Raw genomic sequence first — 72,089 nt, forward strand, 5'->3', positions numbered from 1 at the left:
CCCTGCACGATCCGCTTCCTCAGCTGCTTAGAGGTGGTCGCCATCTCTTGTGAACATCAAATGCAGAATGACCCCTGGGCTCCAGATGTCCACCAGGGGCCTCACACTCTTTCCAGTGGACGACTTCAAGCGCAACTTGGTCAGCTTCTGCCCAGCTGTGGGCCTGGTGCTCAGGCTGAAGTCAGTGAGTTTGAAGTTGCCTCTGCCGTCCACCAGGATGCTGTCCACTTCAGGCCTAAGTGCGTGACGCCCTTCTTCTGGCAGTGGCCCACAGCTCTGAGGATCAGAACAGTCTCAGAACAGTCTCTGGGCTGCCTCCTTCTTCAGGCGACAAGCCTCAGGGATGTGTTGCCACAGCTGTCCCCCACATAAGCACCATGACAATGCTGATATTTCTGATGGTCTCAATGACCTGGAAGAGCTAGGTCATGTTTCCGTGTTCCATGGCCACCCTCAGATCTGACAGGACAGGGATGTTCCACTGGACCTTTGGCAGGACTTTCATTGCCACCTCTGTCCTGGTGTGAAGATGGTGGGCAAGCTTCATCTGAGCAAGACACTCTGCCTGGTGCCTTAGGACCTGCTTGTGGTCTGTGGAGGCAGTCATCTAACAGGAGCTGGGCACCTGTAGCACTACACGACTCGGACTGCACTCCCTACTCATCCTGAGGAGGAGCCCCAACCAAAGATACTGGTGAAAAGAAAAAAATGAAACTCCAAGGTCAAAAAACTATAACCACCAGCCACCACCCCTCAAATGCACTGAGTATCTGAGTCTGACAGGTCACCACCAAGAGCTCCCTGTACTGAGGGTCACAAGCCTAGCCATAGACCGCCTCTTACGTGGCCCTTGTGTGAAATTCCTTCACAATGGCTCCTTGTGAGGTCAGAGCAGGAAGGCCCATTCACACCTGACTATAACTCCCAGGGGTCATCTCATCTTTTCTGGCCCCCAGGACCTTTTTGTCTTTCATAGTAAGAATAAGAAAGGACCCCAGAAGGTTTTGCTTCGGTGGTTACAGTGAGTGATATTTACTTGTTCGGAAATTAAAATGTGTAGAATGTTTAAAAAAAAAAAAGATGAAGCATCCAAAATGAAATTGACATACTTCTAATAAATGTTTGGTGACCTTGGAGACACTGGTGCATAAGACATTCATTTCTTCATCACAATTTTGGTGTGACCCTAGGGACAAAATGGAGATCATGCAGTTTGTCTACTGTATTGGATGGGAAATCTCAACGTTTTTAAAAAGGAAGATGCTCTGTAATTACAAGGGATTTCCATCCAGTCCTATGTTCAGTGATCATGGATTGATGGCCTGGGTGCCAGGCCCTGGGCCTGGAGCTGGGCCCGGAAGAGCGTTCAGTCTCAGCTGCTGGCACCAGCGAGCTCATGAAGGCCCTGGGAAGTGTCTTCTGCACAGCAACAGAATTCTACTTTCTGGCAGAAATTTCTCTAATGAGAAATGAAAAATACCTCATAATTAAGATTGAGCTTAAAACACTGCTACCCTAAGGGGAAGTCGTTGTGCCTTCACATTCTCAGGGCCAGGGGAGAAGAGCTGGGATCTTTCCAGAGCTTAGGAAAAGGATGAGAAGCTTTTAGAAGAACGAAAGCAAAACAGCAAGAGTATTTGCCAGGAAACTCAAGACCTCGGATTTGCTGGTCATTTCAGTCTTACCAGACACACGCCTTCCTCTGAGAAATGTTTATCTGTGGCTGTGGAGGGAGCTCATTTAGATGGTGACTGTGAAATCTTGCTCTCTTCAGGGCCAGCGCTCAGAGAGACAGGCAGAGATCTAGCACAGTGCTCGGCCCAGGCAGTAGGAAACCTAATGGAACAGAACCCAGTCTGATTCTAGGGAGATATATGCAGCCATGCTGATTTTACAACCACATAGAATTTTCTGGTGTGGGTCCCTTGGGGGCCATTCCGAATTCCCAGCAGAGAAGCAGTCATGTACAAAGCCAACTCGTGCCTGCAGGGAGGTGGAGTGGCTCTGCAGGGAGACAGTCCCTGTTTCCTGTCTTCCAGCTCTCTCTAGGACCACTGCTGGCCCTCAGACCTGCCAAAGAGGGGGAAAGAGTCCTCAGGACAGTGTCCCATGTGGAGCAGCTGTACTGGCATATGTCTTTATTACAGGGTGGTGACAGACTGCTGCAGAGTAGGAGAGATAGACACAAAATGGGTCATTTCCTAAGGAGAATGTCACCAATCATATATTTTTTTTTCAAAATGTAACAGGACAACTCAAACATCTGTCATCTTGCATAGATGGCTTTGGCTGTGAACACCACATTCTTCTTGTGGATGCAAAACTCTCCTCTGGCTTCCTGAGGGTCTCCTCTTGCTCCCAAGGCTCCATGTCTCATCCTAGGTGTCTCTAATCCCCTTCCCCACCTCCTATATGCATTGCAGGATCTCACTGTTCTCTCCGCGGTCATGTAGGATGAGGCTTGACCACCCTAGTTGCAGCCATCCTAAGATCTCACGACAGGTGACATTCTCTGGCCAACAAAGACTTATTTATTTCTGTACTTGAAATGCTGCATTCATGCTTCCTGGCTTGGTCTTGTGATGGTGTGTCTGTGGTGTTCTGGTCACTGTTACATTTCCAGGACTTGGCACATCAGAGATACTTAATAAATACTTCTGAATGCGCACAAGGCTGTTTCCGTGCTTGGCCCTGCTTTCCAACCTCTGCTTCCTCTCTTCTCTATAGGAAGCAGGTCTGAGGCTGCCAGACCTCTGCTGCCAGCCCTCTGCAATGGCCCCATGAGCTATCTCCATGATGTTGGACCATCTCGTTGGTCCTGTTTCCTGCTGTCTATCTCTGATGACCACCATGTTAAGTCACCTAAGTGCTCAGGATGATATGGCCCCTCTTCTGTCACCACCATAGAACTGCTACTGCTCTACTTGAGGTCTTATGCATTTTGGCCACCAGATCTAGCCACACACTGTGTTCGTATGCTGCTCGCTAGCGAATCCATCATTTGTTCTTGGTTCAAATGCAAATGCTTCAGGCCACCCACGTGAAGCACTGATAGAGTGAGGGAGGCTCATTCAGCATGTCCCAGCGTGGACTGCCATGTCCCACCGTGGACTTCCATGTGGAATAGATGACTGAGCTACTGCCACCCGTCGGCACACTGAGGGTGAACTCTCCTGGCGTGCCACAAGGAGGCCACTTCTTTCTGGAGGTAGACATACTTTTTGAAGGGCTGAAGTCCTAACTCCCACATCTCAGAATGCCAATGTATTTGGAAATAGGTGTTTGTGTTATTTAAGGTGAGGTCATTACAGTGGGTTGCAACTCAGTCCTGCTTGCATCCTTTTACAGAGGAAGTGGGGAGACACAGAGGGCCACCAGGTGTGTGCACAGGGGCTGCCAGCTGAGACACAGCAAGGGGGCAGCCCACACACCAGGGGCAGAGGCTGCTGGCACCGTGGTCTGGACTTGCAGGCTCTAGAGCTGTGAGAAGAAAACCTCCTGGAGTCTGTGGAGCATTGTGGTGATGGTGGTGGTGTCCTGGTCACTGTTACAGGGCGGGCTCCGATCCACCCTCCAGTCCTATGTGGAGATATGACTTGTATTTTCTCTGAGCAGTTGAGAGCAACAGGAAGGCTGCATGGGCAGTAACGGGAAGTGTGTGGTGCCCTGCCCATGGGCACACATCTCCTGTGGTGAGCAAGGGTCTTTCTGCCAAGACCTCATCTTCTCAGAGGGAAAGGGCGCTCTAGACAGAAACCTTATGTCATTTCTTCCTGGGAAACGATCTGGTCGCCTTTTAATACTGTTCAGCATAAAGCTGACTGTGAGAGAGGTGTCACATGGTGATTGTTTTAGAAGTTTCTAGAGGAGTCTTGATAGACTTGTCAATCTCTGTAACAAATCCAGCCAGAATTTTATTAAGGATTACATTAAATATATAGATTATTATTTTTAAGGATTGTTGTCTCTCACAACATCAAGTCTTCTCCTATCCATGAGCATGGGCCTTTCTATTTATTTACATATTAATTTCTTTCAACAATGTTTTCTACTTTTCAGTATAAAATTTTGCACATCTTTTGTTAAATTGATGCCTATGTCTTGATGCCATTCTAAATGGAATTATTCTCATAATTTCATTTTTCTTTTCTTTCTGATTTTTTTTTTTTTGATACTGGGAATTGGACCCAGGGTCTTGTGTGTGCCAGGGGAGCACTCTCCTCTGAGCTCTGTCCCCAGCCCCTTCACTTCATGTTCTGAGTGGGCACAGCTGGCATGTATAAATGCTGGTTTTACTGTTGAAGAAAGTAGCCACTCTGGAGCCCCATTCCTGCTGATGTCAGATTTCTTCACCAAGAGAATGCAGCCAGCAAATCCTGCCAAACCCTAGGAGTGGGGCTTCTCTGGGGAATTGACAGGGGTGTCCAGTAGAGGTGGTTTTCTGTGGTTTGGGTTTACAGAGAACCTTTTCCCAGGGTTTATGTTCCATTCAATGAGGGAAGAATAGATGAGGGACAGAGGAAAAACTGCCTGAAAAAGTCTGTGAATCTTCCGAATCTGATGGCATCGGTGGAGGAGATGAGCACTTTTCTGGGAAGTCCCTGTTGGGGGACAGGTGAGGATGAGGCATGACTTAGTCCCTCAGCATGCTTGCAGCCAGCTCACTGTGTACTTCCAGGTGAGCTCTGTATGCCACACATGCATATCTACAAACCCAGATGTCCATGTGACCATGCCTGACATCACTCTTCCCTTCTGTGTTAATAAACATTCTCATTGGTCCAGAGGACTTAATGTCACTCTTCCTATGGCTTCACCCTGTAGCATGAACCTTCCTCCCTGAACTTTATGGGAAGTTGAAGGCCCAGGAGATGGCAATCTTCTGTGAGGAGGAAGAGCTCACAGCAGGGGGAACAGGTGTGGAGACCCTAGAGGCAGGAAAGGCTGGGTGCTTGCCAGGATTGAGGATGCTGACCCCAGCTCAAGACAGAGTCACGTAAGTTAGTCAGGAAGGGGGGAGCTCAAACATGCAGGTTCCTCAGGGTGCTGAGAGGGCTCAGGATGCTCCTTTAGGATCAGTGAGAAGGTACTCAAGTTATTTTTTATAACTGTATGCATTTGAAATAGATAATGTTTTGATAAACATATCGAAATATCACAACCGTCAAACAAACTAAAATATGCATACAACACATCGTTACCATCTTACTGTTTTCTTGGGAGGGGCACCTTAAGTCAACTGTCCCTGAAAATCTCCACTCTGAACCACAGAACTGCTAACTACTGTCACTGTGCAGTGCCCTGGACCTGTAGACGCACCCATCCTGTGTAGACACACCTACTGTGCCTTTGCCACCTCCTCCCCTCCCCCTCCCTTGGTAGTCACCTTGCTCCTCCATTTCTGCATAGTCAGCTGTTCATAGACTCCACATGTAAGTGAGATCATGTAGTATTTTGCTTTTCTGCATCTGGCTCATTTCACTGAAGACTTCCAGGCAAAGGAGAAGGATGCTCTGATTCCTGTTAAAAATAAATAAATCAGCAACAGAGCAGGTGGTGGGGGAGTGGCTGGAGACCCGGGTGTGGCTTCAGTAATCATGCTGGTGAGCTGGGGCTGCTGGTCCTAGCAGGAGGCAGCAGAAGTTCCAGCAGGGGCTTCAATGTAGACCCCTCACCAGGCGATGCCCCATGTGCCAGCTCAGGTCTCAGCACCCTGGTTGGCAGGATGGTGTCTGCAGGCTGGGATGCCCCGTGCATTAGGAACAAGACACCCTGCTACTGGGTTCCCCTTTCCAGCACACAGGATTCATGTGGCCCTGGGAAGACCCTGGGAAGAAGCTGTTCCTGCTGCATATGGAAAGTCTCGTCTCAGACTTTTGGCAGCTGTTGTGACATATTGTTTGTCATTGTGTATCTTAAGGAAGAAGCACTCCTTGTGACAGCCAGCAGTCTGTTGAAACAGCTGCCAGAACCTGGAGGCTAGTCTCCCTTGCTGAGGAGGAGAGTGCTCCTGCGCCTGCCTCCGGGCTCCACGACGCGGGAGTGAGGCTGCTCAGAGTCTTCTAACCACAGAAGCAGGTCCCAGAACTGGATCTCCACTTAGCAAACCCTTTCAAACAGAGCAGGGCTCCTTCATCCACAGAGGAAGCGCAGGTGGAAGAGGGAGTGGCGGTGAATGCATGTGTTGTGTTGATGCTGGGGACAGAGCTCAGACTGCCCAGAGCACTTCAGTACCTCATACTTAGGCATCCCCAAATGGCTTCCATTCTCTCACATCCAACTCTTATTTAAACTGCTTGAAATATACAAATCACCCAGGTCTTTAGTGGACTCCATTTTTAATGAGTAAAAGGGATCCTTCTTCACAATCTGTCACGTATTAGAGGCTCACAGGAGAACTGACCCTGGAAACTGCTAGTTCAGGGTGGTGGCTTTTAGCTTTTAGCATCGTTAAACTACAGCACTAAGGTGGGTGTTCTGGCTTGGGTTGCAGAATCCTGGGCCACGGGCATCTAGAGAATGATTTGGGGTCTGTGTGTGTCCTTGGACTCAGTGGTGGTGTTGGAGTCCCCAGATGAGTCCATAACAGTTCTTGTCCTTCTGCGGTATGTATGAACACCCAAGTGTTCAGGTTTGGATATGAGGTGTCCCCAGAAAGCCTTGTGTGAGACGACGCAGGAATGTCCAGAGGTGTACTGATTGTGAGAGCAGTAACCTAATCAGCGGATAAATTCACTTGAAGAATTAATCATTTGAAAGGACTAGTGCACTGGGTAGTAACAGGGGAGCATGTCGGGTGGGAGGGGAGGAAGTAGGTCACTAGGGTGTCCTTGTTTTGTCCCAGTGCCTGCCTCTCTCTTGCCTTCTTGGCCACCACGAACTGAGCAGCTCTCTCCACCACACCTTTCTGCCATGATGTTCTGCCTCACCTCAGACCTAGAGTCATGGAGTCAGCCAACCATGGACTGAGATGTCTGTAGCCATAAGCCAAAAATAAACGTTTCCTTCTGCAAATTGTTCTTGTTAGGTGTTGTGATCACAGAGGCCAAAAAGCTAACAACAAGTTCATTTAAAGCAACATGTGACAAATAGTCTATACAAATTTCTTCCCAGATACAAAGAAGGAAAATAATGACTGTAACCTTAGCACTGCACAGAGGCCAGAGTCTGCCCCGGCAGGAGGAGGATTCTGCTGGAGTAAACCAGGCTCAGTAGGAAGGCAGCTCAAGGCCACGGGGTCCAGACTCCAGCCTGAGGTGTCAGCCCCACTCCCACCAAGTGAGCTGCAGCTCTGCATGTGTCTGGACCTGCTGGGCTGCTGGGCACAGTTGGGGATTTTGGTGTAGCACAAGGAACCACATCTGAATGGCCCCTTCACATCACGGAGCCTGTAGTTTGAGATCTCAGTAGTTCACGGTTACAGCAGATGGCAGTCCAGTATCCTGTTCAGCCGGATCAGCAGTTTATGATACCTTTCAGTCAGACAGAGGCATCTCTAGAAAGGGTCCCTTTTCTCATGTGCATAGAAGAGCTGTCGCTGTCCACACTGGCACCGAACTGGGGGTGCAACCTTCTCTGGATTGGCCCAGAGTAGCAATTCATGCAGTAACAGCACCCATCTGCTGAAGGCCTGCTGGGTGCCAGCAACTCTGCAGGGCTCTCTGGAGACAAGGAGAACAAAGCAACAAAACATGCAGTCCCTGAACTCCCCAGGGACAGGGAGAGCAGATAACCAGGGACACACCTGGTCACCATGAAGCATGCAGTCCGTGAACTCCCCAGGGACAGGGAGACCAGATAACCATGGACACACCTGGTCACTATGGGCCATAGGAGGTGAAAGAGGGTTCTATTTGTATATTGGTGGGGGGGGGGGGCTGAGCGCTATGGGAGGCCTCTGAGGCAGAGGGAGTGCATGGTGAAAAGTCCTCTGGCTTCACAAGCTTGTTAGGCATCTGAGCTGATTTCCAGCCTCTCAGACTTGAATCTGTGGCTGAAACCAGTGATACAGTATTTTGGCCAAGGTGAGAGGACATTGTATTTGTGCTCTCCCCACTGCCCCAGGTTGTGATAAGGTTCTTGAGAGGCACCCTGATAAAGGTTAGGGTGACATGCCCATCCATTGCTGAACCTGTGTTCTTTTAGCTTTAGAGAAAGAGGAAAAATCCCAAAAGATCACTAAAGCCCTTTAGAGAAGGTACCATGGAGAAACGGTGTCCAGGAAGATAAGGGCAGAGTCGTGCCATTGCCTCTGCCTCCAGCCCAGAATCCACCTTGCTTGAGTGGCGTTATGGTTCAGGAGGCAGGGGACAGGGCAGGTTCCCTCCTTGAGCTTAATGATCTCTAACAGGAATGCCATGGGGCAGGTCCTTGGAGGGGATCAAAGAGACCAGGACCAGGCAGTCACTGAGAATCCAGACAGGTCATTGACAACAGACCCTGGTATAGGTGTCCTGTAGTCCTGTGCCAGCCCGGGACTCTGGCTCATGAGGTGACCAGGGTTGACTCACGGACTGGACAATTATCAGATGATTAAGACTGCCTGTGACCAGTGTCCAGTGACCTCTTCTTCCTCTTCTTTTCGAGCAGTTTGGGGAGGAGTTTTCCTTCCCGGGACAGATGATTGCATGTACTGCCTGAAGTCTGTTTCTCACAGACATGTACACATGGACATGCGTCCCCTGACCCTCCTGCACCTGCCTACCTGTGTCTGTACACTCTCTCTCTCACAGATACATACACATGGACACACATCCCCTGACCCTCCTGTGCCTGCCCAGGAAAACATCTCGTCTCTGGAGTTGGCATCAGAAGCTGTCAGAAATTCTTGGATCTTTCAGGTGACCTGAGGCATGCCTTTTGATCTCTCCTTCGGCTGTGCTCTGCATCTGTACCTCAGTGGCCAGCTCTGTACCATCTTCCCCTCAAGAGAGGTAATAGGTGAACCCGGAGCTTAAAAATCCATGTTTTCTGTATAAAGTCTGTGATGTGGACAGAACTAGACAGTTTGGCCTGAGGCAGATCAGACATTTGGAAGATAAACAAGATTTAAGAGGAAGGTTTTACAGGGGGATATCATCAAGCCCTTTGCGTCTGGCCTGGGTGAGAATGGGGATTGGCAGGCGGGGGATTCTGGTCCACAGAAGCCACTGAGAGCTCATGGTCAATTGTGAGAGACTTGGGGAGACAGATGTTTGTGACATGGGGAAAGGAAGATGCAAATACCACTCAACAGCCAGGGTGTGACATTCACAACACAGATGGAAGCTGTTCATTCAACACAGTGCCTGGGAAACTGTCAGAAGGGTTGTGCTGTTCTTTTAATTTTCAAATTTGTTTAGTTATTTACCCACTCACTTATTTTAGTAGCATATAAATCCATTCCACCTTTCAGGGAGATTGAAAGAAGGAAGAAAGCTTTAGTTATCCTTACAAAAAAATGGGTCGTTAGAAAAACATCATTATGTCCAAAGGACTTTGTTGTTAGAAAAACCTGGCCTAAAGATCAAGGTATTATCGGCAGAAAATAAGCAATCCATTAATTACTTCATCCACTGATTTATCCACTAGAAAATTCATTCACTCATCAACCTATTCATCTCTGTATCCATTCATCCACCTATCTGTTCAGCCACTCATCCTTCCACCCATCCATCCATTCACCCACCCATCTACCCATCCACCCATCCATCCATCCACCTACCACCCACCCATCCACCCATCCATCCATTTACCTATCCATCCATCCATCCACCCATCCATCTACCCATCTATCCATCCACCCACCCATCCATCTGCCCACTCATCCATCCACCCATCCATCTACCCATCCATCCATCCATCCTCCCATCCATCTTCCCATCCATTCATCCCTCCATGCAAGCAACTGTCTTTCAGGTTTCAAGTGCTGGTCTCAGCTAAGCACTGCTGTAAGAGAAGAGGACACAATAGTTAAGCAAGAGAGATTTGTACCCTCTTGTGCCTGCTCTAGAGAAGGCTGTAGAAAGTGAGTAAGGCACCACATAAACAAAATATTTCACATAGTGATAAACAATCTGATGAAAAAGAGGGAATAGTGGCTTGCCATGTGAGGTTAGGTAGGTGGTCAGGCATAGCCCCTCTGAAAGTTGAGTAAATCCAGACCCAAATGAGAAAAATCCAGCCACACCATAACCTGCAATCTGGAGAGTGTTCAGGCTGTGCACACAGCCAGGGCAGATATCCTTGGTGCTCACAGTCCTGAGGTGGGGTCGGGGGCAGGCCCACATGGCTCAGGCCCAGGCAGGAGGGCAGTGTGCAGGCAGTGAGGTGGCCAGGGGCAGATCATGGCCCATCCTGTGGGCTGTGGCCATGAACCTGTGTTCACTCAGCAAAAGGAGCTTCCAGGCAGCGGCTCTGTGGAGAGCTCAAGGATTCCTTCAGTTTCTTGTGGAAAAATTTGTGGCCCTGCAGGGAATGCAGTGTGCACAAGGTGTGCCTGTGAGCGTGGCTGTCACTGGCTAGGCCTTCAGCAGGCACACTGGGGCTGGATCACCAGGTGAGGTTACATTCCAGATGCTTATAAAAAGCTGAGATGTTTCCACTTCCCGTCCACCCTGGCTGGGACCAGGGGCACAGGCAGGTCTCTGCTGATAATCAGGACCACAAAAATTCTGGAGCCCTGGGTGTGCCCACCCCCAGAGAAGGTATCAGTTTAGAAACTCAGGTGCTGGACCATGGGGGCAGGAGGACAGGGCACCTCCTTGAGGCTCTGAAGTTGGTATTTCAGATGCTGTGCAAGGAAGTCCTGCCCAGCTGTGCCCCACCATGGCAGCTGTGATGGGTGAGGACATGTGGGCTCATCCTGAGCAGATCCAAGGATTAGCAAGTGAGAGGGTGTTTGGCAAGAAGGACAGAGAGGCACGTGTGTTTGTAGGAGGGTCCTTTATTGCAGGAGAGGGTGAGTGCTCCGAGAAGAAGAGACAGTGGGTGACTTGGGTGCTGAGGACTTGCCGGGATTACCCTTAATACATTGTGCGACTTTGTCTAAGCCAGGGGACCTCTTTGAACCTTGGTGTCTTCATCTGGTAAATGACAGTACCCCTTCCCTGCCTGCCTCCCAGGGTTGTTATGGCTCCCATAGGTGGGAGGTGTGCTATATTGGGAGAAGGAGGCAGATTCTTACAGGACCTGGGAGGTGGGCAGCAGCACACTTATGTCAAAATGAGTCATAGCCGCTGGTGCATGGAAGTGGCTGGTTTGAAGCCACAGCAAATCCAGGGAAGTGTTCCTGCCTGAAAATGAAACTGAGTTTCTAAATGAAGCTCCAGTGTAAATTAGGCAGCAGCTGAACTGCTGCCAGTGCTTATTGAAGGTTTCCCTGCATCTCCTGCAAATTGGACGAGAGGCTGATGCGTTCAGTTCCTTTGACACTTAGAGTCATTGATGGTGCAGAGCTGGGAGGAAGCTCTGGGTGATTCCTGCCCTGACACTCCCTGGCTCTCTGTCCTTAGGCAGGAGACTCAGCAGCTCTGATTTTTGGCATTGTCACATGTGAAATGTAGCCGTGGGCTCTATGGTAGAATCAGAGACACAGGGAGGTGGGGGCCCTGGGAGGCCTGTGAGTAGGAGAAGATGTTTGAGTGGCAGGGGTTGGGACACTCATCCTGATGGGGTCACTTGTATCTGATGCCAGTCTTGAACCGATCCAAGGCTGGGAAAATCCCAGGGACTGATTGTTTTGGGTTGGTCGCACACTGAACCGGGGCGCTGGTCAGAGGTAGGCAAGTCTTCAGGCTGAAGGACTCAGACAGACAGGCTTATGTGGCCTGGCCATGTTCATCTGGGTGTGGACAGTCTCCCTATGCTGAAATAATGACACCCTACTTTCTTGCTGTCTTTGGGGTTTATGACCTTCAAAATCTAGTTCCAGCTTCTATGGTGACAAATGAACGTGTAGATTGGAACTTGTGAGTGCCTGATAGAGCCCAGGATGTGCCGTCTGAGGAGTGGGGACGACTCCTTGGTCTCTTTTCTGGAGTCCTCACTTGGTCTCCTCAGCAAAGGAAACAGGTCCTACAGGTGAAGTGCCCCAGGGCTGGGCATCTTTCCTTCCTGCCTCACAGCAGGTGAGCTGCACCCAGATGCCCCTGCTACCTCTGAGTCTCCCCTGCAAATAGAATCTAGAGTTTATGTCTGTGAGCTTCAATTCTCACATTAGGGAAAAAATAAAACCCCGTAATATGTATTTTAAACTGAATTAATGGAAAAGAAATTGCCAAATGGAATTTGCTGACCTGCTGCCATTTAACCACAGATATTCTTGTTTTCCTTCTTCCTAGAGTTCAGCAGAGTTAGTATTGCTGTTATTGAATGCCATCTAGTAATCCTCTGGATATGGTGCTGAGAGGTGTCATCAGAAAGGGGACCCCAACTGGAGATTATTTTCCTGCCTGAGTCCCACAGGTGGCATGCATCCAAGCAGGGCGCTGACTGGCAGCCTGTGAGAAAAGAGGGTCACTGTGCTGGAAACGCCAGGCGGGCCCCATCACTGGGACAGGTCTTTAGAGAGCAAAGTTGTCCACTTAAGAGAGCCCTGAACAAAGCTACAGCATTTCAACTAGGCAGAGGAGAGACATTTTTGAGACTGTTGTGCAGCGTCAGAGGACTGCATGTTTTGGAATTGCTAAGAGTAAATTTTAAATGATTTCCCAAAACTGATGAGCATGTGGGCTGATGGCTGCATTGCTTGACTGTTTATCACTCCACAGTGTCAACCCACACCCACATGTTTCATTCTGTTCCACGAACATATACAATTATTATTTGTCAATGAAAACTTTAAAAAGTAAAAACAGGTGACCTGAGAGTGAATGCCATTGGATATCAGGAGGCACAGAGGATGGGGACGCCCTGCAGTGCAGGAACTCATCATAAAACAGGAAAGCAAACTGTTTCTCCAAACTAGTGACATCTTTATTAAAGGGTGGGTGAGGTTGAAGCTGTTCTTAATAAAGCTGGGGCCATGGAATTTGTTCTGTGTTTTCCTGCCAAGCTGAGAGTCTGGGCTGGCCCTTCTCACCTTGCTTTATGAGCAAGGAGGACAGTCCACCTGTGTGAATGATGGTGATAGAACAAGAAAGTTGAATGTCTCACATTGTGAAGGAAACACCTTTGAAGCCATCAGTTTCATTTGTGAGTCCTGAAATGCTCCACGCGTGTCGGGATGCAGAGTTATTACTTGCTAAGTTGTTATAATAACTGAACAAAGCACCTAGGTCATTTTTAAGCTGAATGGCTGGGTTTATCAGTGGATGAATCTTTTGAACCCTTCCTAAGACCTCGTGGTGTCTCCTTTGCAAGACGCAACATGAGGCAGGAGCCAGAGAAAGGACAACACCATCAGAGGCTCTTCCTGAGCCTTGCTGAGCCTCCCCAGCCTTCTCTGACATGAATAGTCACACAAGTAGGTAGGGAAAACCAGAAAAGCATCATCTCTTTTTTTCTGTCATATTGATCCATAAATAAATTAACCCTGTTTTAATTATGTTCACACTCCTATGGAAATTTTACCCCAAAGAAGTCCTGCTGAGGGGAGCTCTAGTTCCCGGGGCTAGGGGTGGATCATTGCAGGCCCAGTTCAAAGGACCCAGGGAGGCCTCCAAATGTCTCTTTCCCTGCTGGTGTCCCGTTCCTTGTCCCCTAAACACACCCACACTTGGCAAGACCACCCAGGTCAACTGAGGGGAGCTCCCGATAGTGTGGAGCTTGCTAATTACCTCACACACCCTCCTGATTGAGGCCTCTTTTAGCAATGCAAAATTAAATCACACTCTCCTGTGCACACGGGAGTTCTCAGTGCCACAGACGCAGCCATGTGAGCTGTTGTGTGGGCCCCTGGCGTGGGCACATCCCTGAGGAAGCCTCTCACCTGTGGGGGCAATGGAGAGATGGCCTGGAGTGGGGCCTGATGAGCACTGCCTGGAGGGGGAGGGAGCAGGAGCAGGGCTGAGGCCAGCAGCTCCTGTGAGGCCAGCGGCTCTGCCCCGGCTGCCTGGGCTTCAGCCCGCACAGCCATAGGGTGGACAGTCAGACTGCTGCGCTTTTTATCTGTTATGTTTTTTTGTTTGTTTGATTGTGAAATCTACTTTCTTAACTAATTTTAAGTGCCATTGACTATAATGTCCACATTTTATCACAGGTTCCAGAGCTTTCTTCCCTTGCTTGGCTGAAACTTTCCACCGCCCGATTCTGAAGCCCCCTCCTCCCCCTTGGGCCTTGGTAGCCAGCATTCCAGCCTCTGTTTCCACGACTTCTGCTTTACTCAGCTCACTTAAGTGGAGTTGTGCAGGATCTGCATGTCTCCGACTAGACTGATAGTACAATGTCCTTGAGATTTATCCCCCTGTTGTGCATTGTGGGAAGCCATTCTTGGATGTGATTTGGCACCTCCCTGACTGGGTGTGAGGCGTTCCAGCTAAACTGTGTCAGAACTAATCCCCACCCTTTCTAGGTGTGAGAGCCCATGTGTTGGGGTGTGACTGACCATTGACCCTGAGACCAATCACTGACCCTGACCTTGGAATGCTGTCCCCCTTGACCTTCATTGGATGGAATTTTCCCCTGAATTACTTGTTCCCCAATAAAATGCCATCCTCTGTCATGCTCTCTCTCTCTCCTGCTAGTCTTGTGTAAACCTCGCTGCCCCACCGGGTGGCTCGAGGCAGGAGCCAGAGGGGGAGCCGTCTCAGTCCTGGTGAAAAAAAAAAAGGTAAATTGAGTTTATGTGTGTTTATTTTGATCTCACTAGTTAACTTCTATGCTTATAACCTCTAGTATGAAGCTAGAGTGCTGGTCATGCGACTGAGTGCATGGAAGAATTGTTCCCTTTTTTTAAGACTGGCTAGTACTGTATGGTATGCATGTGCCACATTTTCTTTATCATTCATCTGCAGTGGATACCAGGTTGTCTCCATCTTTTGACTACAGTGGACAGCAAGGAACCTGGAAGCGTAGCCATCTCTTTGCATCCTCATCTCAGTTCTTTGGAAGAAATGACCCATAAGTGACATTGTTGGCTTATTTGCTGCCTCTCTTGAGTTTTCAGGAGAGTTCCTGTGCTGTCTCCTGCATCAGCTCACTATCCTGTAGTCTACCGACAGTGTGCAAGGGTTCCATTTTTCCCACATCTTTACAAAATTACAACGCCATATATAAACCTGCAAAGGCCCCTAGCTTCTCTCAACCTGTGCCCTCGTAGTCTAGAAAACCCTTTATATTTTTATTATTTATTTCTTTATTCTATTTTATTTTTTTTTTTACACAGGGATTGAACACAGGGGCACTGGACCACTGAGCCACATCCCCAGCTCTATTTTGTATTATATTTAGAGACAGGGTCTCACTGAGTTTCTAAGTGCCAAATCATTGCTGAGGCTTGCTTTGAACTCAATCCTCCTGTCTCAGCCTCCCCAGCTGCTGGGATTACAGGCGTGTGCGATGGCACCCAGCCCTTTATATTTGCATATATATAAAATATCCATTTCTGGTTTTGTTGTGCATTTTCTTCATCATTCAGGACACTGAACATCTTCCCATGTCTTCCTTAGAGATCTGTCTACTCAGGTCTTTTGCCTCATTCCTAAGTCACTAGTTTTTCTTGCTACCGAGAACCATTCTTAACTGCTCGCCAAGGATCTCATTGTCAGTGAGGTCACCAGAGCTTCATGACAACCATACAGGAGGGTTAATTCATATTCCAGAGTTGTCATTGCTGCCTTGGATTCCAACCATCTTACAGATTTCCTCCAGAGTGTTTACCTCAGCTGTGCTGGTTGATCCGGGTTGAGTTGTAATTAAACAGCAGTGCTTTGCTTGCTAGCTCTGCGGCCACTCGTTGTTACATTAAATTTTAATTCAGCCTGGACTGTATAAGAAGATTCTTCCAGATGACAAGGGAACACTTTAGCGGGGGTGGGGGGGTGGGGTTGCAGGCGAAATTAAGCAGAGGTTCTCTGAAATGCTCTCATGGCTTCCTTCAGGGGAGTGATTGGGGGTAAGTGCTCAGAATCACCCCTTAATGTTGCAGCCCCCTTGAGAGGACAGCAGGGCCTGGGCGAGTGGGGCACCTAGAGCAGGAGAGAAACAACTCTAAGCTTTACTTTTCCAAGTTTTTGCCTTCTCTCTCTCTTGCACATGCACCAAGGTGTGTGAAGTGGGCTGGGGCTCCTGCGTGCTCCCTCCTCCTCCTCCTCTGCCTTGCCAACACCTGTAAGTCCCGGCTCCCTTCTGTTCTAGTTTGAATAGTTTCTACTGACATGTCTGCATTCACTCATGTTTTCTTTTATCTTGTCTAATTGGCTAATCCCACATGCTTTTCTAGTTTTCATTCCTAGAAGTTTCATGTCATGGTGTCCTGTTGCCTACATCTGTTTTGGTTCTCAGTTGATTGCTAGTGACTGAGTTTTCTCCTCTTTAGGGGGGTGGTAATTCCTTTCTTTTTCACATGTCTGGTAATTTTTAATTGAATGTAGAACATTGTAGATTCACCTTGTGTTAGATATTTTTGGATTCTTATAAATAGTCTTATGATTTGTTCTGGGGCAATGTTAAGTTACAAGGGGAAAAGTTGACCATTTTGGATCTTGTCTTATACATTTTTTGGGCAAAGGCAGCTCTACGTCTAAGGATAATTATCCCCTGCTAGTAAGGCAAGTATCTTCTAAGTATTTTACCAGATGCCCTGAAAAACAGGAACTTGAAACTTGGAGTTTGTGATAATTAATGCATCTTTTCTATATTGACTGGAAACTTCTAGGGGGCAAAACCTAATATTTGTATTTTTCTGTTCAGTAAAGCTCAGTGCAGTGCTTTTGCATAGAACTTACTAGTCAAGGTACTTTAAGTTGCAAATGACAGAAACCTCATTTCAGGCTGATTTAAACAAAGCAACTCCTGAAGCTAACGTGCCTAGGGCAGCAGGTTCAGGTACAGTGTGATCCAACAACTTGGGTCTTCACAGGGAGTGACTCTCTCCTCCTCTTAAGCCTGCTTTTCTCACTTGGAATGCACTCCCAGGAAGTTCTTTGCCTGGAAATGTTCCTAGCATCTCTCAACCTGTGCCCTTAGTTTAGAAAGCCCAGTGGGGAGATAATTTTATATGTCTTTTCTCAAACAATTCCAGCCAAAGTTCTGGGATTCAGCATAGCTGGTGTGTCTTGGGTCACATGATCACACTGGAACCTGCCACTTGGTCAAGAGAGTAGAACCCCTGATTTAGGATCCAGCAGCTTGTGGTCATGCACCATGTCTGTGTCGATGTCAGGGGCTGTCCCACCTAGCTTGCACACACTGACAGTGGAAGAACAGCGCCTGATGGAGGAGCACTACCCTGCTGCTAAGGACGTAGAGGGCAGCCTAGCAGGAGCTTGGCAGTCACTGCCAACAGCACAGCTGGGGCCGAGGTCAGGAGGCCATGGCTACACCTCAGTTGCCTGTGCACAAAGTGTGCGCTGCCCCACCGAGGTGTGGGTACCACAGAGATGGCATTCTCCTCTGCCCCATCTCCCTGCTTCCTCTCCACCTCCGTGGCTTCCTCTCCACCTCAGCATTCGCATTGCTTGCCTCAGGAGACTGGAAATGGATGGGTTTTGGCCATTTTTGTTATTTCTTTTGTGTTTGCTCCCTGCCTGCCCAGGGGGAACCCTGGAAGGAAATGCATTCAGTGAGCAACACCGAGTGCGCGGGGAAGTGGGCAGATGCATAGGCAAGTGGGCTTCCTCTACCCATACTTCTCCCTTTTAGCTTGTCATTGTTTTCAAACACTGATTTCAAAATTGCTATTCACTGTTGACAAGGAGCTATTGATTGCACCTTTAAAATCGATGACAAACAAGTGGTTTGCAGAATTAGTCAGTGATGGTATTTACCTCTTTAGGATCATTGTAAGAATGATGAGAAGAATCTAAATATATCCAGAAGACCTCGAGGCAGATCCACGGTGTCTTCAGAGTGGCAAAGCTGTGGGCACATGGAGCATTCAGATCTGTTCTGGGTACACAGCATCATAAGTATTATAGAAAATATCATTCTCTGTGCTGTCAGCACCTTCATTTTCTTTCCTTAGGGCTGGGATGGGAGGATGAGGGGAATGTGTACTGATTTGGAAAGTGGTGTGAGGGGCATGCTTGCCCCCTGGGTCAACACAGATGTGTCAGACATCTACCTGTTCTTCAGAGCCGGGAGAGAAGACCGTTGGGTGTTTGTGCCCTGTCACACGGGGGCCACAGTGCCCGGGGTGTACCAGCTGCTCTGACCCTTGCTCTTCCCCACAGAAACAGGCACTAGCAGGCACAGCTGCACCCAGCCCTTTGGAATCTTTTCCATCACTCTGGGTCTGGAGCAGTCTTTCTGAGTGCCTGTGATAATAACAGTAGCTAAAATTGAGTGTGTTCCCTATGCGCTAGCTGAGCTGAACACCCTGGGCACCATGTGGCCCCTCAGGATCCAGAGCACCCCTGTAGGAGGGGCGCTATTGTGATCCCCATTTCCAAGATGAGGAAATCGAGACACAGGGAACTAAAAAGCACACTTTCCATGGCTAGACTTGCAGTGAGTGGCCACATGGATGCTGGCTGATAGTGCCCGAGCTGTGCCAGCCCAGCTCCTCCCCAGGGGTTCCACCTCTCAGACTCCACTGCACCTGGGAGTCATTATGAGACCTAGAGAAGTGCAAGAGACAGAGTGGGACGTGGGAGAGAACAGCCCAGAGGAAGCTGTGCCATCCCAGGCAGAGGAAACTAGTGGGATGGACATGTTGCACCCCTCTGCCCCCCATTCTTCCTCCTGTGACTAGGCACAAGCACTGGACTCAGTGGCTGCCGCCACCTCATCACAGAGCATCCCCCAGGCTGGTGGCAAGCTGCTGTCCTGGCCCTGTGGCATTGAACCAAGACCCTCACTGGCCTTCCTCCATGCTGCTGTGCTGATGGGAGGAAGAAAAGGCTGCTGCAGTTCCTGGTTTAATGCACCCAATCAAGCCCCCATCACACAGGCTGAGCCTCGACTCCGCCAGCAAGTGTGGCTCCAGGGCCATGTGCTTCACCTCCCTTCTGACCTTCTGCTGAAGTGTCAGATGTGATTCCAGGGCCCAGGAGTCACTGGGGACCAGAAATGCACGTGTGTGTTCTGGTGAAGCTCACAGGCCCATGTTTTTAAATATTTAAAATGATAACAAATATACTTTATTTAGAATTGCAAATTCTGCAAATGCCATGTAGGGAAAGACTGGATGCTAGGAGACTAATTTGGGGGACATTTGGCAAGGACAAACTGAGATGGTTAACTCTCTACAGTTCCCTGGTTTGGACTGTGTCTGGAGGCGGGAGAGGAGATTGCTGGAAGATGGTTGGGAATCCTGAGGTGGAGATGTTTATATTCTGTGATTGGCCTTCCTTTATTTTGTTTTTGTTTGTTTGTGTGTCTGTGCTTTTAAGTCTGAGCCCAAAACAGTGCTACATTCTACTCTATTGTAAGCTTAGCCAAGCAGATGGTCATTTCCAAAACAAATGTTCTGGAGCCATTTTGAAAAGTGTTAAGCAATAAAAAAAACCCAGGCTGATTGTGCGAGTGGGGCGCATGTGAGGATCGCAAGGCTCTGGGGATGAGGTGAGGGTACATGCAGCAGGGAACTGGGAGCATCCCAGGATCACCCAGACAGAGCAGCCCCTTGTGGCCATCCCAGGTCATGGGGGGGACACCATCCAGGGGCTGTGTGCTGTGAGCTCAGGGACTTCACACACAGATGATCTTTAAACGCAAGGTGGGGCACAGCCCATGTAGCCCCTGTATCAGCGACCCTCTCCCCACCAACCCTGAGGCTGCTAGGCTACTGCCGTGCACCTTTCTGTTCTTTTCAGGACATGGGTGTTTCAAACAGGGTCAACTCTCAAGGGAAAGGCTACTTGGCTCTCTGAAGATTGTGGCCACTGGGGGAGTTGGCTCTGCTCTCAGATTAGGCTGTGGCCCAGGACATGGTCTGCACATCACCTCATGGCTCTGCCCCTTTCAAAAACTAGGCTGGCTCAGCAAGCCCTCTGAAGAGCTGGGGCCAGGTGACCTTGCCCAGAGGGGACGATTGACAGAAGAGACTCTCCCAGATAGGGTGCTGCTTATCCAAGCTGCCTGGAAAGGGGGCCCTGGCCTTTCATCTGGAGCAGCAGGAGCCTCCTGTGCGGCCCTCCTGATAACGAGAGTGTCCACCCTGTGTTCACAGCCATGCCCCCAGATCCCCGGGCCGTTTCCATAGGTGATGTGCACATCCGCTTTCTTGTTAGTTTTCTTTAACTTTTTAACTTAACAACAATCTTTAACTTAATTCCGTAATCACAAAATCCCTGGAACAATCAGAATCAGACTCCTTAGCTTTCTTAATATGTTAAAATAGATAGCTTATTGAAATGGTATCCGTGTCCTCACTTGACATTAATTTGAATATTAACACATTTCCTTCTTGCTTTAAGAGCGTCTGGTGCTTCTTGATTCTGGCTAACCCAGTTCATGTGTGTGAATTCATTAGCATGTGGTCCACAGTTCTTTCAGGTTCTCAACACTGTTTGAATCGTGATACTTTGTGTTTCTGCCTATTTTTTTAACACACTGGTTGGTCTTTTCTTTGTGTAGCAGAGAACTCAGAAGTGAGCTCTTCCAGTGCAGAGTGGAGTCCTCAGAAACAGCCCTCCTCCTTCAACATTTAAAAAAGACCCTTGGGCTTAATCTAGTCATTCACTTTAGAAGAAAATACACCCAGTTCTGTGTTTCTGTACATTTCAGCTGTTCTGCGCAGCAGTCGAGTTTAAGTCTGCTTGCTTCTCAAGGACTTCAAGGTAGGCAGGAAAGCCTTGAAGGTTTCTCCTTCCATAGAAGAGATCTAAGAGGAGTTAATTTCTACCCATAGTCTAACATTAGGGCTAATGATTTAGGAAGGTGACTGCTGCTTAAGCTATAGTATTAAGGCGAGATTGCAATAAATCACCAAGTCGATCTTAAAGCAGGAGACGGAACCTTTTTCCACTAGCTGGTGGTCTGGATCCACCAGCTAGTGGGCCAAGGGTCAGGCTGCAAGTCTGCACTCTTCGACCCCCTCCTGGGGTTTCAGTACACCTATTTTAGTCCAAACCACATTAATCATAAGTGGCTGTTGCTATGATTCAAAACCATAAACAAACGTCATGAGATCTAAAATCACAAACAGAAAAGGGACTGGGCCAAAATGTCCTAGTTAAGTACAAGTTATAGAATGGTTACTAACGTCTGGACAATCAATCTCTAGACAAGGTACCTTGTCCAGGAAAAATGGGATCCAAAGAGAACACTTTTACATTAAATAAGAATTGCCACTTTTATTGCCAAACATGCCGAGCTAAGCCACTGTGGATGGGCACAGAGGCCGGCCTTCCCATGGGAGAAACATTTCTTACCTGACGTGGAGTCTCGGGGAAGATGGGGAAGATGGAATCTGTTTGGTCATTGCCCGTACAGCCTGGCTCATTAAAAAATAGGTTTTCTTGGTACCGAAAAAAATGATCTTTCACAATCAATACTGAAGAATAATTTTACTTGGAAACCCCAATTGAGCATGACACGTTTCTTGGTTTTTTTGACTAAACTTTGTCATGGGACAAAGGTGAACTAACTCACCAGCTTCCTGGAGTCTCCATGCAGTTGCCATATCACTGCTGGCCTTCCACAAATGGAAGGGCACGAAAACGAACCAGGTTCCAAAAGGTCTCAACCAGAGTGCGTGAGGCCCTCTGCAGAGGCTCAGAGGCCCGTCCACCCATGGTTAACTAGTTGTTCTTGGCGCCATGGGAACTTACCTCACCTGAGGTGTCCCCTAAAGCTCTCGTGTTAACGCCAGAAGTGACACTGGTGAGTAACAGAAGTGAGCAGTGGGATCCTGAGGTTGAGGAGAAGGTTCTACACTAGGCTTATTGTGCTGGGACTTCCTTTCAAAAAACAATTTACCTGCAGCCCTTCCCATCCTAAGTCAATAAGATACACTAAATTCCTCAGCAAAAACATATTATCTTCAGAAGAAAGCAGGCCTGACGGGTGCTTTGGCACGTGTCTCTCATCCCATTGACTCAGGAGGCTGAAGCAGGAGGATCACAAGTTCAAAACCAGCATCAGCAACTTAGTGAGGCCTAATTAACTTCAGTGAGACCCTGTCTCAATATAAAAAATAAAAAGGGCTGGGGATGAGGCTCAGTGGAACAATATTAGACTTGTTACTCAGAACAGTAGGTTCAGTCCCCAGTGCAAAAAAAAAAAAAAAAAAAAATTCCTAAAAGAAATTGAGGCCTGATGGGCTGGAGATGTGGCTCAAGCAGTAGCATGCTCGCCTGGCATGCATGCGGCCCGGGTTCGATCCTCAGCACCACATACAAACAAAGATATTGTGTCCACCAAGAACTAAAAAATAAATATTAAAAAAATTCTCTCTCTCTCTCTTAAAAAAAAAAAAAGAAAGAAAAAAAAGAAATTGAGGCCTGAAAAGCTCCTTCCTGCCATTAAGAAGAACGTAAGTTGCCCCAAGGGGGTGAATATTTTATGATCTTTACATACAACAGATTCCAGAATTCAGGCAGATATGATAATTAGAACCAGTCAGTGAGGGTCACAGTGACCCAGAGTTGCCTAGTCCTCAGCATGTCAAATCCCCCCTTGTGGGGTATGGCCATGTGCAGTGAGGACTTGAAAGTCTGAGACAGTCCTGTTGTCAGTCAGAAGTCAAGAGGTGGACCTGAGCAGGACTCTCCAGAAACTTCCCTGGGCTTCATTAAACCTGAAGAAGAGGTTTCCCTTTCATCTCCAAGGACACACTGTCTCCCTTGAGATTGTCCCTTTTCCTTTCTCACCTGATACTCAGGCCCACTGCTCTGAGTGCCACAGCTAAGCTTTCCCAGTGTGCTCAGCAGAACTGGGGTCAGGACAGCCTCAGCAGCCGTGGCTTCACGTTGGGCCCTTGCTCTGTAACAAAATGATCTGTCTTGGAGAACTGTGGCCTCTTAGGTCCATCTTTTGTCTGAGTGGACTGACTGGGTGGCATCTGAGGGCAGGTTGAGTGTGGCTGAAGAGGAGGGTCATGGGGACTGCTCTGGAACCGTGAAGTAAGGCAGATGGACCTCCCCATGCGGTAAGCACCCTCAGTCCTTCCTGGTTGGCTACAACAGAAAGGTGAAAGGAGTTCACACTGACTCTCTGACTGCTTGGGCTCTGACATCACCTCTTGCCCTTGGACTTGGGCTGATGCTGTTGGCAATTCTCCTTCTCAGGCCTTTACCTTGAACTGGAATTTACACCACCAGCTTCCCAGGTCTCCAGTTAAAGATTCTCCATAGTCACCACATGAGTAAATTCTGCATAATCTATCTATCTATATAAAGATTATATATATATATATATATATATATATATATATGCACATATATATGTATATATGTGTGTGTAAGTATGTGTCTATTTATAATTGTTGATACACAGGCTGTCCCCAACTTATGATGGCTCAATATTTCAACTTTATGATGGTATAAAAGGGATATGCATTCAGTGGGAGCTGTACTTCAGGTTGTGAATTTTGATCTTTCCCAGGCTGAAAGTAGTATCTCAGTGCTGGGCAGCTGCATAGAGCTCCATACAATCATGAGAGTCCACACCAGTCTCCTTGGAGCATCGTGGAGAGCCCTAGGTCAGGTGTAGCAAGCACATCTCAACTTAGGTTATTTTTATGTCCATATTTTGTGGACGTAATCACATTATAAATTGAAGGGCATCTTTATTTATCTATTTGTTTATCTTTATACACCTTGTTTCCATAATAGTCCTCCCTCAGTGTCCATAGGGAATTGGTTTCTGGACCTCCACAGACACCCAAATCTACAAATTCTCCTGTCCTTATATCAAACATTGTCGTGTTTGCACATAACCCATGAGCATCCTCCCACATACTTTAAATCATTTCTACATCACTTACACTACCTACAAGATGCAGAAGCTGTATAGATCCTTGTTATGCTATATGTTAGGGGATGAGGACAAGAAGGGAAAATAGCTATGTTCAGTTTGGAAATGGGTTTTTATGGGTTTGTTTGATTTATTTGCTTTTGCTTTTCTAAAAAAATACTTTGGATCCACTAGTTGTTCACATCCACAGACAGGAACCTGAAGAGCCGAGGTCCAAGTGTGCTTCAGCATCTCCTGTGGAGCCTGGCAGATGCCTCACTTCAGAAGATAACAGCTCTTGCCTCCTCCCCTGTGCGCTGCATAAAAATGGGGTTTTCTTCTCAGCACTCAGCCTGGTGCTCAGAGGGAAACCCCCGGGTCTGCGGACCATCAGGTTCTGAGCATGTGAACACTCTGCTGAAGGACCGCAGATTGCAGACCCAGGGGCCAGTGTCAATGGAGAGGATCTAATTAACGAGCCGCCTTGTCAACCCTTTAATGTCCACATTGGTGGCACTGTATACCATGATGACCTGAGCATTGGGTGGGATCCTGTTTTCTTTGACCACTCTGGCCCCAGCCTGGGCTCCTCTAGGACTCTGTGGTGCTCATCAGCATCCTTCAGAAGGTCAGCTCTTCAAAAGTACAGCAACTGTTCCCCTCCCAGGGAGTGTTCTAGAGGCTGATTGTCCCTGCATGTCCCACATAAAAAGAGAGGCTGCATGCAGTGGAGATTTGCACATTACTCAGGGAGGAAGTGTCAACAATGCCCATGTCAATGGCAGTAATGGGAAAAGTGCATCTTTTGTGTGGCCCAGGATTGTAATCCTTTGGGGTGACAGAGAAAGACATTTTTAAGAATCCACAATTTGGAAAAAAAGACTCAACAGTTTGGGCTGTTGAGCCTAATTTGTAAAATCAGAAGGAGAGAATGCAAAGTTCAGGAAGCAGGTCCAAATAGAACACCTTTGCAGTGTGAGAAGGCGGAAGATGAGGCTGAGCCACTGCGGGTGAGCGCGTATGGAACTGGGCGGCTGAGGAGTACACGGCATCTGACAGTCCCTGTTGATGGGGTTTACCAGATGCACACTTGTCTTAGGACTTCAGTGAATAGAGGTGATTTCACATTAAGTTAGGTAGGTAGGTAGGTAGATAGGAGACGGCTTTCTCTGTACAGAGCAATGTGTATGGGGCTTTGGGAGCTATTATGGAGTATCTATAGCTACTTCCTAACCCAGCTATCATCTAATTCATGATTTCAATAGACTAGTATTTATTGAGAATTTATTATGTGCTAGGCACTATTATAACCATACTGACTGAATTAAACCATCTAACAAGCTATTAAAGGACCTAATACTTCTTATCACACTGTTTATAGTTGAAGGAACAGAGCCACCAAGAAGCTAAGTAACTTACCAACGTCACACAGCCTGTTTTGCTAGCTCCAGAGCCAACATTCTTGACCAGTAGGTATTAATGAAGTGCCACTTATAGAGCACAGGCCTTATTCTTATGAAATGGGAACCCAGTGTCTGGTTCCAAAGGAGCTCACAGCAAAATGCTTGTCTTTCCCCAGCTGGGCATTCAGAAGTAGGCGATTGATGGCTTCCTTGTCTTTACAGGAAGAAGGAGCAGAAGCCTGACTTCCGTAGTGTGATGACAATGTGATATAGGAACATGGACTTTCTGACCAAGAGGAGGGCTTATGTGTTCACGTATTAGCAATCGTATTGTTTATCAGCAAATCATGGCGTTCAGTGTCTCAGAAGCCTGTCATCCCTCATTAGCTGGGGATGCTCTCTTTCATTCTAATGGAGTGAGAGAAGTCCACTCCTGCTCACCTTGGCGATGGTGTCTGCCAGTTTATTTCTGCAGTAACTCACTTTCTCAGCCTTCGCCATCAGCTGGACAAGGCACTAATGAGGTGCTCAAGGGCCCATAACGAGCACCGGCATCTTCAGGCCATCCAGCCCCAGGAGAGCTGCTTGTTTCCAGCTCTGTCTGTGACAGGTGAGGGGAGGCAGGTGTCTTCTGATGGATGTGCTGTCAGAGGACATCTGAAGTTGCCTGCTGTGGGCTGGAAGGAGACTTCATGTGGCCTTTGGAAAAGCATCACTGGCTTTGAGATAGCAGTGGATTTCCTGGATTAACCTGTAGCCACTTTAAGAAAGAGGCTTGGTACCAAGTTGTTTTTAAGGGTTGAATTTATAGAGAAGATCTGCTAGAGAGCCAGAGCCAAGCCAGTGTTGAAATCCGACTCCACCTGACTCCCAAATCTTCCATGATGAATGACACCATCCACTGGCACCCGTATGCTCACAGATGGATCCTGTAGGGGTCGGGAACGCATGCCTTCACCTCTGATGGTGTTTAATTGAGTATGCATAGATTATGTTCTAAGTGCCATGCGGGGTGGCAGTTGATGGACAAGGTCCTGGTCTCCTCAACCTGCTGTTTTTAGGATAAGGAGAGATCAGCAGAGTAATCAATGAGCATACCTACTGGGGTGAGAGCAGCAGAGCCTGGCAGATTCCACCGCTGCCCGTGGGCTAGAACTGGGCGGGAAGAGGCAGATCTCAGGGAAGGAAGCCTGAGCACCCTGGGCCCCTGAGCACTGCCATTTTGGCTGGGAGGGTGTCCTCCACACAGGTTGTCAGTGCATGTTTTCTAAAAGTGTTCAGGTCACTCCATAGATGCTTTGGAGGGTATTGACATGAGAGAGAGAGAACCCAGGATCCCCAGAAGGGCCAGGTGTCTCTCTGAATTGCTATCATATCATTGTGGTGATTGTTATTGTTAAATAACTAGAAGGTAATTTAAGAATTACCTTCAAGTAAAGCAGACAAATACCATTCCTTTATGGTACAAATAAAAAGAGAAATAAATGAGAAGGTAGACCTCATTCTGTACAACTTCCTGGCTGTATCACAGGAGACATGCACACACACCCTGCTCTGGTACTAGAGTTTAATAAACTGAGCAGGAGTGGGGTGGCCAGGAGTGATGGAGAGGAGGAGGGGCCTTAGCTCGACTTTCTGTTATGCCAGGAAATGAGTCTTTGTTCTAGAAACTTGCTCACAGTTGGAAAAGGACTTTCCTGATCCACCTATGTGCTGCTCGTATGCAAATACGCACACACACAAGGGGCTCCTGCTTCTTGGGCTCCCAGGAGAAAAGCCCTGAGCAGTCCTCTGTCCCCAGCTCTCTGGCATCGCAGAAAATGTGTCTGCACTCTGCCTCTTGGATGTGAACTTCAGCCCATAAATTCACAAGCTGATATGACTGGAAGACTTCCTTGGCCCTGGACTGATATAAACACTTCAGACAGTGGTGTGATGGACCCATAATTCAAAATCTCCTGAGGACAGTGTGATTATAGGGAGACCTGATGTTGTAGGTCAAGGTCCTGTCTCAGGCCTTGCTATCTGGGTATCTCAGGCCCCTTATAGCCTTTCCTGGTAGATCCTGTATCTGCACTGATAACCTCTCTTCAGATTCCAGGATAAACTTCTTTGCAAGAGTCACTAAGCTTAGTACACCTCCAGCTGCCACCAGCCCTGAGGCCAAGGGTGCTGTCTGCTCCCATCTGAAACCTGAAGAAGAGCTCTCCCCATCTCGCCCTAGATGCCTACCTGGCCCCCCTCCAGTGTCATTAGCAAGTGTCTTGATTGACTTTCTTTTCTCACAGACTGTAGAAGTTTCCCTGTGGGAAAATGTCATGATTTGAACCCGTGGTAACTCAGGTCATGTTCTGGGTCATGGTTATTCGCTTTTGGCTCAGAATAAACTATTCCCTTACTTCCTTTCAGGCAGATCATTCTACTTTGACATTTCCTTATGGCAAGAACCCCGTTCAGTATTTTACCTTTGTATCTCACTTGACCCTTCAAATCCAACCATCTGTGGGTCAGACTCTAACATCATTCACATTTTCCAGGCGGAAAGATGACTGGGCCAAGTAATTTTGGATAGTTCCAGAGGTCACGGGTCTGAAAGTTAGTCACATTGGCTTCATATTAAGTTGTCTGCAGCCCGCTCCTTCCCTGGGCTGTTTGGGGAACGTATTTCTTCATCTTTCCTCCCTTTGGTAGCAGCCCAGATTTCCTGGCTCATGAGGCCTTTCCCCACCTCTAGAGCAGCACAGCCGGGGGCTTCTTGCTCCTGCCTCCAGCTGTCTGATTATCCATCTTACCCCTCTTTAGCCCACCTGAAAGACACCTGTGACTGCACTGAGCACATCTGAAAAAGGCAGGATCAGTGTCTGCTGATGAGGAACCTCAGTTTAGTCTGCAGTCTCAACTCCCCAGGGCCTGGAAACAGCATTCACAGTTCACAGAACAGGAGGTAAAAACCTCTGGGTAGGGGCTGGAGGGCATTATTCCGCATGTCACAAGGAGATGACATAAGAAGTTTCTGGAATTCCAGGGGCAAGCAGAGTGAAGGAAGGATCAGATTCTGCTAAAGTTGGAAAAAGTGCACAAATGCCCCTGGGCTTCCAGCCTAACTTCTGGCCACCTGCAGGGTGCCCACCAGTTGCATTCCAAGCCCACGGGTACCACAGATGCACACCACAAAGAGTAGGCCCAGCTCTGTCAAATGTCAGCTATGGCTGAGTCTTGAGCTAGGCCAAGGTGAGCTTCCTGCATACTCCCTAAATACACATTTCTCTCACCTTTGTAAAAACAATCTCCCTGTTGAAAAGAAAAGTCTCCTAACAGAATCCACAAACACCCAGGCACTGTTCTGAGGGGCTGGCCTGCTGCCTTGCTGCTCCATGGCCACCTGAAGTGTGCCCTTCAAGTGTCTGCTCTGCAGCTTCCTTCAGTGCCCGTGTGCCATTCTGTGCCAGTGCGATGGTCAAGAGAGGTTTGACATTACCGTAGAAGAGGCCAGTAGCACCTTACAACAGTGTATAAAGGAGCCCAGGGATATCTGAACCAGCTCAGCCCTGGCCCCTACCAGTGGTGAGGAGAAAAATTGCTTTCTTCAAATCACTTTGGAAATTTTCCCCTGGTGCAGTGAACAGACCTTGCATCCTGGCATCTGAGCAGCCTGATGAGGGCCTCATGTCCTACTATGACATTGCACCCACTGGCTTGCTCATCCACCTGGACATCCAGTGCTGGGCCATAGCCTGGTGACTTGAACGCTCACTGATCAACTGAGTGTACAGAGTTTGTTGTCCTCTATAGCAGTCCTGTGAAGCTGGTGGAATGAACACTATTGGCATCTTAAGAGGACTTTGTGGCTGAGTGGGTGACTGTGCAGGCCCCGGAGTTAGTGACCATGCCTGGACCCAGGGCCCCCATGCTGGATACAGAGGCTGAGGTGGCTGCAGGAGTTGATTCTGGAGCCATGTGGCTGAGTAGCAGCTCGGTAAACACATCATCTGTGTTGAGTTGTTCACCCTTGGCGTTCATCAGTGTCCTTGCCTGTCACCTGAGAGTGCTGATGTCACCTGCCCCCTCTGTGTGAGGATTAATGAGCTAACATATATAGACCCAGAGAACCATGCAACAACCCAATCAATCAACGGGCAAGGGAATGGTCTTTGGACTAATATGTGGAATCCCAATACTCTCAATTAAATAGCACCAAGTCTGCTTCTCTGATTGATGTTTGCTGTCCTGTCCCTACTGAACGGACACTTCTCAGAAGTAGATATACAAGTGATCAACAAATATATGAAAAAGTGTTCAACATCTCTATTAATTAGAGAAATGCAAATGAAGACTACTCTAAAATTTCATCTCACCCTAGTCAGAAGGGCAGTTATCAAGAATACAAGCAATAATAAGTGTTGGCAAGGATGTGGGGAATGGGTACACTCATCATTGCTGGTGGCACTGAAATTGGTGCAACCACTTTGGAAAGCAGTATGGAGATTCCTCAGAAAAATTGGAATGAAACCACCATTTGACCCAGTAATCCCACTTGAGCATCTATACTTAAAATCAGTACACTATAGTGACATACCCACACCAATGTTTATAGCAACTTGAATTCACAATGCTAAACTGTGGAACCAACCTAGATGCCCATCAATAGATGAATGGACAAAGAAACTGTGGTATACATACACAATGGAATATTACTCAGCATTAAAAGAGAATGAAATTATGGCATTTTTCAGGTAAATGGATGGAGTTGGAGCATATCATGCTAAGCAAAGTAAGCCAAGCCCAAAAACGAAAGGCCAAATATTTTCTCTGATAAATGGATGCTGATCTATGATGGGGGGAGGCATGGGAGGAATGGAGGAACACTGGATTGGGCAAAGGGGAGGGTGAAGGAGGGGTTAGGGTATAGGAAAGATGGTGGAGTGAGATGGACATAATTACCCTAGGTCCATGTATGATTGTACAAATGGTGCATTTCTATACCATGTGCAACCATAGAAGTGATATGTTGCACTCCATTTATGTACAATGAATTGTAATGCAATCTGCTGTCATGTACAACTAAGTAGAACAAATAAAAATCATCATCATAATACTAATAAAATGAAATCTAAAAGAAAAGATTGAACAACAGTGGTATAATAAGTGCTCTGTAGACATGGGCACTTGCTCTTTGCCAGCAGCTTCTCCCCTGTCTGATGGCTTTTTCATAGTAATTAGACTTGGAAAAGTGAGGTTTGCCTGTCTAGCCTCATGTCTTCCCCCTATCTAGCCACATTTCTCATTGGGAACAAACCTTCCACTGTCCTTGTTGAGATGGGTCCAGTCTGGCCAGTCAGCACTTCAGGTCTCTGACCAAAGTGATCAAAAAAAGTGGGATGCTAACCAGGTCTTACCATCCAAAGACTTTGCAAAGACATTGCTAAAATTCTAAGGCTATGGATTTCTAGCTTGACATGTTCTGATTCAGAGGCTGCCAAGGAACCACCAGGGGAGACAGGACTCCATGGAGAGTCTAACAAATGTGAAGCAGAGACCAAGAAGGAGGGCTGTGGGAACCTGAGCACAGCATGTTGTTCATAGCCAGGATTAGAGGATGCATTCAGCTCAGGGTTGAAGCCAATCACATCTAATCTAATTCTGATTCTAATCCCAGAATGGTCTTCCTGCTTACTGTCCTTAACATAAATAGATCTCCAGGAGAACCCAGCCCAAGTGGTCATTCACAAGGAGTGAGAGCTGAAGTCCATTTGTTGGCCCAGATCCCTGGGGATTCATTACCTTAGAAGGAAGCTGGGCATGGGTGCAGATGACTGACAGGCAGCAGCCAGAAGAGGAAAGGAGCAGCCATGGCCACATGGACTTGGTAAGGAAAGAAGGTGCCCCCAGTGCCACATTAGAGGAATCCTGTGTGTAAGGATGTTCCCAGAACATAAGACCTTCATGGAGGACGCCAGGAAGAGAAAGGGATATACAAATTAGTACTGAAACCACAAAGTCCCTGATAGTCACAAAAGGCTAGAAATTCTATCCAGAAATCTAAAGTTTATCATGAGGACTATAATTAATGACATTGTATTCCATGCTAGAAACTTGCTGAGAGATAATATTTTAGTATTCTTGATATATGAAGGAAAGAAAGACAACCAGGTGAGGTGACAGATCTGTTAATTTGCTTGACTGCATAGTCACTGTATACATGTGCATCAAAAGATCATGTGGTACAACTTACATATACACAACACAAATAAGAACAAATGGAGAATTAGTCATACCTGGCCATCAGGAAATTAGACAATCTCTAACTAGGAGTGATAAGAGTCTAAATTATTGTTATAAAGAAAGAAATACTGCCAAACACTTAAAATGCTACAACTAGAAAATTACTGTTTGTGAAATTCTTTTGAGAAGTATCAGTTTGGATCAAGTTTGATTGTTTCAATTTTAATAATAATTGTAAGACTAGGAGGATATATAAGGGAGTAAAGTAATTCCCAATCTAGTCTCAGGCAGCAAGCTGATGGTCACATGGAGATCTTGGGGACTTAAAGGGGAGGAACTGTGTTTTTGATGGAGGTTAATCTTACAAAGATGTCCTGGGCAAGGGAACGGGTTTTGGACTAACAGGTGGAATCCCAATACTCTCAATTAAATAGCATCAAGTCTACTTCTCTGATTGATGTTTCCTGTTCTGTCCCTACAGAGGCTTTTGTTTTTAGCTCCTGCTTATCTGTTTCTACCAGCACTTCATAGAATACTCTGTGCATATAATGATCTTGAACATTAGGCCTGCATTACACTACTGTTAGTTAAATTCCACCTGCACACAATCATCAGGGTTATGGTGATCTATTACTGGTGTAAATCTAGATTTCTCATATGGGAGATTAAGAGTATGGAACAATTATAATTCTCCATAACACTGGTGAGTGTTGTGGGTTTTACTTCCCACATTGTTCAGGACAAGAATTTTATTCCCAGAAGTTGCAAATAACCTTCCCCATGGTGGAATGAACTCAAAGTCAAATAAGAGAACAAATTCCATGGACCTATTTCTTGATACTCTGGGTCCTTGGGCACCAAGCCTGCCTCCAGGAGCCATTGGAGACTGGCTCTGCTTTCAATTGCTGAGTCTTTCTGGAAGTATTCACTAGACTGTAAATTTGGAAATTCAGTGTCTTGGCTGCGGCCAACATTACCAGGCTTCCACCAGGTGTTTTTGACTTGGTCCTTCTCTTCCATAGAAGTCTGGAAAGCAATGCTGTAGATCTCCTTATTCCTGTGATTAATTTCCTATGCAAATCCCAAATACCTAAGCTTGTTCCAGCATGTGTGCCCATGGTTCAGTGAATCCAGAGGTGGAGAAAGCTGCCTAGCTCCATATGTCCAGCTTTAACCAGGCAAAGAGGTCTTAATCCCTTCTGGGCCATCATTTGATGCATTAGCATTGCCTGGATCCTGTCCTAAGCTAACATGTGTTGGTGCTATTTTTTAATCTCCAAAAGTCAGGCATAAAATGTTTGAAATGAAAGAGCTCATGAAATGTGATCCATATCTGGCCAAGATGGAATAATAGGAACCAAAATGTACATCCCAACGGAAACAACTTAAAAATAGACCAAGTACATAAAACAATGGTTTTTAGACATTGCTGTAGGCAGGGCCCTGTGCTGATCACTTGACCAGGGAAAGCACATTAATTGAGCTCTCTGACCCACCCACGTCCCCGTGCACTTCCTGGAGAATGTTTCAGGGCCTAGCACAGGTAGGGAATCCCAGCAGAGCCTGGCATTTCCCAGAGCTGAGAAGAGAGAGATGGAAGTTCAAAATGATCTCCCTGATCTCAGAAAGGCAGAATTAATACTGTTAACAGGGCCATGTTACCAAAAGTGATCCGCAGATTCAAAGCAATCCTTTCAAGATATCAATGGCATTCTTCACAGAACTGAAGAAACAGTCCTGCAATTCATATGCGAGAATAAAAAACCCAGAAGAGCCAAAGCAGTCCTGAGCACTAGAGGCTCCCAATACCCGACTTCACACTCATCACAGAGCCTAGGTAACCACCAACACACTGCAGCCTAAAACCAGCCATGCAGACTAATAGAATACACCAGAAGACACAGAAACAAACCCTTAGCGACAGTTGTCTGGTGCTTAACGAGGATTATTAAAATAAAAGTGATCACACTTCATCTGAGCTGATACTTCTCAAAACTATCTTCCAGTTAGAATGACAGTCATCAAGAATACAAATTTTAATAAACATTCGCAGGATTTGAGGAAAAAAGGAACACCAACACACTGTTGGTGGGACTGTAAATTACTACAACCATTTTGAGGACATTCCTCAAAAGACTAGGAATGGAGCCACCATATGATCCAGCAGTCCAGCTCCTCAGTAAGCATGCAGAAGAGTTAGAGTTAGCACACTGTGTTGGGACGTGGATACACGTGTTTACAGCAGCACAGTTCACCATGGCTGACCTGTGGACCCAGGCTGGATGCCCACTAACAGACAAATGGATAAAGAAAATGTGGTGTATATAGATGATGGAGTTCTACTCAGCCACCAAGAAGAAGGAAATGTGTCTTTTGTTGGTAAATGGATAGAACCCAAAGCATTGCACTAAGTGAAACCACAGCCTCGGACAGTCAAGGGTTGTATGTTTTCTCTCATGTAGATGGGAGGGCGAAGAAAAGAGGAAAGAAGGGGGATCTTATGAACATGGGAAGCAACAGAGCAGAGGCAGGTGACCATGAGGAGGGGGAGAGGGAAAGAGGAGGTACCTGGTACCACAGGCCAGTCACTCTGTGTGCATGCATGAAGACGTCCTGGTGACCTCCATCGTTGTGTGCACCAAGTCGAGTACACCAAGGCCGATAACAGGGAAGAGGCTGGAGTCTGAGAGGTCAAGGCGTCAGAGTCCACAGGCCGAGTGGAGGTCCACCTCACCAGAGACCACCTTCAGAATCAACCAAGGGATCAAAAATGGCCTTGTTGAACTTAAACCCTGGGAAGAGCTTGTGGCTGGCTCCAACTCCAACTCAGTCCTAAATTCCTGAAAAACTGTTCCACGTGGAGTCCCTGTGCGAATACCACCTGCCCTTGGAGGCTGGATGTGGAGATGGAACGCAGGGTTCTCCACGTACCTCTTCGGTCTGGAGGCCAGGTCGGCTCTACATGGCCTGTTTGATACTATATTTTATATTCTTCTCAACCTCACTTCTTGCCCACCAAAACCTGGATTTGCCTTCTCACAAGGAAGGAAGTCCCCATGATCCAGTCTGCAGATGTGAACTTGGCACCCAGTTAGCAAATGGGACTCAAGGGAGGCTCAGAGAGGCTCAGGGAAGTGTTTTCTGGTTGACAGTGTGAGCCTTGGCCATGAGTCTGCCTCTGTCTCTGTGCTACGCATCACAGCTCTGTGGCCGTGTCTTGCAGCCAGAGGCAACACGTTCAAAAAGACAGCAGAAGTTCTCAGGGTGACAAAATGCAGAGATAGGAAATGACATCCCTGAACTGTGGAACCAATCAGGAGCCGCCTCTCTTCTCGCTGTGTGAGAAAAGTCTGTGGCCATCACTGTGTCTTCCATAGTCAGAGGAAAGGACAAAGCTGGGGGGTCAGAGCAACTTCTCAGTGGAGAGCCAACAGAAACTGCGAAGATCCTTGAGGCCAGGTGTGGATTGCTGGATAAGGGAGAATCCCCGAGTGCCCAGGTACAAAGGAAGTCTAGATGTACAGGGCCTGAGATCCCTTTTGTGTTCCAGGACCAGGTTCTGAATGTGAGACAGAAGAAGCTGCGTTAGCTGACAAGCTTCAGGATCCATGTGGAGACAGGTGGTGGTGAGATGTTGCTGAGCAACATGCACTCCACGCACCCAGAACCTGCACCCTTTCCAATACCCACGCTAAGTCCTCTGCCACTAGGAGAGGGCAAGGAGCCCATGCAGGCATGGTCTCCGAAGCTGCATGGGTATGCAGGCTGGTGTGGCACGTGACCTCCTTGATGACCTGTGAAACTATGATGGCACCCCCACTTGGACAGTAGCTGGCTCATTGCTTTGGGGGTCATTCTAGAAGTGAACCTGCAATCTCTTGCTCCCTAGCATTGTCCTAAAAATATTTTAGCACTAGCAGCTTACTTTTTATAATGGTATTTCCACAACTAATATTTCAGAGAGACTGATGAGAGCCCCATTGCAAACACTCTGAAGAGGGGAGAGGAGAAAATAAAGATAAAACTTCTCTAAGCACCATGAAGAGCTAAGTGATCAGTGCCCCACCCCCAACACACACACTTGACTTTAGAAATGGTTGTGGGCTCAAGAAATGGAGTGTTTGAGTCAGCAGATTCCTCAGTGTGTGGGCTTAACCAGAGTGTGGAACTGGGTGGCCTGGGGACTGAGGTTCTGGTTTTCCAGAGAGAATAGAAGTGCAAATGGAGGTGTGTGTGTGTGGCCACCTTTGTTCCCCAGTCTTGGGAACAAAGACTGAATGAGAGGCTAAGGAGCTTATCTCTATAAATAAAGTCCTTAGCTTCTGGTATTGGAATCTGAGAGTGCCTGGCTGGGCTGATGGCCACCCTGCCCATCTTCCCTGTTAGGAAGCTCCTCAGATCAAAAAGAACCATAATAATAATAGGAGTGGGAGAGAACAGAGCCAGGCTGTTTGAGTAGAGTGTCCAATGGGGGCCATGAGCCAACGTGGGGAGTGCCCATGGGCCTGCTCTAGGATGTCTGTGACATTGAAGCTGCTGAGTTAGGCAATAAAGGCTCTCTCCTTATACACAGCAGCGTTGACTTCAGCAATAATATGAAAGTACAGTGGGAGGAAAGAGGGGGAAGAGAATACACCACCAGGTTGGTGAAGCACCAACCCCTGAAGCCAGGTAGCTGTGCGACCTTCTTCTCAGGGTCCCGAATGGGAAGTCCCGGCAGAGCGCCCTCTCCACCACTGAGGCTCCAAAGCTCTTGCTTCCAGTGGGTCTCTTTAAATACCAGCAAATAGAATACAGAAGATGCTGCTCCAACAGCCCTCAGGACTTAGCCTGGCTTCATCCCCCCAAGGACGGGCCAGACCCCCAGAGGATGTGCACCTGGAGATAAGAGAGATCACCAAGTTCCCCTGAGCCAGCCACTCCCACAAGAAGCCAGGATTCCCTGGATGTTTTGTCCAGGACATTCAAAGGTAACTACAGGCAGGGGACAGGGAAGGTCTTGGTATTTTCCTCAATTTGGAATGCTCTCAGTGATGTTTTGCAAAAATTAGCTCTCTTCACTCTCACAGTGACATAAATGACTTTAGACTTGGTCACTCTTTTGCAGGTTTGGGCCCATGGCTTCTGTGATGTACCAGGTAAGGAATGGGTTGGGCCTGGAGTGTGCTCAGCTTGCTGGCTCCATGCCCACCCCAAGCAGCCATGTGACCCCCTAGGCAGTCTCCTTGCCCAGGAGGAGATAGGCCAGGGCCTGCCTGTGGTCCCAGAGCTCCCTGCTGGATCTGAGCTTTGCCTCCAACCTTGATTCCCAAAACCAAGATGGAGTTGGAATGAGGAGGATCTGGTGTCTGCTGCCCCTTCTTGGAGGACCAGAAAGCCCACATGGAGGTCTCTTTTGCCCTCCTGTCCACAGCCAGCATTTGCCTCACTTCTCCGGGGAGCCTTGATGGTCACCAAGAGGTGTCCAGTGAGACTTCGAGTGGAGGCTAATATCTGCAGCAGGAGGAAACACCAAGACAACTCTGTGTCCTGAGTTTTACTGGAGCCTCTCAAGTTAGGAGGATCCTGATTTTGAGAAGGAGCCATAGTATCTGATGTGCAGCCACAGAGATGAGAAGACATTAGAGGCACTCAGCTATGCACGGAATGTGGACTGTGGCATCCAGTCACATTCCCAAAGCTCCTTGGACTCAAGGGAAATGAATGCCCTTCATGAATGTCATGATGGCTCAGGTGGCTGAAGGTGTGGACTGAAAGATTGGGGAGTGGAAGATTCTCCAAGGCCATTTGGTGTATGGGTAGCACAGGCAGGAACCCTAACCTCTCCAAGCACGACATTGTCTGTGAGATGAAAACAGTGATCTGCATTTTTCTATCTCACAAGATGTTGCTGAGAAAAAATAAATGAACATCATCAATGTGACCTCTTTTAGTAGAAAAAGCTAAGCTGAAAAATGAATAAAGCTGTTTTCCTACAAATATAAGCCTCCACTTTCTGTGTTACTAATTGAAGACAGGGAAACCATGAGGATTTTATTTTCTAAACTTGGAATTGAATTCTTTAACTGTATTGGACATGGGCAGTGGTTAAGAACATTTTTAAAAAATGAAAAAAGTGATTTCTTGCTGAAAATATGAAATTACCAGATCTTGTATCTTTCCTCATGCACCTGTGGTAACGATTTTCTAGCTAATACTGATGGAATGATATTTTGGAAATTGAGCAACAGATATTCTCAATAAAACTATAAATTCTCACTGTAAAGTGTTAGTCTACTTGAGTTGTTTTCTAATGTCTATTTAATACATTCAGCTTTAATGCAATATGTCCTCTAGAACTAAATTGCAAATAGAAGGTAAATTAGACGAATTGATAGTTTTAGGCCATAAAACCCTCTTTCTTGCTGTGCTTTCCTGGGGCCCTCAGATCTGTCATAGGGACTGCCCACCTCTGTGCATGAACGTGGAGGCCATACTTGGAGGGTTATGGGGTAGAGGGGATGATGGAACCATCTTCTCAACAGCTTTCCTATTTTTGCATCGCTCTGTGAGCACAGATTAAATTTTTAATGTCATAATTCTTTACTCTGAATATCCAGCACCAAGATCTGCATAATTTTTGAAATAATCTTTATTGCTAAATCAACCAAAATCTCTTTTAAAGCATACACAGTTACTACTCTTTAAAATCAATTTATTCTTTGAGTCAAAGAAAAAATGCTCTAAGTTGTTCTTTTTAGGAATGCTTTAATTGGAAGGTGAAATCAAGCAATTATTGAAAGCTTTAAAAATGATTTCAGCAAATGTTTTTTTTTTGGAAACTGAATTAGGAAATATTTTGGTATAAACATTAATTACAGTGTTTTAAGTGATTGTGATAAAATTGCAATTAAAAATAAAACACGCTTGCAATTTAGAGGTTTATTTTTCTTACACCTATTTCACCTTTGGTGCTTTTTACTTGGTGGCACCTTAATGAGTAGAGACAAGAGTTCTTGGTGTCACTTTAGAATGTCCTCCATATAGACAGAAAAGACAGTGAATTTCCAGTGTGGCTGGTCCACAGCAAGTGACAGGCTGAAAAACCATCCTCTACCTCATAGCAAAACCTGTCCAAGGAAGGGACATTACCTTTGTCCTTGGAAAGACCCACAGAGCACTCCTAGGCACATTCCCACCCTGCTAAGTTGTTTATCTACAAATAACAGGAGAGATCTGCTGGGACAGGTGTCCTTGACTCAGTCAGGCTAGGTGGGGATCCATAGCAACCCCCTAGCAGCCACCAATCAGCATGAGACAGGGAAATACCTGGGATGCCAGATGACCCTCCCAGTAGTTTATGGTGGTTGATAACATGTTGGGAAACCATGTAGTTCAGCATGAACACCCCTCTTGGCTTAAACCAATCAGTTCAAATGAATACCCCTTTTGTACTGACCCAACTTGTTCCCGCCAGTGAATGTGCTAATCATGTTTTAGAGTTGTTATTTGATTTTCCCGCGGTGTGTGATGATTTGCTAAGAGATGCTATGATGTATGTGGGGGTCCCTGCCTTCTCCAAAGAATGTATAAAACTGCTGCAAACCCTGGGCTCAGGGCCTCTCAGTGTCACCGGTTGCTGTGTGTGCGCGTGGAGGACTGAGCTAGCTCGCAATAAACACCTCTTTGCTGTTTACATTGATCTTGGTCTCTGGTGGTATTTTGGGGGTCCCGAATTCGAGCATAACAAGGCATGGACTGATTCTCCCTTCTCACTCTCTTATCTCCACCAGACATAAGAGAATGGTTCCCTGGGAGGTTCTTCAAGTTCCTAAAGAGATGAGATTCCCAGAGACCTTTAAGACCCTAGCTAATGGAGAGCTTGTTCCTCTCAGTCTTCATGTCCCAAAGGTGATCAGCAGAGGGCATGTGTAGCCAAGATGGCACCCCAACATGTCTCCCTGCCTCTTCCCCAGTCTGCCCCCAATGCATGGGGAGCACTTCTTCTCAGATGCTCTTTAAATGTCCATCATAGGTCCCTGTGACATTTGCCCGGCAGCAAGTTCATCTGTGCAATTGACTGTCTACCGTAGACCATGATAGAGAATTGTATTTTTCCATTTTTATGAAAGCAGGCAGGTTTTGACACTTAGAAATTCCATTTCAGCTACTGTAAGTAGTCACCAAATTGCTGTCTACTTACTGTAATTATGGACAATTCTAAAACTTTTACAGATTTTCAGAGTTTTAGTGAATCACTTTAAGAAGATATCAGGGGCATTGTGTCTCTTTAGTGGGATGGGATTATAATGCATTTTCCCCCAAGTACCTTCATTCAGCCAGCACTGTGTGGCTTTATCTGCATTGAATTTCTAATGTATCATAGTTCAAATGATGTCTTGGGTGATGGCTGATTAGTTGCCCTTGGAAATGACTTGGATGCATGGCCTAATTTTTCAAAAAGCTTTAAGAAGGGTCACAGCAATATTCAGTTGTAGGACATGAAATAAACTAATGTGTATTTTCCTGCCCTTTTAAAATTGTATTGTTTGTTTGTCATATTACTGGGATGTAGATCATTATTAATGACAGTCCAGTGTATCTCAAGTATGGGTTAAGGTTACAGAGCACTGGGGCTTATTTTTTCTAATTATATACACTTAAAGAATGTTTTGGAATTAACATTTCTGTGATAAAAATTTGCAAATGTAAAGAAGAGTTATCACAACAAATATTTTGATTTTTTTTCTTGGAATTTTGTTCAATTCAGTAAGTAACACTTAGACATTTATGATCCCAAGGATTTTTCCATAACTGTCTTGTCATTGGATAAAATGGTGGTGTCTGTCCAGCCAAACCTGCAGTCCTAGTGGCTGGTTGTGGTTTCAGAGGGTGAAGGGCAAGGGCCCCTGATCAAGTTGGAGATGATGATCAGTGAGCCTTGCCAGAAGACCAAGAGGAAGAGTGTTCTTGCTGTGGGTAAAGGAAGTGCCAAGGTCAGGTTTGCACTGGGCATCGAGGAGGAGCACTGAGGAGGAGCACCGAGGAGGCAGCAATGACATTGAGGGCATGAACCAGGAATACAAAGATCACCTGAGCAACTCCATAGAGCAGGAAGGGAGCCAGGAGGGAGCGGTCCAGGAGTGGCTCCAGCATGGCGGCCCTGCTGGCCCAGAGGACAGGACCAACAGGAGCACAGCCCTGCCACTGCCTGGGGCAGGGAAGGACAAGAATCTGCTCAAGAGTGGTGGTGCAGATGCCTTCACCAGCTTCCCCACCCAGGGGAAGTTTCCAGAATCCAGTACCCCTAGTGACCTTACGGTGGCCTCCAGGGGCTTGACAGACTTGGAGATCAGCATGTACGCCCTGCTTTGCGTCTTCTGACTGGCCATCCTGGTCTTCCTGATCAACTGCGTGGTGTTTTCCTGGAAGTTCCGACACAAAGGCTTGCGGTGAGCAAGCAGGGCAACATCCCCCACTCCCACGACTGGGTCTGGCTTGGGAACGACGTGGAGCTTTTGGAGAACCCAGTGGACATCATGCTCCCCTCGGAGGAGTGCATGACCATGATAGACAGGGGGCTGCAGTTCGAGGAGAAGAACTCCCTGCTGAAAGGAGGTTCCCAGAAGCCCTTCCACAGTCAGCTGCTCAGACCTTCTGACTCTGTCTATGAGAAAGAGATGAAAAACGAACCTGTAAACTCTTCTGGCCTGAAGAGGAAGAGAGTCAAGTTTACTTCCTACACCACCATCCTCCCCGAGGATGGGGGCCCGTACACCAACTCCATCCTGTTTGACAGTGATGACAGCATCAAGTGGGTCTGCCAGGACATGGGGTTGGGGGACTCACAGACATGAAATACTGTGTTATATTTGAATTCACTGATGTGCCTTCTGTTTTTCAAACAGCTGGAGTTTCTGCTTGTTCAGCAACAGAGGGTGATTTAATAAGGATTTATTTGTTCAAGCCTGGTATGTGTGGGGGTGGGGAGGGGCAGGGGGCAGGGTTCTCTTCTAAGCACATGGAAGTGGCCTGAAGAGTTAGTGAAGCTTGTGTGTAAGCCAGGATGAGCACCTGGCATGCCCCTGTAGTACTGCTACAGCACTGGGTCAGCAGTTTCCCACCACCTGGTACTCGCTCATTACCAGTGCACCAAGTTTTCCACCAAGGACTTTATCTGTCAGCTCAGGACAAACAGATGTTTAGAATTGGGAGGAGTTTGATGGTTAATTTTCCTATACTTTGACATCAGTCAGGTGCATGGACAAGTCTTACTCTGGGCCTGAGAACTCTTCTGTGAAAGGTGGTGAATGTGGCCACCCTTTTTGGTGATGTGCTCCACATTGTTTTTACGCACATTTATACCAATGCCTGTTGTTGTTTTGTTTGGGGGGAGAGTTGTTTATTGTTTTATTTTTGACTTCTGGGAGGCTTTTTGAAACATACATGGTTTCTCTCATTTAACTGACATTTGCTTGGTTGAGACAGGAGTTGGGCTCCCTGGAACCAGCCTTGGCCACATCCAGATTGAATTCCCAGGGCCCTTCTCTGCTTCACCCTACGGTTTATGGATTCAAAGTAACTGAATCCTCATTTTCTGTAGCCATTGTTTTCTCATTGACACATCTTAAATCAGCATTGCATGGCAGAGTTTTTTTTAAAAAAATATAATATTCAGTGAAAAGGATTCACAAAATTTGGAATTTTGCAAAAATTGGGGAATATCTGTGAACCACAAAAAAATTTTGTTTTAAATACATAGTAGCTGAAAATCCATGTGGGAAATTATAGAGTCCATTCCTAAGGGGAAAAGGCCCACTTAAAACACCTAGTCACATAAACATTTTGTGGAAAACATTTCACTCACTAGACTCAAATATGAAACTGGTGTGGACTTTCGCAAAAAGAAGATTCCTTAAAAACAGATATAGACTAAACTGCCATTTTACTCAAGAAAAATAGAGAAAGCATGGATGAGATTCTGTTTATCAGGATGGAAATCCATCTATTCAGTGACCAGGAAAACATCACATCTGTGCTTCTGGCCAAGAGAAAACATCACAGAATGTGTCCTGAGGTAGGAAACCAATGAGCACACTCAATACAGTCATGAAAATAAATGGCCACTCTAAACCTCAAGATAGAGTTGTCAGGAAATCAAAGGTCAGAAAAAGAAGGGGAGGAAGAAAAAAAAATGAGTCTCCAATTCTTTTTGAAAAAATAAACAGCAGTTGAAACAGTGATATGAAGTGGAGTTAGAGCAAGCTTCCAAATAAAAGAACGAGACAGCTTGTCAATTAAATAAATTGAAATGGCTGCAAACAGATACTGGACATCGTAGCTTCCTTGGGAACATCTTTTAGCACCAGCGAGGGGTCTCAGGAGGTCTCCCAGAAGAGAGGCCCTTGCAGGGTCTTGACACACCTCACAGAAAAGAAATCCAGGATGTGTCAAAAACAGGCACAGCAGAGATTTATTTGGGAAACAAGGAATGTGCACTTGGACAGCCTGAAAGTGGATGCTATCTTGAGAATAAGTGCTTTCAGGACCTTGGGCTCTTCTATTAAGGGAAACTTTGTGCTTAGTGACCATGTCAAATGTGTGGGTGGCATCACCTGGTGGGCTCAGATCTCTTCCTCAGGGAGCACAGGGCTGTCACGGTGCTGTGGTTCTCTTAGGGATATCTGGGTGGATGTCATCCAGGTGATAAGGTTTGGAAGGTACCCACATGGTGGCTCCTCCAACATCTCCCCTTTGGCTCTGTTCCGGCAGCGCCTGCAGGCATTAGTGACTGGACTCACAGTGCTCCAAGGCTCACGGACCTCTCAAGAATCCACATCAGGAGGAAAATAGGCTGGGCCTATAGGTGGGACGGGGCCTCTTAGGGTTAGACTTAGGGTTTCTTCTATCTTGTCTCACTTTGAGCCACAACAAGTCTAAGAACTAACTTGGAAAGACAGAGGAGGCACCTGGGGCTCTGCCATGACTATGACTGGCTGATGACTGAGCCGGTCAGAACAGAGGTGTTTGGTTGCCCCCTTGTTGCGTAGACTTCCACGTGGGTGAACCCACCCTCCAAACTCATCTGCTCTGAGGTCTCCTCAAGTTGGCAGCCGAGAGGGTCTTCATCTGCTTCCCTCTCATGCACAGGGCTGGCGGGTTTGTGGAGAGAGGGTCGGCCTCACCACAAGTGTTCTCTGGGTCCTTTGCTGTTGGAATGGTACTTGAGAGTCAAGGCCCTGGAGCCTGGGAATCCTTGCCATGGTCTGGGGAAGGAAGCATTTGCAGGACAAAGAGTCTGCAAGACTGGCTGACTCCTTGAGGAAGGGCTGCTCAGGAGGCCCGAGGAAATTATGCTGCATTTTTCTTTATTATTCTTTTACTTTTAATTGGGTATTTTGTTTATGCCACTGTTTTTCAAAGGATCTGGAGGTGAGGTAGCCCCAAACCCACTTATTGGATAAGTCCACAGGTATGTTAATGGAGCACAACTAACATCTAGGCCTGTGATTTCTAGAGGCCACTGTCCAGTTCTCCCCACTGTGTCCTGGCTGGACAAACACTACAGAATATATATATATATATTTTGTATTCAAATTTTGCGCACTCATGAATGATCTCTGTGGATTTGTAAAAGTCAGATGTGTTATGGAAATCTCTCTGCTTTTTGTTTTTGTATTTTTTTTCATAGAGAAAAAAATTAGAATAAAATATGACCTGTGTTTCAGTGTTTATGTTGGACAAGCTTACTCAAGATGATCAGGACACTAGGACTTTCCTGATGGGAAATAAGAACCCAAAAGCTTTAAGGTCCACTAGGGAAATTATCTTCCCATTCCAAGAAAGCAGTAATGACGTGGGTTCCCACACTGGGCAGGCTTCCTGTTCTGTGCCCTGCCTTCAAAATATTATTGCTACTCAAAGTCAGTTTTTCAGATTAAAAAAAAAAACAATTCAATATGCAGAATTGTCTTTTTAGGTTCTGTTAAACATTTAATGTATCTAAATATTCCTCCTAAATACAGCACTTTGCAAATAGTGAAATTCCATTTTTCATTATTAAGGTTGGAACTAAAATAACTCACTATTTGAGTTCTAGAGAGATTACAGACCCAAGGGTTAAAATTAAAAGAATAAAACTTTAAACAGAACCTAGAAATGAAAAAATAGAATCTATTTTGGATTTAACAAAGACTTCTTAATCATTAAAACAATCAAAATTGTTTAAATAAAACAATAAAATAATTGCCCTTTATAAAACATTTAAAAATATTTCTGCAGATAAAAGATAGAGTTACAAAATGAATGGGCAAACATAAATTGGGAGGAAAAATTGCAGTACATCTCCTAACAAATCGTATACAGATAGGTAATTCTGCTATTGCTCCAGAATAAAAGACAATCTAATTTTTTTAAACAGGCAGAAGAAAATGGCTTTGGGCTGGAGAGTAACTCAGTGGTGGAGCTCGCCTGTGGGCACAAGCCCTGGGCTCCACCTCAGCACTGCAAAAAGAGAAAAAAAGAAAATTCATGTCAAAACTACAGTGACTTAACTCTACTTAGTTTCTAGACTAACCAAAATTTTAAAGTCCGAAAAACATGAATGTTAGTGAAAACGTGGATCAGCTAAAACTGTCTTATATTGCCAACTAATTGGCAGTTTTCAAAGCAAATTTCTAAAAAAATTGTACACATATTCTATAATTAAGCAATTCCTCAACTTAGTATGACTCCAAGGGAAACTATTCATATGTAAATACACATGTAACACGTTTATGTCACACACAGGCCAAGGAAACCTGATGAGGACATTTGTAGCAACTTCAATTACAATAACAAAATACCAACTGGAAACAACTCTAATGTCAATGACAAGGGGGACCATTGCTCAGCTGAGTAGATCTACATAGCAGAATGCCATTCACAGCCCAAATCATGACCTCCTGATTCACCCAGCACAGGGTACCCTCAGAAGTGCTTTATGATGAAAAAGAATCCAGCTGAGGCAGAGAAGCAGGGTGGTGCTGGAGCTCAGGACTGGGAGGGAGACAGCAGGCAGGATGCCTGCCTAAGTGTTTCTCATCCTGGTCGGGACCTGCTACCTGTGCTGTGATCAACTGCTGTGATCTACGTATTTCATCACGTTAATGACACCTCATCTGCAGTACACCTCAAGCATGTCATGCGACCATCATATTCAGTATCATGGGGAAATAAGTAAATAAGGACTTTTGTATGGTCCATTATTTTCAGCCCGTGTGCTTATAACTGGACCAGCACAAAGTAACTCCTTGAACACTGTATGAATATCTGTCACATGTTCTTTATCCATTCATGTGTTGATGGGCGTCTAGGTTGATTCCATTGCTTGGCTCTTGTGAGTTGTGCTGCTGTGAACACTGATGTGGCGCGTCCGTATGGTGTGCTGATTTTAGTTATTTTGGAAAAATCCTGAGGAGAGGGACAGCTGGGTCATATGGTGGCTAGTCTTTGGAGGAATCTCCATACAGCTTTGCAGAGTGGTTGCGCTCATTTGTAGTCCCACCGACAATGTAAGGGTGGGCCTTTCCCCACATCCTCCCAGCACTTGCAGTTGTTTGTATTTTTGATGACCGCCACTCTAACTGGAGCGAGGACTTCTCCTAAGGTGACCCATGTACCTGCTGCCCCGAGAGGGCATGATGTGAAGAGTGGAAAGCTAGGGATAACAGAGAATAAGGGAACATTGAGGACCAAGGTGCTTGTCAGGCAAGGTCGCTTTAGAAACCATCTGGACTGTTGAGGGAAAGGTTCCTCCTGACAGAGAAAGAGGAAATGAAGCGGATGCACCCAGTGAAGAAAACCCAGTAAGTGAAGCTCCGGGGACTCAAGGGGCAACTCTCCAGCTGGAACAGGAGCCTCACATCAGAGGAAGCTTCGCCGGCCACGAGGTCCTAAGCCTCTGCAGAGATGTAGACCACCTTTGGCCCTTTACCAAGCACATGCCCCTGCACACAGGAGGAGAACACTCAGGTGTGGGAGGAGGCCTCCTCCAGACTTGCTGAAGCTGGGAACCTAAGGGAGAAATGGACTCAGGTGGAGTGGAAGGGGCATTCTATTTTGTGAAAACCATCTTGTCTTCCAAAAGTAAGGCAGCTGTCGGGATGGAGGAGTGGCCCTGTGCACTGAGAGAAAGCTCCCTGACTTGAGAAAAGACACTCGGGGAGAAGTGAGTCTGTGCTACATTTGAATGTGAGTTTTCCCAAATGGTCCTTAAGAGGACCAGGCCACCCTCTGATTTCCAGGTCCTGGAGGAGAAGCACTAACCAGCAATGGGTCACCAACTGATAAAACTAGGAGCTTTTCCTGTCGCCTCTGCAAATTGCATCGCCTTTTATGGAGATTGGTTTCAGGTGCTCTGTCTTGTTCGTTCTCTCAGTGGGGGAAGGCAGGGGAGACACACATCTCAGGGCAGGTCTCAACATGTGCCTTCAACACCACTTGAGCATTTCAGACCCTCCTCTCCCAGCCCAGGATTCATCTAGTTTTAGCAAATGGAAACCAGCAAGCAGTTCAAGGCCAACATAAGTGCTGTCATTTGTGAACCAAGGGCACACCTCTCTCCCAGCCAGCCCATGCTGTGCTTCAGGACCCCTGGAAGGAGGTGACCTGTGCAGGGTGGCCTGGTCTTCCAGGTGTTGGCAGGATGCAGCACCCAGTCTCTGCCTGGTACAGAGCAGGGCTAGGTGACAAAGTGCTGTGTGAGCAGGTCTATGGTAGCATCAGATTTCGAAGAAGTAGTCTCAATGATGAATCCAAGCACCATCCAAGCAACCCTTTGTGGGCGGCTCTGTGGTGCTGGCTCCTCCGTGCTGTTCAGAACGAAGTAGCTGGCATTCCTTTTGCAGTTTTCATTCCAACTTAAACTCTACGAGAAGCATCTGTTGCTGATCATGGCACTGTAGGACAGCCATGATTGACTGGGTTCTATTAATCCATTAAAAAGTCCTGAAGTTTGGCTTCCCCCTAAGAAGATGAAAGCTGCCTGAGAATCTTGGTCTCATATTAACAATAAGATGACAAATTGGTTAATTGACATAACCACAGGACTTTTGATAGCCAGAATGAAAGCTCACAGTGGACACTGTGAGCTAAATTTCAGAATGACAAGCCCCCACTTAAAAGAGTGGGAGACACAGCCTTTGATAAAGTACAGCAGGAAAAGGAGACAGCCATAAAATTAGACAAAAAGTTAATTAATTCTTAAAAGATAAAACTGAGCTACTGCAGCAGTTTTGGAGATCTCAGATGCCCCAAGCAGGGGGAGTGGGCACCCGCTCACCGGCACTTTGCCATGATCTCCAGTGGGTACATATGAGAAGAAGCAGGTGACCCATGTCACAGGTGATGTACGAGGTCACCTTGGAGACAAAGACTGGCAGGTGAGCAACCGCCATCACCAGGCAGGAATAAAATTGCCCATGTCTCCAGCTCTTCTCGTCAATGGCAATGTGTGAAGCACAGGGAAAACAGCACATAATGTTCTCCTGCCTTTTAAAATGGCTCAGCTTGGGCTATTGACTAAATAAATTTGCTCCCTTGATTCCATATGGACTGTAGGTGAAATACATCTGTTGTCCAGCAGGGGACAGAGAATTCACTCAGGCTCAAGAGACTGCTCTGATGCAAAGAACATTGTCATTGCTGGTGGTGCAGGACTAGCCAATGGTCCTTGGTTTGCACCAAGACCCGACACCTATGAGAAAAGAGTTCCATGTTGGTGCCTGGGAAGGAGCAGGCAGCAAGGCTGAGCAATTCATCCCAGGGACTGAAGTGCACAGGAATTGCCTGCTTCTGAGACCTGAGCAGCACCATGTGAAATGTCCACACCAGCCCAGCTCGCTTTGCTCCAGGCAACAGTGACGAGTACCGGCCATGTGGAAGGGTGGGCACAGATCCAGGCAGGGGTGAGGGCTGAAGAACGCTGAGATGATGGTGGTGCACAGAGAAGCTCCTGGCGCTCCAGGTTTTCTGCTCCATGATGGGGTGGCTGCAAGACCTGAGGGCTGTGAAGGTCTCTGGGAAAACCACCAAAAACCCATCCAGTTCCTCACCAGAGCCCCCCAACCCCGCTCATGGCCAACAAGATGAAGAGGAGGGCTCTTCCTAGGCCTCAACAGTGACTGCCATTTTCTCTTCTGCCACATTCCATACAGTGCCTGATATCAATACAAAATCATGAGAGACACAAAACACTAAAGGAGGACGATGACCACATCATGTAAGCAAAACAAGCAGGAGACAGAAAGGTGAATACTGCACGATCCCATGTATGTGGAATCTAAACTAGTCAAGTTTGCAAAACAGAGAGAACAGAGATCTCCAAGGCCTGAGGTCAGTGGGCAGTGGGGAGGGGCCGCTAACAAAGGACGCAGCTTCAGGTGTATAAGGTGCCTGTCCAGAGGCCTAATGCATAGCTATGTGACCACCCTGTACACTGGGAATTTGCTAGGGAGATGAATGTTAATTTACTCTTCTTGCACACACGTGCAGGCAGATGATAAGCATTGTGGTGATGGTGTATTGAGAAATTTCATGACTTGTATCAAAACAGCTTTTTGTACACCAGCTACAAGTGGCATGTACACACATAGAGTACAAGGTAGTACAGGTTTTTATGCCAGGGATATCTCAATAAAATTGCATTTAAATAAAAAAAATCCTTGAATTTACAAAAGGAGTGGAATTAGATTTCCTGGCTTATATCTTGAAGAATCTTTTTGGAGAAGACTGGCAACATTGAAATGGATAGGGATATATCAGCAAAGAAAAACTGTAAAAACAGTCCAGTAATGTTAGAAATGAAAAAGATGGCATCGGGGCAGGAGAACATCCTCTGAGAGAGTCACTAGCAGCCTGAAAAAATCAGCAAACTCAAAAGTAAGCAACAAAATTTATACTACTAAAGCAAATCCGAAACACGGGAAGATAAAAGTGAAAAACTTCATGAAGAATTTGAAAATTGTGAGACCATATCAAACTGTGCTAAGAAATCCTAGTCAGGGAGGCACAAGACAGGAGAAAGAAATGTTTGAAGATATTGTCTGATATTTAAAAGTCACAGCTCCCAGGTGCAAGGAATTGAAAGAATGCCATGTCCACAGATAAACCCCACCACACACATCCTGTCAGCCCCCTGAGAGAAAATACAGAAGGCAACTGCAGGAAATGGAGATGTTACATCTAAGGGACAGAAATGAGCAAGGCAGCAGGGCCATCAGAAGCTGTGCAAGCCACGAGATGATTTGTGAAAAAGAAAACACTCAAAAGTTGAAGCGAAAATACTTTTCAAACAGTAGAGAAATAAGCAGTGTTTTGGTGTTTTGTTTTTTTTTTTCTCCCCCCAAAATAAATAAATAAATAAAATCTGAGAGCATCCCTTACTAAAAATCTTGCACTATGTGAAACTGAATAGGCTATTGCTGTGCAGGAGAGACCTGTCAATGGTAGGCTTGGTGCTGGGGGTGGAACGCAGAGCCTTGGGCATGCTAGGCAAGCACTCTACCCCTGAGCCACGTCCCAGCCCCACGGCAGGCTGATTCATGAGTCAAGGGAGGAAGGACAGGTGCTTGTGCCTGGTGCGTACACCAGCCAGGCCACCACTCGGTGGAATTGTCCTCAACAGTAAGAAGAACCAAGACACTGCCAGGACTGGCTCTGACTCCTGCCACTTGCTAGTGTCTGACCACAAGGGTCTCTAGCACACTCCTGGGCACCCAGTGTGCACTTAGGAGTGTGCTAGAGACCCTTTTGGGGATGGAAAGTTCCTTGTCTCTCAGGAAGGTTAATGGCAGCAGCGAGTCAGGTTCAACCTTAAGAATGTAGTGTATTGTCAGACTAGTGAGTCCATGAACCTGTTCTGCCAAACCAGCATGAGAAATCCTGACAAAATCAACTTCTTCGGGAGCTCTGGAAGTTAATTGAAGGTTGCCCAGAGACTGAAGAGGGTTTGTTCAGGAAAGAATTGCTGAGCCTGAGGAAAAGCAGGGTTGGTGGCATTCTGACCTTGGGGGCAGCTGCTCAAAACACTCCATCCCCAGAGCCTGCCACTGCTTGACCTGCTGACCGGTCCCTGGAAAAACCCATGTAGAGGCGCTGACATCAGTTGACTTGGACTCGCCCTGAAGCTCACTCCCCAGGAAAGCCCTAATCCCAGGAAAATAACCAGCCACAGTTTAGTATCACAGAGGCCCAACACAAAGACCCTAGGGGCAGGGGCCAGGGGTGGCAGGGGACAGAAACACATAGCCAGAAGTGCCAAATGGCATCATCAAATTCAAAACTGTTGTTCCATAAGCTACACCATCTAAAAATGAAACAAAAGCAAGCCACAGACTGGGAAAAAATATTTGCAAGTATATATCCTAAAAAAGGATTTACGATTTATAAATGACTCATATCACAACAGTAAAACACACCTGTAAAAATTGGGCAAAAACTTGTTAAATAAATTATATGAATGGCAAAATATGCACACAAAGGATGCAAGACATGGTCGGTCATTAACACAAAGCAAAAAAAAAAAAAAAAACCCAAACAAGGTATCATGTGACACCCTCACCAGGGAGATGATAGAGGGTGTGGGGAGGCTGCAGAGAGGAGAGGACCCCCTGGTGCTGCTGGGGGAAATGCAGGTTAAACTGCCTCCCAGAAAGCTGATCCTGGGCTTGTCTCTCAGCTCTGTGTCCACCCAGCACCCTTCCCTGAGGCACTTCACCCCTGTGCCATGTCCTCAACCCTTCTTACTTTTTATGTTGAGACAGGGCCTCACTTGGTGCCTTGCAGAGTTGCTGAGGCTGCCTGGAACTCGTGATCCCCCTGGAGGCCAGCCTTGGTCCACACAGACGCCCCCCTGTGTGCGTGGGCAGCAGTGGCACTTGCAGCACGCCAAGCTGGCAGTAAAGCTGCCTGTCCCCACTCGGTGGATAAGCAAGCCTGGCTGACTGTGCAGCAGAATGTCATCAGAAATTAAAAGAGCCACGGATTCATGCTACGGCACGGGTAACCTCAAAGCATTATGCCACATGGAAGAAGCCAGTCTCAGAAGAATCATCTAGTGTGACCAGACAGATATGAAATGTCCAGAAAAGGCAAAGTGTACACCAGAAAGTAGGTCTTCGATCTGTCTGGGCCGGAGTCCGGGCTGTGGGAGCCCAATGGGCACAGGAGTTAGTGAAGTACAGAAATGTTCTGATTCATCTAGGACCAGGGTTGCACCACTCAGTACAGTTACTAAAAATTATTGAATTGTGCACTGGAAATGGGCAAATTTTATGATATATAAAATTTATTTCAATAAAGCCTTTTAACTTAAAAAAAAAAGGAAATTAACCAATCAAAATTTCCTGGACAAAGCAGGCAAGAGTTGCTTTGGAAAGAGGTCCCCACACTGCTAAGCCAACTGCATCTTAGAAGCCCGAGGAGGCGACGTGAAGGGGTGCTGGTTGTCCTGGGGAAGGCAACCTGTGAGACTGCTCCTGTGGCATCCTCTCCTGGAGAGAGTGGCCCTTCTCCTCCTCCATTTCTCTGATAAGCAGAACAGTGTTGGGAGACGGCAGTCTCTAAACAGGTATGGATGGGATGAGTATAATCCTGAGGTTGACATCCATGTGTTAGAAGCTCCTCTTCCTACTATTTTGGAGACAGGAGACAGAACTGAGCAGGAAGCTCTGATCACACAGTAAGAGGTGGAGCTGGGATTTGACCCAGGGGATCTATTTCCATCCTCAGAACCCTCTAAAGACCACCCAGGGAGTGGGGCTAACTCTCCTGGGGCAGCCCTACCTCTGAAGACAACCAGGCATCCCTGTAACCATTGTGACTTAGGGGAACAGATGTTTCCAGTTGCTTAGCAACCCCTTTGTCAAGCTGCCCCACCCCCACCTGTACAGATCTTGCTCTTCACAGAAACTGCAGGTTCTTTGGTGTGTGTCAAAGGTTTTGTCCAGCAGGTTGGGTGGGAAAGTAGCAGGACTCTCAGGAATAAATACCAGCTATACTGGATCCTCTCTAGAAGCAGGAGAGAGAAAGGAAGGAGGGTCCCCAGGCCGCACTGGGCGGAGTCTGTGCAGTAGCTACCTATTGACATGCTCCACAGGTGTTCTCTGCACACCTGCTCTGTGACCACCAGCACTCCAGGGGCAGGGGCTGTCCTGGTCCACAGAAGAGATAAGACTCTGGACGATCACACTCTTGCAGAGGGAGGAAGAGGGGCAGATGTTAAGGCAGTGTCCAAGGACGGGCCATGTGATTAGCCAGCAGCCTGTGGGGTTGCTATTTCAAACTCATCCTCAGCAGACTCTGATGATAAGCTGTCACCTGAGCAAAGACCCAAAGGCATCAAGGGAAGGGCTCATACAGCTACAGCAGGGAAAGCCCTGTTCAGAACTGATGGCAGGGGCCAACAGCGCCCTCGGACATCACCCAAAACACCCAAACTGCAGGACATGGGGGCCCCTGGGGGTCGATGGCAGCCCATTCCCTTCCACAGCAGGAAGCGATGGCTGACTTTCCAGCTGAGCCCGGAGTGCTGTAATGCCAGATTTGTAGGACCCCATAGACCTCCAGGAGCCGAATCCGATGCAATCACACAGAGTCTTTACTGCAAGCTCAAACCTGGAATCATAACCGTTTATGATGCAGCTTTCCAGAGAAGTGAGTCCTGACCCTTAGTTCAGTGAGGATTTATAGGTTTTTTAGGGATACTCTATGCATCACAACATCTCACAGCAAATCATTTCATACCAGGGGAAAATCAAACAACAACTCTTAACATTGATTAGTACATTCATTGGCGGGAACAAGTTGGGTAAGAGTGATTGGTTAGTTCAAGTGGTGGATACGTTTGAACTGATTGGTTTAGGCCATGAGAGGTGTATGCGCTAAACTACATGGTTTCCTCATATGTTATCAATCACTGAAACTACCGGGAGGGTCACCTGGCATTTCAGATATTTTCTCTGTCTCATGCTGATAGGTGGTTGCTGGGGGGTTGCTATGGGTCCTCACCTAGCCTAACTGAGTCAGGGACACCTGGCTCTGCAGATCTCTCCTGTTATTTACAAACAACTCAGCAGGGTGGGTATGTGCCTAGGAGCGCTCTGTGGGTTTTTCCAAGGACAAGGGTCATGGCCCCTCCCTTTGGACAGGCCTTGAAGTAGAAGCTGATTTCTCAAAAATGGAGTCACATCAGTTTCTCAGTGCCAGGGATGGACACTTCAGGGCCCTGGTACATGACTACATGAAGGTGGTATTCAGGATGACATGATTCTCAGCAACTCCAGGGGGCCACAACTGAGGGGCACCAGGATTACTCATCCTCTCTGTGTTGATCAAGTGCCTTTGCTCACAGTGTGGACCAAAGGCAGCCTTGAACCATTTAAATTATCATCTTTCTCTTTACTTCTCCCCCCCCCCATCATTTCTCTGTTTCTTTTCTCTCTCTCTTATCCTATATACCTGACTATCTGATTTCTGGCACCTCTATGTGCTGGGAGTTGGCAGGTGAGTGAGGCACACATTTACTTTAAATTTGCAAATGGCAAAACTCTAAACCGAAGGTGGAAGCCCTTGAGAAAGGATTCCGTAACCAGAATCCCGCAGGCTGAGCTGGGCTTCCCCGAGCGCTGAGCTCCCTGTCTCTGCAGGACACAGGGATGTGAGGAGCTTGCACTGTGGAAGGGGTTGGCAGACTCTGACTGCTGCAGCAACAGGGCTGTGCAGCCTTAGCAGACACTGCTTTACCGAAAGTGAATGGTAGTCACCAGAAGCCAGGAGATTAGTAGAAGGGTGGCTGGGGGCCCGTGGGCCCAGTGGAGGTGGGTGGGTCTGCGCGGGAGCCCTCTGCTGCCCTCAGGGCCCTGCTCCCAGATTCCAAGGCCAGCACCTCTTCCTGAGTCTGAGCTGGCAGGAGACAGGCAGGGAGTTCCTGATCTCACCTCCCAGCTTCCAAGGGACGTAGAACCTCCCCCTCCTCGGGATTCACAGGAGCTGTCTGCCTAGCAGAAGAGCGGGACCTGGCCCAAGGCAGTCCCCAAAGTGGGTGGAATGTCCCTAGAGACATTATAGAAAGTACTGTGATTTGGGTGATATGTAAAACCAGACAACCTTAGAAATATCTTTCTATGTCTAAGATTCTTTAGTAAAAAGTGTTCTGGAGCAAGCTCCTAGGAGAGGAATCTCGACGAGCTCTCCTGTTTTCAGAGAATAACACTCTGTGCTGACACATGTCAAATTCTAGACTGTTTGGGCTTCATTTCAATTGACCAGATGGGTCAGTTCATAAGCCCAGCATGTGCTCGACCCTTGTGAAGCTTGCACTTCATAGTTGCCTGTGAAAGAGATGACCTCATTCAGCAAAGACCCAGGAAGGCTGTGGTGGAAGCAGGATGCCACGGAGCACGAAAGAGCAGCCACCAGGCTTAGACATGGAACTGCAAAGGTCCTGGGGTTGCCTTCCTCAGCTCCCCCTCATTTGCATGCTTTGATCTTCTTGGCAGCAGATGAAGTCTTCTTTAAACCCAAATTTAAGTGACACAGTCTGCTCCAGTGCTCAGGCCAACCTCTCTCTGTGGAGTGGTCTTGCTTTCCATGGAACTAGGTGTTCAAGACACCATCCAAGTCTTGCAGGAAAACAGCCACCAGGAGCAGGTAGCAGCTGACATTCAGACACCCCCTGTCCCAGGGTATACTGCCCCCTGGGACATGTCATTTCAGTTTCAAGCCACAGTTAAACTTGACCTCCAATTACAGCCACTATCAGCTCCTAACACAATTGCATTATAATTAACTGCCAAACCGCCACTAACAAATCCAGCTAAGTAACATAAATTTCATCTCGTTATGCATAAATGACCTGTGAAGGACAATGAGAATATGCATAAACAAGTTTTCATGTTTGAATAGCAAGTTATTCTCCCATGCAAAAAGCAACATTTTTTGATAAAGGAATCTTTATGGGCTAAGAAAGAAGAAGCTAATTTTACGCGATAATCATCTCAATCATTAATTTAAGTGAGTTCTTTTTCATAGCAATATATTGAGGATATCATTTTGGATTTTACAAAATTATGGATGTTTGAAAATTCCAGATCACAGGGTTTGAGAGGTATTGCTCTTTTTTGTTTATATTTGTTTACTTTTTGACTTACGTGGATTATCTTGTTTTGTTGTTAGAGCATGGACCAATAGTAGGCCTGTGTTTATTTGCCCAGGAGCATCTGATGGCTGAATGGATCTGGAGGAAGTTTGTAGCAGGATAACAGTCTGTGCAGAGCCTGTTCACAGGCACATCAGTCACCAGGATGTCCGAAAAACAGAACATGGGTCACATCCCTGAAAAGCTCATGCATCCTGCAGGAGTGTTCCATGGTAGAAGGCTAGGAGGATGAGCTCTGATCTCACCAGGGCCTTGATCCACGTGATGGATTAATAATTTGAAGGAACTGCCAGGTGGCAACTGTAGGCAGGCGAGGAGGGCCTGGGAAAAGCAAGTCTCTGGAGGCATGACTGGGACTACATCTGTCCCTGGCTCCTTGCCCCCCTCTCTGATTCCTGCTGTCCTGAGCTCAGCAGCTCTCTCCCCACACCATGATGTTCTTCCTCACCTCTACCCACAGCCATGGACTCAGCTAACCTGGACTGCACATTTGAAACCATGAGCCCAGAATAAACTTTTCCTCCTCTGGGTTGTTCTTAGCAGGGGTGCTGGCCACAGCAAGGAGGAGCTGACCAGCCCACATTCCCACCAACAGTGGGTGAGAGTCCCCTTTTCTCCACATCCTCAGTAGCATGCTGTCCTCTGTTGTAATAGCCATTTCAGTTGAGTGAGGTGGCATTTCATCATGGTTTTTATTTCCGTTTCCCTGATGATTAGTAGTTTTTGAGCAGTATTTCACAGTTCTGTTAGCCAGTTGTCTTTTTTGAGAAATGTTATTAAGGCCTTTAGTCCATTTTTAAATTGGCTTATTTGGTTTGTTATTGAGTTTGAATCATTTACATATTTGGAATATTACCCACTTCTCAAATGTATAGTTTCTAATTAACTTTCTAAATATTTTCCCATTCTGTAGCTTGTCTTCTCATCCTGTTGATTGTTTTCTTGCAGTGTCAAAATTTTTTGAGTTTGATGTAATCCCATTTGCCAATTTTTACTTTTTCTTTCTTTTTAAAATTGGTTCTTTTTAGTTATATATAACATTAGGATTCATTTTGTCATGATTGTCAAAGCATGGAATATAGTTTGCTCTAATTCCCCCTTTCCTCCCCTTCTCTCTACTCCTGTTCCCTTCTCTCTACTCCACTGATCTTCTGCTATTTATTATAGTTTTTTTTAATGAGTGTCTTATGGATATACAAATGGTTTGCTAGGATTTCAAGATCATATCCAAAAAACCTGTTCCCAGACCAGTGTCCTAAATATTTCTCCATGTTTTCTTCTGTCAGTTTCACAGGTTTTGCACTTAAGCTTTGAGCCCATTTTGAGTTGATCTTTGTAACTGGGGGGAGCTGAGGGTCTCATTTGTTTTAAATATATTTTTTTTAAATATATCCAGTTTCCACAGAGCCATTATTTAAGGACTGACTTTCCTCCATTGTGCATAGTCAGCTTTTTCATCACTGTGATCAAAAGACTTGACAAGAACGATTTTAGAGGAGGAAAATTTATTTCACACTCACAATTGCAGAGATCTCAGTCCCTAAATGGTTGCCTCCATTGCTCTGGGACAGAGGTGAATCAGGATGTCATGGCAGAAAGATGCAGAGGAAAGCAGCTCAGGGCCTGGTGATTCAGAAGCAGAGAGAGCGCTTTGCTCACCAGGGACAATACGTACCCAAAGGCGCACTCCAAGTGACCTACTCCTTCCCCCCATACTCTGCCCAGTTACCATCCAGTTAATCCATTAAGTGGATTAAGGTACTGTTTTGGTTAAGGCTCTCTCTCAACCCAATTATTTCATCTCTAAAATTTCTTTCATTGCTCACATATTCCTAAACCATATCTGTATTCTTGGCTCCTTTATAAAAATATCAATTGACTATAAATGTGTAGAATTATTTCTGGGAACCATTCTCTGTTTTGTGCGTCTGTGGGTCTGCTTTTATGGCAGTGCCATGATGTTTTGATTAGTATAGCTTTGTAGTACATTTTGAAACCAGGTAGTTTGATGCCTCCAACATTTTTCATTTTGCTCAATATTGCTGTGGCTATTTGGAGTTTTCTGTAGGGTTCCATAAGCATACCAGGACTGCTTTCCTAGCTCTGGGAAGAATGACATCAGTGCATTGACAGGGATCTCCTGACTCTTAACTACTCATCAGTGGACAAATGGATACAGAATATGTGGTGCTTACACAGAATAAAATACTATTCAGCCATAAAAAACATGAAATCGTGGCACGAGTGACAGCATGGATGGACCTGGAGGACATTATATTAAATGAAATAAAGCAGGCCTGGAAAGACGAGCACCACCCCATCTCACTCATGAATGGAATCTAAAAAAGTGGGATCATACAAGTTGCAAGTAGAATAGTAATTCTCAGAGACTGTCAGGAAAAGAGAGTGGAAGAGAAGGGGTTAGTCAAGAGTTAAAGGGGAGTAAGCAACCCTGTGCTTATGGCATGCGAGGGTGACATGATGTGAATCTGAAAATAGAAGATTTTGAATGTAGTCACCATAAAGAAATGATAAAAACTTAGGTGAAAAATATACTATTCTGAGTCCATCATTTTCCAATTAAATATCACATTATACTTTCTAAATATATATATAAAAATAATGTATTCATCAAAAAGTAAAGTTAGTGCCGGGGCTGGGGCTCAGTGGTTGCCTGGAGCACCTGAGGTCCTGGATTTGATACTCAGAACCACAAAAACAAAATTTAAAAAGAAAGTTAAAATATGATTAACAAATTAAAAATAAGCATTTTTAAATGAAACCTTGGTTGCAAAGCAAGAGAGAAGAAGAGAGAGGGAGATACAAGCAGACCAAGTGACCTGGATGAGGGAGAAAGGACAGACAGACATGGAAGGGAGGGGCAGGGAAAAGAAGAGATGGAGTCTTTCTTGGGGCTCAGGGGGCACGTGAAGGTGAAGTGGGTGGCATCTTTCTAGGACTCTCAGCCCAGGTTCAGGTCCTGGCAGGGAGTCAAGGCTGCACATGGTCTGAGTGTCCACCCAGGAGAGACAGTTGGGGGACATTAGCACAGGGCCCACTCTTCCCAGAAGTCCTGAGTCCCACTGACAGGTTGGTCTGAAGACTAGTGGCAGGTCTGGTTCTTAAATGAACAGGCCCCTCCCCTGGGTCCTACAGCACCTCAAGTCCTAAGCAGGAAAACCTTTCCTCCTGGTCCTCACCCTTGGCTTTCCACGCAGAGCTGACTGCCCTTGGCAGACAGTCATAAAAATCAGCAATTGACCTGTCCCCACACAAGCACATGGGCAGCCACTCAGCACCATAAGTCCTGAAATTTGGTTAAAGGAAACTCAGGACTCATGTTCTAAGAGCACTACCTGCCCACACTGTAGGGTCTTGCCCCTCACGGGATCCAGCTCTGCATAGCTGACATCAGTAGCTTTCTAGTCCAGCAGCAAAGGATGCTGCAAGTGGCTGGCTTTTGTGGGGCACAGGCTGTGCAGGGATTTAGAGAAAGTGCAGCAGATGTTACTGAGAGGTGTTTAATCTGAGAGCCGCTGACCTAGAAGAGATGGGTTGAGAGCTGCTGTTGTTATCAGGAGAGACACCTGAGGCATCTTCATCTGAAAAATACTGTTTTCTGCATTGGAGCTTTGAGACCAAAGCTGATGAGTTAAAACTATCCCAAAACGCTCCTCTGGGAACAATCCTGTGCACTGAGGATTTTTTAAAATATATTCTGTTTCCTCCTTTGAGATCTGAAGGGAATTTCCTGTTCTCCCCACTGGACTTCTGAGATGGTTTATTCTGTAAGATGCATCTAAAGGCGAGGACACCTGCACAGTCTCTCAAAGCTGTGGACAGGTCCTTCCAGTCAGAGCAGCACATCCCTGTTTTCCGGCAGAGACTCGGGCAGGAAGTGAAAGGAGACTTTCAGAGCAGGAGGGATCTCATGTTGCAGAACAGTCTTGGGTGGTGAGTGAGTGCTCTTGGAGATTTTCCCTGGAGTGGGGCTTCCCTGACTGGCTTCCGGGTGCCTTTGGTGGCCTTGATGGGCTCACTGTCTTTTGGTATATATCTGGGGACCCTCAAGGCTGGGTGGATTTTCCCACCTCCACCGTTAAGATCTCAGTCCTGGACTTGAGGGTATGAGTCTTGCATGAACAGTTACTCGGCTCACATCCTCCTACCACTTGGAGCTGAGGACAGGTGCCGTGTTGAAATGAGAGTCATGATATGTGCACTTTTTTCTGACCCAGTGAAGCAAGTCTGTCTGTTATCCTTAAAAATTAAAGTGTCTGTTTAGGTCTTTCACCATTTATTGATTGGGCTATTTGTGTTTTCCTTGCATGTATGATTTTGTCAAAATGAAGCCAGTTTCTATGATGCTCTAATAAAAAATTAATATATCTCCTTGTCTCTCCGTCTGCTACCTGGCTATGATCTATTCCTACCTGCACATTAATCCTATAACAATAATTTAGGGACTTGGGGGAAATCAAATATTGGTTCTCTAGGCAGTTACATGATCAGAGAGCAGATATGACTGCGATGTCTACACTGCACTGAGAGGCATCATCATCCAGAGAGGAATATGGAACTGCTTTGAAAAAATGTAATAAATGAGTAAATAGTTACATTATTGCCACTTATGGCTCCTGCTCCTACATCAAATGCTCATCTATAAAAAGATGAATCTGTGTGAGAACATGGTGTTCGCCTCAGCAACAAAGTTTCCATCACAGGAAACATTGATATATGTCATTCCAAGCCCCAAGTAGTTCTAGGAACACTTTCAAATCTAGTTCTCACAGCTAATGGCGACAGTGCACTTGCTAAGCCTAGCCCTCGGGTATGCAAAGTTACAGGAGTAAGCACTTAGCCTGTGTCCGTGGTTCTCAGCGAGGTTATCGTTGCCCCCAAGGAGATGTTTGGCCATAGTTAGAGCCTGTGTGGGTGGCACGACTGCAGAGATGCTGCCGGCACCAAGTGACGAGCTCCAGAGTGTCCTTTGAAAATGCCACTGTGCAGAGTGACTGGCCCCATGTGGCAGCAGCCTGGTGCCCAGGGAATACCTGCGTGACTGCATTATCTCCTCACATCCTCTCAACACCCCCACACCAGTGAGTGGGTCACACTGTCCTAGCACGGCTGGCTTCACAGTCAGGGGAGTCTCTTCCTTTTCCTCCTGGACCACACCTGGATGTTTCTCATTGCTAAGATTGATTTTTGGCCAAGGGGATGTGCATGGAGTGAGGCTGTGGCCTTCATTGTTGATTTAAAAGGCCTTGCACTTGGTCCTTCACATTCCCCCTTGCCCGGCTTCCTGCTGGCAGCAGGAGCTTCAGCAGAGCACTGAGTAGCCCACAGCACACAGAAGGGCCTAAACCCAGAAGAAGCCCTTGAGTGACCACATGGTCTTCTGTGTGTTAAGCCAGGAGGTCTGGGGTTGTCTGCTTCATCAGTCACTTGTTTTAACTGACACAATTATTATATTTTTAAACTGAAGGACAAAGAGGACTCTGGAGTCTAGCCCAAGGTCAGGTTGGGTGTCATGAAGTTCTCTTAGCCTGTCCTCCCCACCTCCCTTTGAGGCTCAGGTCTGCTGCAGTACAGGCCTCCTGGAACCACAGTGTACTGAACATCCCTGCCCCAGGACAGGGGAAGTTTGGACTTCACCAGCTGACCCAGGTTGGGTTACCTGTAGCCTCAAACTAGTCTCTATGTCGAGGGCAATGCTAAGCACTGATTATCTTGGGCTATCTTCCTAATCTGTCATGGAGACCAGGTCACAATGAGGTTATGCTGGTTCAGTTCCAACCTTGAAGCAAACCTCCGGGCTCCTGGCCTGCCTGCTATGGGGCTCTCCTCTCCCAGGACATGCATGTGATGGGTGCTTTTGTGTATTAGGCCATCAAGAGGCTGGAGAGCATCAGCTATCTCCTAAGGTAGCAGGGACTGTGCTTCCCACAGCTCAGAGACAACATTCTATATAAATAGGACATTTATATTCAAAGGTATTGAGCAGGAGATGGCACATCAGATTTAGCTAGAGGAACTGTGTCCCTGCACCTGCTCCAGCTGCAGTGTGATTGACATCCAAAGGAATGCATCCGGAAGCAATCCTGATCTTGCAATGGTCCTGCTCCAGAAGTGGAGGGTTTATCCCTGCCTGCTGGAAGCATATCCACTGCCACTTTAGGTAAGCATGGAGAGCAAGAATATGAACCCCCTAGTAATTGGGATTGAGGGGACAAAGACCAGACCTGCTGCAGTCTGTCCAGGTGAGGTGCTCTCAGGCGCTCTATATCTGACTGTGACTGTTGAGTTTATGTTCCTGAACTGCTCAAACAGCCATGAAGCAGTGTCCATTGAGCAGTCTGTGTTTGTTTGTTTTGAAATACTGAAGATTGAATTCAGAGCTGCTCCAACATTAAGCTATATCACCAGCCCTTTCTAAATTTTTAAAATGTTGAATTAGGGTTTTACAGAGTGGCTGAGGCTGACCTCAAACTTGCCATCTTCCTGCCTCAGCCTCCAAAGCCTCCCGAGCGGTTGGGGGTTATAAGTGTGCACATGGGCCCAGCTCCATTGAATCATTCTATCTAGGTAAAATTTTCCCAGGTGTCTCTCCTGCCTGATTTAAAGTCACCACTGGAATTAACACATGAAAAAAGATGGAATTGAGTGGCCAGAAACTTGGACTTTTGTCAGGTTCATTAGATGACATTTCCTGGGGACCAGGGGAATATTCTTTATGTGAAACTCTGTAAATAATGACCAGTGTTTCTAAACCTTGCCACACTTGGAATAAAAAAAAAAAATCTTTAGCTCTTATCATGACCCATGCAGCATCAACAAAGGATTCTCCAGTAGGGGTGATGGGAGATAAAGAAAAACAGACACAAACAAGACACAGAGATGTTTTCATGAAAAGCTGGGGCCAGATGGGAGTCTGCACTCTGAAGGAGGTACAGTGACCCAGAAGTAGTTCTGTGGGTTTATCATACAGGGTCTCACAATGAGGAAGTTAAATTGCAGGGGCACCGTAAAGTGTACAAGGCTTGTGAGCTGACAGAGGCTTCTTTGTGCATTAAAAGTTTACAGAGCTAGAAACATTTTGCAGTTGTTCATTGCATAGGGGACACAGAAGAAGGAATAAGTGAGGGTCAGCCTGTGCCTTCAGGCCTTGGTTAGGTTAAAGATGGCGACACACTTTTCTTCTCTTCTTCTGCAGAGAGATAAGATCCAAAGTGCATCTCCTTGAACGTGGGCCAATGTGTGATTAGTTCACACGTATGCACTAGCGACATCTGGAGCCGCAAGCCACACTTACACCATCCAAATCCAGGCTGTGGAACTTCACCATGGGGATATGCTAGCTGTGAAGCTGATGGAAAGACTTCCAGCAGGCACCTGGTCTCACCTTGACTGTAAGTGGACAAGGGCCAGAGACTTAGGACTAAGCCAGACCCCCGTTGCCTCAGTTGCATTGTGGAAATCCCCACTCGGTAAATGTTCTCAGTTGCATTGGTGACATTTAACAGTTTTGCAACCTCATTTCCTTATGCATGAGAAGGGATGAGAGATTAGTACCCAGAGAACAATTGGACAAGTGAACTAGAAATGCCAATCTCAGGGAAAGGTCAATCATCAAAGCCTCCCAGAACATTTTCTGACCTGAAAAATGGGGCATTTTGGAGCTCCCTCCTCCTGCACCATCACACAGACCACTGACCGCTCAAGCACATTTATTTGCATTGAGTACATATTAGAGCGAATGGCATCTTAGGCATTTATTTTGCATCTTCTTAGTTTAACACAGGAAAGTAAATGACCTGTAAAGAAAAGAAATATTTTTTTTTCAATCAGAAAAGTTGTAAATATACAAACAACACGGTGCCTATTAAAGCCTGGGGAAAAAGGGAGTTTACTTCCTTTTCTTGATGGAAGTTTCACAAGCTTTTACAGGCACGTGGATTACAGAAACAGTTAAACTCTTGCTCCATTAGGTCCTGTAACCTGCTCCTGATGAACCCTCTCACTTCGTCACTAGTGTGATCTTAAATGTTAAGGACACCATGGCAGAGAATGAGGGGCTTCTGAAGCCTTAGTGATTTCCCTTGAGATCACCCTCTCGATGATGTCAGGACACTCCCCGCTACTCTGGGCTTATGATTGTGTATTGTGAGAATTATCACGGCACCTGTGGTCATTAAGGCAAGTTGACGAGCAATAGCATCGACTCACGGTATCAGTCAGGGTCCTCAGACACCACCTGCTCTGCTTTGCAGGGTCAAGTGGGGACCCCGCCTTCTCCTGTACTATACTACAACACCCCTGAGACCTCAAAGGCACCTTCAGTTGTGACATCATCTCTTTTTGACATTGTGACACCTGACTTGCATGTTACAACCAGTCACTTGGGCTTTTCCACACCAGTGATTTATGTTCCAAGGACATCATGGTATTATTTCATGTCTCAGTGGGGGGCTATGTTTTGGTCCAGTTTGGGAAATACCACTCGGGCTGTGTCCATCTCTTTCCACACCTGCTTTTCTGATCAGTGACACATTCCAAAGCAAGCATCTCAGCCCTTGAGCTATTCTGAAAGTGACTTCTCAGACACAGGGCTGTGACACTTCTTTCCTTCTCCTCTTGTGCAGCGAGGCCAGTGTCTGATAAGTGAGTCATTGTGTGAAGATTATCAATGTCCAATACCAGATCTTTACCAAGTGTCCTCTGAAGTGTGGAATCCATATCATTATTCGTGTTTTTTTAGAAGTGATTTCCCAAGGGTATCGATGAGAACAGCTTCTTCAGCAAACTTGACTGCTTTATGTCATGACAGCCCTGTTAACAATCCTTCACTTGCTGATAAATTTGAAGACAAGGGACAGTGCTCTTCCTTCTGATATCTGCATACTTGATGTCTTTATTCTACAGGTGGCATCCTTTGGAACAGAAAAAAATAAGATCTCTGTGGAAGTTTCCAGGCTCCCTGTGTAAACTCTCTCAATTTCTCAGATAGGATGGTCAGTTAACCCTAGCTCTCTGTCTCACTCTCTTGCTCTTAACAAGCCCCCGACTCCCTTCCTTTCCTCAGCTATTTCTTCTGTAAAACCTTTCCCCAAAGTCTTCTTCTGTTTTATCTGAGACACATTATCCTACCATGAGTGATATGTGGTCTGGAAATGTTCTGGTGTAGCACAGTGGTGTAGCATGTGGTATAGCATGGTGTAGCATGTGTTTAGCAAATGTGAAGCCATGGGTTTAACCCCCTGCACCCAAAGGATGACGATGATGTGATAGTGATGATGGTGATGATGGTGGTGGTGATTGTGTGATCCTTTGGAAGGCATCATGGAACTTGGATCTCAGGAATTTCCCACCATTCCCTGAGAATGGTTCACTGTGTCAAAATTATTCATGCACACCCTGTGGTTTATGATGACCTCCTGCTTTTCTTTTGAGAGTCTGGGATTTTGGTATGTGCTGGCAGAGGTTGCCTTGGTGACCAGCTCACAGTCAAGTCCCTGATATTGCATCTGTAATGGTAGATACACTTTGGATGTGCTGTTGTGAGACAGGAGGAATTGAGAGCTGGTGTGTGACCCTCTGGGAGGGCTCTGGAAGCTCATTCCTGATTTCCTCTGAAATTCTCCTGTACCTCTGCTGTGTACTTTTGTGTACTTTTTTCCATAATCATAGGAATGGGTTGATTCCGTGCCGAGTCATGCCTAGTGAACCTGGGGATCCTGGAAAGCGCTGTAATTGCAAACCTGGTTAATGTGACAGATCCAACACAATCTCTGCTGACAACTTCAGCAGAGAGCATGTGTCTATGTGTCCTCAGATGTGTCCACACATGGTTTCAGACCAGCTGGGATTTTGATGGTATTGTTGTGCACTGTCCACAGGAACCATGATACTGGGGTGTAGGAAGAAAATGGACCCCAGACAGGAGATGAGGCCTGGTAAAGTGGCTAGCCAAGGGCAGTATTTAGACATGTCAGGGGGTCAGTCAGGGTTTCAGGTATTTCAGGGTGGTGTGGCTGGGGAAATCAGAGTCTTGGCCAACCTGCTTGGGCTTCCTGGGAGCTAACGGGACCTTGTCCTAAGAGGAGGAATGTAATTGTCTCTTAGGTGAGGACATAGGGTGGTCAAAACTCTGCCCTTGCCAAGAATCCCCCACAGGTCCCTGGAGTAAGCGTACACTGTGTGAGGTTGACAGAACCCCAGGATCCCCAAGCCAGGCTGCTTATTGCCTCCAAGCCAAGCCCTGTCTTCAGAGGTCTTGTTGTCATATATAAATTCATGCACACATTTCTGTGCTCAGAAGTCTGTCACTTGCTCAATGGCATTCTGTGCATTGATTGTCTGGGCCCGAGTTATGTGACTGTCCTGAAGGCTGGGCATCAGGAGGGTGTGGCTCAGGCTGCCACCCCTTAGGAGTGCAGCTGAGGAGTGGGTTGAGGGTCTCAGCTCTTAGCTTGACGGGTGCAGCACCAAGGCTCCACCTCAGCCAAGCCTGGGGCCCCTGCTATACTGTGTAGAGCAGAATCCAGCACCATGAGGGGGTGCCCCGGAGTCCCTCCCCAGTTGCATGCCCTGCATGGGGCTTCATGGGGAGGGGCCCGGGACCCTCCCTGTAGTTCCTGCTCAGGGCTGAGTGGTGTGGGACTCCTGCTACCGACCTGGTGCTCAGCGTCTTCTCCACGTTGTTCGTTGTTTCTTTTTCTGTTGTGTTTTCTTCCCTTCCCTTTGTCTCTTGGGTTTATGGCTCAAAATATAATCAATATTTGTATTTTAGTGGTCTTTGGGAAAGAGTCAGGGGAGGAAAGCTGATTAATTTGTCATCTCACTAAATGCTGAATTCACTGAATTTAAAAAATTTCATCTGAATAACTTAATGTTGTGTAGACAACATAATGGGCTTCAAAATTCAAGCTCTTAATTTAATTTCTGCTCCATATGATGATTATCAATTTCTTGATTATTCCATTACAACCCATTCTCAGTTTTTAGTACCATCTAATTGCCAATAAAATACAGAGAAATTCAGCATTGGGAGTTCAAAAGATGACAAAAAATAAACTCTTTTTCTTTCTTTTAAATTTTGTTCGTCAATATAGTTTGTTTGTGAGTCAAGCTTTTATGGAAATGGGAAGAAAAAAGAGAAAACATGAATGCAAAGATCTATTAATATATTAGTTTCCTGCCTAGACTTGGTAAGGTGTTTGATTCTTTGTACCATGAGTGCCTGAATCCCCCAAACCCATTTTAATTTAAGAACCTACATAACTTACTCCCTGGTGGAAAGCGGGGCAGGCAGGAGGTCAGAATGCATCCACCCTGCGCACGTTCTCTCCTGAGCATGCATATCTTGAAGGGATTTTATACCAAGCAGTGTTAACTAGAGCCCATACCCAGGTCTTAACATGTTAGCAACACCAAGATTTGTGACTCTGTGAAACCAAGTCGTGCCCCCATTTTGGGTGTGCCACCAATGCGGCCCGGAATGGGAAGACCTTTCCTCATTTAGCTAAGATAGGGGACAAGATCTCTGTGCTTCTGGTGACAGTAACCATCGTGCATCTTGATCTCTTCACACTTTTTCTCTGTTCTGCTCTTTTTATCCGATAAGCTGATCCTTCATAAAAAGTGACACCCCTCAACCCCACCGGACCATTGTCAGGATCTGCAGCATTCACAGTAAATGATTAAAATTGCATAATTTTACTGAAAATACTGAAAGCAATGTAGGACAACTATTCCTCCCTCCTCCTTCCTTCCCCTGCTCCTCCCCGCCTTCCTTTCCCCTCCCTTCCTTCTGGCTTTCCTTCCTCTCATTCTCCCTCCCCCCTTTTTCTTTCTTTGCACATATTTTAATATTTTTCAATGAACAAAGAGGGAGAAGAAGAAATAGCTGAGGGGGGAAACCTGTCTGAGCTGCAGCTGGTGGAGTCCTGGGTCCCTAGAGCAGCCGCTGTTGGAATTCACACCCAGCTGTAGGGCTCCCAAGGGCCCCTCTTTCACTCCTGGCTTCATTGGCTTCCCTAAGCTTTCCTTTCCTTGACCAAGTGTCGCCCTGATGACTTACTGGGAAGGCAGACCTTAGTTCCACGATGATCCTGATGATGCCCCCCAGTGAAAAGGGAGCCAAAGCCCACCCCAGGGACTACCATCTAACCCACCCAGAGGAGGGGCTGAAAACCCTGAGGAGGGGGAGGAGACAGGTGGCCTCCAGGGATGGGCCTGGACCTTTGCAGAAGTGTCCTCACACAGGGCGGGACAACGTGCTCCCTGCATGGATTCTCAGAGAGCCTCCTGAGTGGTCAGCCCTGCTCACTTTCTGCAGATTGTAGGGGCAAGAAATGACACAGAAAACTGGTTGCTGTTGGACACTTTGCAGTTTGGTGAAGGGGAACTCATTCTGCTTTCAACTCCACAGCACGTTGCTGAATATCAATCTGGTATTTTACTCAACCAGGCAGAACGGTCTCCTCTAAAGCACCCACACGGTAAAGCAACAGTTCTGCTTTGAGAACTTCCTGTTGACTCAGGATCCAGGATGGCATCTGAGAAACTAATGTGACTCCATTTTTAAAAATAAATAAATAACAGCAGCTTCTACCTCAAGGCCTGTCCTAAGGAAGGGGGCGTGACCCTTGTCCTTGTAAAAACTCACAGAGCACTCCTCAGCACATACCCACCCTGCTGAGTTGTCTGTAAATAACAGGAGAGATCTACAGTGCCAGGTGTCCCTGACTCAGTTAGGCTAGGTGAGGACCCATAGCAACCCCCCCAGTAATCACCAATCAGCATAAGACAGGGAAAATACCTGGAATGCCAAATGACCCCCAAGTAGGTTAGGGAGGTTGATAACATGTTGGGAAACCATGTAGTTTAGCATGTACACCCCTCATGGCCTAAACCAATCAGTTCAAATGAATCCCCCTCTTATATTAACCAATCACCCCTACCCAACTTGTTCCCGGCATTGAATGTGCTAATCAACATTAAGAGTTGTTGTTTGATTTTCCCCAGGTATGGAATGATTTGCTGTGTGATGTTGTGATGCATAGAGTATTCCCCAAAAACCTATAAAATCTCACTGAATAAAGGACTGGAACTCACTCTCTGGGACCGCTGTGTCAGGAACAGTTATGAGTCCAGGCTCGAGCTTGCAATAAAGACTCTTGTGTGCTTGCATCGGATTCGGCTCCTGGAGGTCTATTGGGGTCCCATGAATCTGGCATAACAGCATCTTCTTGCCACAGACCCTGTTTCTGATGCCTCCTCCACTGGAAATGTGTTTCTTTCAATGGTCCAGAGGTCACCTGTCAGGTTAGTGTTCCAGTTAGCAGCATGCTCCAAGGAGACAGCAACCCTTCCCATCACCTTGCCATATGCATTTCCTCTGCTCCCATCTTAGCCTGGGGAGCGTCGAGATGGCCCTGGATAATGTATCATGGAAGGATCACTGGTTTACCACTTTTTGTCATGGTGGCATTTATTCTTGTAATTGTGTCTCCTAATGTCTTCCCTAAAAGTGGAACTGACTTTGTGGATCAGTTCTCCTACAAATCCCCACTCTGGATCTTAGTTCCCATGTGGTGACCAGCCTCTGTGGAACTGTCCAGAGCTGCCCAGTGTCCTTGTGCCTGAGTCACTGACCACAGCCTACACAATGAGAGACCACTGGGTAAAAAGCTGGGCAGGGGATAAAGCAAGCAGAGATGGGTGAAGGCTGGGGAGCTGGCTATCCAGTATACATATATATGAACTATATTTAAAGATCAGTTATTTCTTTTTTTAACAAAATTTTATTCCAACTATTTGTATGGGTTTCTTATAAACTGTACTTAATTTATTCCCCTTTAAGCTTAGAATATGGTGAACATATGATCATGTGTTTGTATTTGTGTGTGTGTGTGTGTGTGTGATGCCTTGTTGAGAACTGTGATCATAGGAAAAGGCTATTCTGTGAGTTACCATCACTGGCTCCTGAGGGTTTTTTTTTCTAAAAACCTCCTCATTCTTTGTCATACGTTGAAGGTATATTTTCTGGTTTTAATCCTCCTGTCCTTATTCCCCCCTCCCTCACCTCCCTGCCAACTTCCGGGTAATCCCTCTCTGCCCCGTCTATGTGGGTCCAGGGAGTCTTTATGGGTTAACCTTTGGGAAACATCTTTGTGGGGAATTCATTTGAATTTCACTGTGTCGGCACTTAGGAGTACAAATCTTGAAGAAATACACTCACTTCCTCCTGCACAGCATTCTTCTCCCCTTGACTTTAATTGCTTTGCCCTTCTTTAAATTCTTGAGCATGCACCTGGCTTATTTGCAGCTGTTTCCACCCATTTAAATCTCACATCCACTGAGTCCCTGTTCTGTCCTGATGATTTACCGGCCCAGCTGTCGCTGACTGAGGCAGGTTTTGCAGTTAATCCAAGGTCTGTCTTCGTGTTGCCCCCAAGCCTTCCCTGTGCACACACTTCCCTGCCTCCTAGTTGCTCCAGCTCTGGAGAACAGTGGGTATTGACCCTGGGGACAGGGATGGAACATGATAGCAATCTCCCCTGTTGAAAGAAAAGGTGCCTCTCCAATGTTTGTGTCCAATTCAATATGAGTTATTTGGTTGAATTTAATTTTTTAATTGCAGTAGAACATCCTCCTTAAAGTATTGTTCATTACACAAAAGATGATTGGAATCTGATGCCCTCAATAGTCACTCCTCTCTTTAAAACCCACAGTAAACAGTGCAGTGTGTTTTGATTGTCAACCAGCTTTGCTCACAGTTGCTGCTGGTCATATGGTGTCTCAGGATGTGCTTTCCCTCATCTGACTTCAGAAGACACTAGCCGTCAAATTGTTTGGAGGGTTTTCATTTTTAAATATCATTTCTCCTTATAAATTACCAATTCTAAGCTTCCTTGTTAAGGGAAATGAATTTAGGTTGGATGATGGATTATGTGTGGGCGCTTGTTTGTTTTGTTTTCTTGGTGCTTTGAGAATGTAGTGACAGAAGACAGACGTAGCAAGAGGCTCTGTATATGTCTGTCTTCTGAATCTTGTTCTCTGAGACCCGTCTTCTCAGATAGAATGAGATTGGTACCTGAGTGTCCAGGTGATGGCTGCAGGTTAGAAATGATGAGTGGGAAATGTCCCACAGTCTGGAGACCACCACCCAGCTCAAGCTGGACAAGGGCGAGATGGGCTGGGTCCTGTCAGGACCAGGACACCGGATGCCAAAGTCCACTGCCCCTGCATGAATTGTGCTTCTCCTTGGGTGTGTATTTGGTGCTAATTGGCTTGCTGCTACACCTCTGCGCTGATTTGAGCCCCTGTGTCTGCACACACGTGTCGGACCCCTGGGGAATGTTGGGAGGAAAAGTGGTGTGAGGGGAGACAGTGGGATTTGGACTCTGGGACTTTGGGTTTTTGTCCTGACTTAGGCAGAAGCGTGGTCTGAGCAAGCCATGGGGCCTCAGTATTTACACCTAGGAAGTGCTCACCATCCCTGCCCACCTGTTCTCAGGAATTTAGGATTATTGTGAGGATTAAGTTATTGGATGTGACAAAACAGATATTCTATAAATGGAAGGGAGCATGTTAACATATTATCTGAAGGAGCTCAGAGAACACACAGAAAGTTTGGGTATTTTTCTGATATTCTCATGACCCTCTGGATAGTGTTGGGAAACCAGTTTCAGAGAGACAGAAGCACTGTGCAAGACAGAGTCAGGCATGGGACAGTTCCACACTGTCTCTTGGGAGGGCCCAGGGTAGTTTTTGGGAGCCACGTGGCTGCTGCTGATGTCACTTCTGTGAAGAACGTGGGAGTGGCCTCCTGTACCCTCTGTTTCTGCATTGGCCCAAAGCAGACAGTTTAGAGAAAGGCTGCGTCTTCAGCTGGCTTTCAGTACAGGGTCGGACTTTAGACTGTTGTGATTTGGTGTGAAGTGCAAACCTGATGTCCAGTGCTGGAACTTCAGAGGGCAAAGGTTGATTAGATTGAAAGAGCTGTCACCTCATCAGAGGATGAAACTACCAGTATGGATTAACTGGGTGGTAGCTATAGGCAGGCAGGATGTGGCTGGGAGAAGTAGGTCCCTGGGGGTATGCCTCTGGGATTTATATTTTGTTCCTGGCTCTTTATTCTCTCTTTTTCCCTCCCTCTCCTCCCCCAGTCTCTCTCTCTCTCCCTCTCCCCCCAGTCTCTCTCTCCCTCTCCCCCAGTCTCTCTCTCCCTCTCCCCCCAGTCTTCTCTCTCTCTCTCTCTCCCCTCTTCTGAGCTGCCATAGCCAGCTGCTCTCCTCCGCCCC

At 46.6% G+C, this 72,089-nt stretch overlaps 1 pseudogene; it reads left to right on the forward strand.

Moving 5' to 3' along the window:
- The first annotated feature begins 37,328 nt into the window (after positions 1 to 37,328).
- Positions 37,329 to 41,509, forward strand: LOC107160534 (annotated as a pseudogene).
- The last annotated feature ends 30,580 nt before the right edge of the window (positions 41,510 to 72,089 follow it).

The sequence above is a fragment of the Marmota marmota genome, unplaced genomic scaffold (genome assembly GCF_001458135.2).
Source record: "Marmota marmota marmota unplaced genomic scaffold, marMar, whole genome shotgun sequence".
NCBI classification, from domain to species: domain Eukaryota; kingdom Metazoa; phylum Chordata; class Mammalia; order Rodentia; family Sciuridae; genus Marmota; species Marmota marmota.